General features: G+C 45.0%; 6 protein-coding genes across 12 annotated transcripts; 2 read left to right on the top strand and 4 right to left on the bottom strand.

Annotated features, from left to right (window-relative positions):
- Window positions 1–12,833: 12,833 nt before the first annotated feature.
- On the bottom strand, window positions 12,834–15,002 carry H4C16 (H4 histone 16). Its single transcript, XM_084765419.1, has one exon. It carries the CDS (start codon window positions 14,551–14,553, stop codon window positions 14,242–14,244), a length of 312 nt encoding a protein of 103 aa, XP_084621545.1. The 5' UTR covers window positions 14,554–15,002; the 3' UTR covers window positions 12,834–14,241.
- A 3,518-nt stretch (window positions 15,003–18,520) lies between these two features.
- Window positions 18,521–19,059, top strand: H2AJ (H2A.J histone). The gene is given in 2 exon segments (XM_084765417.1): window positions 18,521–18,976; window positions 18,979–19,059. Coding segments are annotated over 2 exon segments (429 nt in total). The 5' UTR covers window positions 18,521–18,612; the 3' UTR covers window positions 19,044–19,059.
- A 4,969-nt stretch (window positions 19,060–24,028) lies between these two features.
- WBP11 (WW domain binding protein 11) lies at window positions 24,029–37,293 on the bottom strand. Of its 4 annotated transcripts, none has more exons than XM_084765403.1 (12): window positions 36,991–37,293; window positions 35,109–35,193; window positions 34,577–34,608; window positions 33,476–33,569; window positions 32,415–32,611; window positions 31,335–31,468; window positions 30,953–31,152; window positions 30,294–30,488; window positions 27,939–28,040; window positions 26,971–27,264; window positions 26,294–26,476; window positions 24,029–25,022 (listed from the first exon to the last, which is right to left on the bottom strand). In XM_084765403.1, the coding sequence occupies exons 2-12, from the start codon at window positions 35,170–35,172 to the stop codon at window positions 24,589–24,591; spliced, it is 1,929 nt and encodes a 642-aa protein (XP_084621529.1). In that variant the 5' UTR covers window positions 35,173–35,193; window positions 36,991–37,293; the 3' UTR covers window positions 24,029–24,588. The 4 variants fall into 4 exon arrangements, with proteins under 4 accessions (XP_084621529.1, XP_084621528.1, XP_084621527.1 ...); XM_084765402.1 differs by having other exon boundaries at window positions 35,109–35,196; window positions 36,991–37,292; XM_084765401.1 differs by having other exon boundaries at window positions 35,109–35,224; window positions 36,991–37,290.
- Window positions 37,294–38,974: 1,681 nt separating this feature from the next.
- Window positions 38,975–45,604, bottom strand: SMCO3 (single-pass membrane protein with coiled-coil domains 3). The gene is made up of 2 exons (XM_084765412.1): window positions 45,477–45,604; window positions 38,975–40,398 (listed from the first exon to the last, which is right to left on the bottom strand). The coding sequence occupies exons 1-2, from the start codon at window positions 45,551–45,553 to the stop codon at window positions 39,705–39,707; spliced, it is 771 nt and encodes a 256-aa protein (XP_084621538.1). The 5' UTR covers window positions 45,554–45,604; the 3' UTR covers window positions 38,975–39,704.
- Window positions 45,605–45,682: 78 nt separating this feature from the next.
- ART4 (ADP-ribosyltransferase 4 (inactive) (Dombrock blood group)) lies at window positions 45,683–68,521 on the bottom strand. 4 transcript variants are annotated; one of them, XM_084765410.1, is made up of 3 exons: window positions 67,690–68,521; window positions 64,840–65,548; window positions 45,683–45,929 (listed from the first exon to the last, which is right to left on the bottom strand). In XM_084765410.1, exons 1-3 carry the CDS (start codon window positions 67,882–67,884, stop codon window positions 45,922–45,924), a joined length of 912 nt encoding a protein of 303 aa, XP_084621536.1. In that variant the 5' UTR covers window positions 67,885–68,521; the 3' UTR covers window positions 45,683–45,921. The 4 variants fall into 4 exon arrangements, with proteins under 4 accessions (XP_084621536.1, XP_084621535.1, XP_084621533.1 ...); XM_084765409.1 differs by lacking the exon at window positions 45,683–45,929 and adding an exon at window positions 51,030–51,137; XM_084765407.1 differs by lacking the exon at window positions 45,683–45,929 and adding an exon at window positions 54,427–56,108.
- LOC311588014 (uncharacterized protein C12orf60 homolog) lies at window positions 49,884–50,763 on the top strand. The gene has a single exon (XM_084765413.1). It carries the CDS (start codon window positions 49,891–49,893, stop codon window positions 50,620–50,622), a length of 732 nt encoding a protein of 243 aa, XP_084621539.1. The 5' UTR covers window positions 49,884–49,890; the 3' UTR covers window positions 50,623–50,763.
- Window positions 68,522–69,672: the final 1,151 nt, after the last annotated feature.

Below are 69,672 nucleotides of genomic sequence, written 5' to 3'. Positions count from 1 at the left end.
CAGGAGTCAGGCAGCAATAGAAGGCACCAGAAGAATGGGCGGAGGAATGGCATGGACTGTATCCTAAAAGTCAGAACGGGGACTTTGTGTGGTGATTTTTTTTTTTTAAGTTTGTCACACTGAAGATTTAACTTAGTTTCCTACAAATCAAATAACTTAAAAGTGTGCATGTGTGCGTGCATGTGTGTGTGTGTGTGTGTGTGTGTGGGTGTGTGTGTCTATAGCATGGTGCACACATAAAGATCAAAGGGCAGCCTTGAGTATTGGTACTTACTAATGTGGCATTTTGAGACAGAGTGTCTTGTTGTTTGCAGCTGCTTAGGGTAGACTAGATGGCCTAGGAATTTCCAAGGATTCTCCTGTCTCTCCATGTGGCACTGTGGGGGTTACATATGTACTGTTCTATATATCTGACAGTCAGTGGGTTCTGGGGGATCCAAACTCAAGTTCTCACACTTATGTGGTGAGCTCTTGGCTGAACAAGTGACTTCTGAAATGACCACTCATGCTATCAAGGAAGAAATGTCCTAGAGAGAGGCAAACATAGAATCAGAGACTTCATAAAGAACCTGTTTCTATGGTACCTTCCCTGCCAGACTTCCCTTGTTTACTTTGCATACTTTGTAACCTTTGCATACTTGGCGGGAAAGTTGCAGCCTCTGCCGAGGAGCTCCAGCAGCCAGGCTGGGCAGCTTCAAGCTTTGCCTCTGGGCTCCCCATACATCTTTCCCTGGGTACCCTCTTTTCAGCTCTTCAGTTCCCCTGGGTCCCTTAAAGGGATGCTTGGACCTTGAGGCTGTGCAGCTGGCCTCTCAAGCAACCTCTCAAGACTCCAGAGCGGCTCAGGCTGAATCTCCACAGCCCTGGGACCTGAGATCAGACGCCTGGAGAAGGTGAGAAGCTGGGGCCAGAGAGAAAGCAGCAGCTCCTGAGGCTTCAGTTATGGCTGCTTCTGACAGGGAATTTAGGGGGGAGGAAGGTGTGTTTAACTGGAGCTAGTCTGTTGAGCTCCCACTGAGGCATCTTTGTGGCAACAGTGTATAAACTAGCCATTCCTCCGAGGCAGGGAGTTTAACAAGATCTGACACTGCCAGCCAAAGGACCAGAACTAGAAATCTGATACCTTAGAATAAAAGCCATAGTTTAGTTTTTAAAAAGTTGTTTTGTTTAGTTTAAGAATTCAAGTCTGTAAACCCTTAGGGGATGAGCTAATAGGCCCCTCCCCCACACCTCTTTAACTATCAGATTGGCAGTTCCAGCCTCGTCACAATGCCCATCCCCCATCCCCTCAGTGAGACCCCTCCCAGATTTATGCTAATTTTAGGTGAAAAGGATGAACAAAAACCTCACCAATTCCCAAACTTCCCCCTAAGTCCAGGACTTGAAATCCCACCAATCTTTATTCTGGAAATCTCTGCCCTAGAAAACTCTGCCCCCTAAAAAAATCCTATATAAAGGCTTTGTTTGCCCAGTTATCCGCTGTCTCCTCCTGAGAGCAGAAGCCTGAACTCCTGGATTTGTCCCTCCAATAAATCTCTTTTAAGAGATTTACTGCCTGGTGTGACTTTCTTATTGGAAAAAAGAAGAGAAGGAAGAAAGAAGAAACGAAGGAGTGGAGCTCAGGCTCCTAAGCTCCTCAGCTCCTCAGGGGTTGGGGACCCCTCCCCCACCCCATCACTCTGGGAGCTGCAAGGTCTCTGTGGAGGAGGCCTCCCTGGCAGAGCTATGTGGTTCGTTCCTGGGCTCCTGCCCACCCCCCCCACCCCCCCCACCCCCCCCCCCCCACCCCCCGTCTCAGGATACCCTTCCCTTTCCTGGAGTCCTTCCCGCTGGGTCAGGAAGGCTAACAGTACACACGAATTAACGGGGGTCTGGGAAAAGGTGAATGCAGTGGTGATGGGTTCAATGCATCTGAATGCGAAATGGATGGGACTTGACATTTCATTGGATTTGAGATCTCAGGGAGAGGTGGGAATCAAGGGTGATACCCAAAAGCTGTTTGCTCAGCCCTAGAATCCTGAAAGGGCAGCAGGGCTAAAAGAGTTAGCTCATGACCTCTGTCTTGGGACAGATTGATTTTCTACCCGTCTAGGCAGATGTGAGAAGAGAGCCTGTATTTAAATGGAGGTTGGGGAATAAAAACAGGCATTGTCTGGTGGGTCAAACTCATTGTTTCCAACAGTGCCTTCAGGTTGGGGAAAAACAAATAAATAAGTGTGTTAACTAGCATTTCACAGAAATAACCTAAACTGCATTTTCAATCTTCCCAAGCCAAGTATGTGAGCCACTGGTAAACACACCAATCTAAATGGAAGTAAGCTCCTCACCCCAAAGAAATCTGTACAATCTATATTGCAACCCCCACAAGGTCACTTGCAGCCATCCACAAGGTCACCTGTATGGCCTTTCTGGACGTCTATTTCCTCACTGGCATCCCCTTTGGCAGGACCCTCAAGGAGATGGTCTTCTTCCAAACATAGCCTGGAACAAACCCTCTGGGTGATTCTCTGTAGGAATTCTGCCTCCTGGCCCAGGATTGCCTACAAGCCAATAAAGCCTTCCTTCCCGAAACTGCTTTTCTTCAGTATTTTGTCACAGCAACGAGATGGTAAGCAGTACAGAAGCCTGGCACTACAAGGAGGGTCGTGGTTGTGGTAAACCTGGCCAGGTGGTTCTTAGGCTCTTAGAACTGATCTGTGGTGGGAATCGGGGAAGAGTCTGCACGTGTGGGCTACAAACCCAAGAATGCTCTGAATAAGAACTTACAGGCCATTTTGGTGGGAATCCAGAAGGCCAGAATGCTGAGGTAAGTGCAGACAATGGAAGTCTGGCTTGTGAGGGCACAAGGGTTTAAAAAAAAAAGGGGGGGGGCCTCCATTGAGAATTAGACTATAGAGGCCATTTATGCTATATTATGAAGAAGAAAATGGCCTTATTTTGTCAGTGTCTTGAAGTAAGCCTTGAGTATGGCTAAATTCAAGCAAAGGACCAAGTTGCTTGGTGGAGGAGATTTCAAGACAATATAAGATCAGGTTGTGGTGTGGTGGTTACTCAGCACCCTTAGAGTGCACACAAGTCTGACACATGTGGCATTGAAGGAAGAATGGGCTTAAAGTTGCAGACATGGCCTGATTGTTACTCAGTACCCTTAGAGTTACAGTAAGACAGTGCAGACAAGTCCAACACATGTGGCTTTGATGGAAGAGTGGGCTTAAAGTTGCAGACAACAGAGGAGCAAATAGAGCAGAACCAATAAAGGGAAAACTCCTGCTCCACATTAGGAAAATAGGTAAGGTGGCCTGAGTCCAAGATTCCACCTATAGATGGCTCCAGATTCCACTTAAGTTCATTTGAAAGAAGAAAGAGTTAACTAAGACTGCTGGCAAAGGGGTTGGCTGCTCCAAAATGGCCAGCGAGGGAAATGTTTTCCGAGGGTCAGCCTTGAAGAAACATAGATGATGTTTCAGCTGCAGTCCAACGGGGCCAAGCTACATCTTGAGCTGGTAGCATTGTTCACTTGGCATTCGTTTTACAGGCATGAAAGATGTAAGATCAAGGAGACCTCCAGCAAGGCTCCAGAACACTTCTGAGGACAAGCAACATGTAGTTCAGTCAGATTCTCAGCAAGAAGGCTCCAAGAAGACACTGCATTGAACTGAGATGTGACTCCTGAGTTGCAGTGGAGACTCCCAGGGTGTTGGAGGTATCTGCTGAGGTAAGCTGCTATGTTGGAGAGGTCACATGGCTACCCAAGGCTTTTGGAGCTCAGGTGAGTCCATCACAAGCTCTCGATGGTGGACCTGTAGACGGAGGACCTGGAGACCGAGGACCTGGAGATGAAGGATTTGTTTATTATGCTTTCACATGATGTTTATTTGCTGTGCTCCCAATTCTTTCTTTTCTTTTCTTTTGTTTTTTTGGGTTTTTTTGTTTTGTTTTGTTTTGATTTGTTTTTGTTTTTCACGACAGTGTGTATCCTTGGCTGTCCTGGACTTGCTTTGTAGACCAGGCTAGCCTCGAACTCACAAAGATCTGGCTGCCTCTGCCTCCCTGAATGCTCGGCTTACAGGCTTGTGCCTTCACATGCACTCATTCTTTCTTTTTGTAATGGGAATATTTAATTTGTCATATTGTTTGTTGGAAGATGTAGCTTATTGCCTGATTTTACATGGGATAAAGTTAAGAGATCCATTGCCACGAGTCTCACAAGGGACTTTGGGGCTTTTGGACAAGTTTGGAACTATTAAGGCATTTAGAGAGGAAATTCTTTCATTTTGCATGGTAAGATCTTGGGACCTTAGAGATGGGAACAGAGTGTTATGGTTTAAAATGACAGGTTGACAAGGCCTGGATTTGTGATGGGTGATCTTCATTGTTAATTTGCTGGGGGGGTATTTATAATCACCATGGAGACAAACATCTGGTTGTGTCTGTGAGGGTGTGTCCAGAGAGGACTCCAAGAGCTGGGAACAGCTGCCTTCCAAGTGAGTGGTACCCTGCCACGGCCCCGGAGTCCCGGATAGAATAAAGATGAGTAGGAAGGTGGAGAAATGGTAATCTGCTCCTGATTCCTGAGTGCTGACACGGTTTGACCAGCTCCTGTGTTCCCACCTGGAGCTCCTCCTGGTGGTACACCTCCCCCACGATGATGAGCTATACCCTCGAACAACAAGGCAAATAACAACCACACAAACCACACATCCTCCCCCCCCCCAACCCCACTCTCCACCCCGACTCCCCACCCTCACTCCTCACCCCCACTCCCCACACCTACTTTAAATTGCATCTGCCAATCACTGTCACGGCAGCCAAATGAAAGTTTGGGCGGGTGTCTGGAAAGGGAACACAGGCTGTAGAGAGCATGGGGGTCACCTGAGGCAAGGCGGTCACCTGACGCATGCGGTCACCTTTGCTGTGGGTGATGTTCACGTGTCGCTGGTTTTGTCCTTATTCATCCATTGCTCTTCTCACTTCTTGAAGCAGGCAAAGAAGTGGAAGTTGTAAACTAATTTTTTTTTTTTAAATTTCTTCTGGAAATTACAAGTGTGAAGAAAAGCCATGTCAGGGGCTAAGGAGGCAATCAAATACAAAGAGCGACGGGAAGTGAAAAGAAAGACCAACACTAGCAAGGGAAGGCAATTCTGGAGTCATCTGGTGCTACTGTGTTACCAGGGCAAGAACTTCAAATGTGAAAGACGGAGATAATAATCGCCCACGAACCCATTAAGATGAAACGTGTCTGTGTGTTGTAAAACTATTAACACATCGGCCGTATGATTAAGGGAGCCAGGCTGTGTTGAGAGAGTTGCTTATCTCACGTGGGAACTCTTCCTGCCTTCTGCTACCATGCCCCTCCTGTCTTTGTACCTGGAAGGCACACATTTGTTCCGTCTAGAATTCCTACTTCCTGTGTCCTTATCTCAGCGTGGGTACAACCATGAGATTGCAAAAAGGAATTTTACCAAAGAATAATGAAACAAAAACTTGAAAGCTATGTCTATATGGCCTAAGACTCCCGGATACTTTTTGGCCTTTTCTTGGCTTTCGTTGTTCAGGGAGAAAGGCAGAAAGCCGAGGGATGCCAGGCTAAGTTACCAACAATGGGAAGGGAAGAAGGAACCAAACTCTTTTCCATAGAGTTGGTAGCAGCAGAAATTCAGAACCTGTTAGCTGCAAGGTATTTATCAGCTCTCTGGAGAGGGTCCACCTATGCGAATTAGCAATAACTAATTCAAAAGAATAGTGGACAGGGCTTCACTTACTGAAGCCTAAATTGGTACAACTGACCCAATATTTAGAATTTTTTCTGATAACTCTTGAATGTTACTTAAAATTTTTTTAGATTTTTGACTGGAATTGAGATGAAATATTTGCGCAGGGTGGTGGTGGCACACACCCTTAATCTTAACACAATGAGGAAAAAGACAGGTAGATCTCTGTGAGTTCTTGACCAGTCTGGTCTCCACAGGGTGTGATCCCCACTGCTGATAAGTTACTTGCAAAACAGCCTAGGATTTAAACAGACATGCCAACTGCATGCCTCCCACATCGAAAAGCCTTTGTTTGCTGAGTTAAAGTGTCACTGCTCTGGCAGCTGTTTTCACGAGGGACAGGTGGCTGTCACACCAGATGCAAAAAGACACCGAGGACTTACAGGTGACAAAGTACACATCAACCTAGTTAGATCCCAAAAACTCAAAGGCTAAAATTAATATACTTAAAAGGGCAACCTTAATGCCTTCTCTTCTTTTGCTCAGGCAACCGGCTTGTCTCTAAAATGGGGTGCATTTCCTTGGAGGACAGGTAGCAGCCCAAGCTATCCATCAGGCACCAGAGAGCCTAGAGAAGGACATTAAGAACTGTACAATCTTGTTTTGATTTCAGTTAAATAATGATTGTACGTTCTTTGGTAATGGTGATATTATGCTTCCTTCTTGAATGAGGTGAAAATAAAACAGACCTGGATGGAAAGGAGACTACTGACTTAAGTCAGTCTATACGTACATGAATTCAAACTACAGTACTAGCCTCGGTTGTATAATGCTTGGACATTATGTATTTATATACCTCATGTGTTTATAGTTTTGGAATTGTATAACACTTGTGAGACATTTTATAATTTCAGAATTAAAGTACCCGACACTGATGCTGGATCAGACCTGACAAGATTCATCCCCCAGCATGCTGAGATGCTGACATCCTGCATTCCTCATGTTCCATCCACAAGTGCTTTGGTTGCTGTTTGTCATCAGAACAGAACATCTCCCAGGACAGCTTTGGAGAAAGCACTTGATTCCAATTGGTCCAGCATTTCAGACCGTCCCACACAGGACTTTTACTAAGCCTGAGTTTCTCAACATTTAGAGACTGGACCACAAATGCTATCTCAGCTTGTTTAGCCATTTTCCTAGTTTTATTTGGGCCCCTGTATAGGTATTATTCATCCCAAATCAGCCTGAAGAAGCCTTGAAAAGAGAACACCGTCCCATTTCCCTTAAAGGGGGATTGAGTAAAGTTTTGGGCTATTGATGCTTATCTTCATTGGGAATTGGCTGTATTATTATTGGTTTTATTCAGAAAAGAATGAGGTTGGACTCAGGGATTTTTTTCTGATAATATAGAAATATACAGGAATAATAGGACAAAAGGTGGATTATTGAATCTACTCTTCAACTTAAGGCCTTAATTGTTACTCACAGGGCTATTTTTAATTCATTGGTATAGAATATTGGATAGTGATGTAAAATAAGTTTATTTTTAATTCATTGTACTATTCAATTTTATCACAAGACTATACATCCTAGTTTTAATAGATAGGTAAGGTAAAATATTTGTCTTCAAAAACCTCAGAGACCTACAGAATATGGCATTGAAAGCAATTTTATTTGTTTTGAGGATTCTTTGAAAATGAGACAGGTTGACTCCTGGCAACACCTAGCCTGCCTCAAAGAAGGTAATGAGCATCGAGGAACCTACATATGGAGATGGCTTCAGATGTGGCAAACCAGCCACTGGGCAAAAATGTCCTTGTTTTCTGCCACAGACAGAATTCTATCTGAAATGGGCAAGCGTGGATGCAGGTGGAGTTGACAGCCAAACTCTGCCAAGACAGGGTAAGCAAGTCTTCAATAGACTTGTCTGTCAGATAAATTGGTCGAGAAGGCTGAAGATGATGCTCCAACGTGTTAAAGAGTTTCGGGTGACTGTTTAGGTAGCAAAGTGTCTCTGTCATTTTTTTTTTTTTCATTTTGGAAGTGGCTAACCTGCACTTCCTGTTCACTCAGCTAATTAATTTTATTCCTTCTCAAGTCTCTGATGGGGTTGAAGACAGAGAAACATTGTGAGTATAACATAAATAATAGCGATTGTTTTGTGGTTCTTGTGTATATATATTGTATATTGGTGTAATATATAAATGTATAGGTAAATTTTTTTTTATTAGACTAAAAAAAGGGAATTGTGAAGGAATGCTGAGTGGATGTATCATCCATCAATAAAGCGCTGTTTAGCCAATCAGCCGGGCAGAAGGACAGGAAGTGGAAGGCGGGGCTTGCTGGGGGAGGAAGAGCAAGTCTGGCAGTTGGGGAGAGATGGTTGACTGAGGAGGTGGATGAAGGGGAGTTAATGGCCTATTGATCATTATAGTGATAAGTGCTCTCGGCAGAAACTATACTAATACACATCTATTCCTAAACTATGGAAAACAAACTACTCTAGGCTGATATATAATATTTCTACCCTAAGCACTTATCACAGGGTCTCTTTGTGTCAGCCTTGGCTGTCTCAGACTCGCTTTGTAGACTAGGCTGGCCTCGAACTCCCAGCAACCCACCTGCCTCTGCCTCTCAAGTGCTGGGATTAAAGGCAGGTGCCACCACGTGATGCTCTTAATGAATGCGTCGTGTGGTGTGGGCTTGAGCCTGATTTGGCTGTTGGCTCAGTACAGGAACTGCAGCAGGGTGCCTGAGGTTGCCAGTACTCCGTTCTGCTTCCCAAAGTGAACTTACTCTCTATTCCAGCACATTCGACAGCTAAGCCACAACTGCTGCTGGACTTTGGACCTGGGCAGGTGTGACAAGCAGTTGATAGGATTTACTCAAAGAGACGGCACTTAGGTGAGGCTGAGGTGCCACCTTGGGGGCAATTCCCTGTTTCCCAGGGAAACAGGCAAACACTGAACTATAGCCCTCTATTGCCACACGTTGTCCCAGACTATCTCTAGGCCCAACCCTTTAGATGTGCACCGCAGTCCAGGGAGAGACAAAGCCTGGGACGACAACGACAACAACAAAACAACAAAACCAGAAACCACACCTGAAGGAAATGACCTGACAGAACACTCGATGGATATTAAACCATAGACATCTTTACATCTGACAAGGGCTTCACCACACGTAGGAGGAGATGATCCACACTTGATCAAAGACCTTGCTTTGTCATTTTGAGGGTCCACCGTGTCAGGAACTGGACAAGCTGTGGCATCACGCAAGAGGGACTACAGTCTAGCACCAACTGGCTTCTGCTTGTGGCAGAGTCGTCCTCTGTAGATCCCCTGGCTCAGTGGGCCATGACAGAACACAGAGATTCCTCAAGACAGGCCTTGTAGCTTCTAGAAATACCAGAGCAGCCAGTGGCAATGAGTTTAATGCTGCAGCAAATGTCACCTCTCAGAGTCAGAAGTTTTGTGTTAACTCATTTAAAACACAGTATTAGGAAGTACTTGATGCCCAGTAGGTGTCTGACACGTCGTCTCCCCTTTGCAGACAGGTCTCATGTGGCTCAGGCTGGCCAAGGATGATCTTGAACTTCTGTTCCTGCACTTCCATTGCAGAGTGCTGGAATTCAGGCTTGTCACACCTCAGGGTGGCGGGGATGGAACCTAGGCTTCATACCCAGTGGGAATGCCCAGGTGCTCTGTCATGCCCAGTTCAACCCACTGAGCCACACTCCAGTCCCCCCCCTTTTTTTTTAAGATTTATTTAGGTATGTATATAAGCACTCTATTACATGTATGCCTGCACGACAGAAGAGAACATCAGAGAGAAGAGGGCATCAGATTACATTATAGATGGTCGTGAGCCACCATGTGGTTGCTGGAAATTGAACTCAAGACCTTTGGATGAGCAGCCAGTGCTCTTAACTGCTGAGCCATCTCTCCAGCCCCTCCCCTCCCCCAGTCCCTTTTTATTTTTCTTTAAGCTCTTTTCAAGCAGCAGAATTAATTTCTCCTTCCTGTGTGCACAGTAGTTAGTCCTCTGGAATTTTAGGTCAAAGTGTGTCTAGCTGAAACTGACCTAACTGGAGGTTGTAAGGAAATGCCAACCCCAGTGTAGCAAGGTGACAGTGCAAAGACCTTGGGTGTCATTCAAGAAATGATGACGAGGTTGAAGAAAGATGGCTCAGCGGTTAGGAGCAGATTCATTTCTTGCAAAGGATCTGAGTTCGGATCCTAGCACCGATGTCAAGGCAGCTCCCAGACGCTTATACACCCAAGTCTAGGGCGGTTTGGCATCTCTGGCCTCCACAGATACCTGCACACTTGGGCATGTACCCACATATTTTTAAAAAATCAAATGTATCTCTAAAGAGAAGAAGAAATGAGGGTGAGAGTTAAAAACTATCCTAGAGCTGGCAAGATAGCTCAGCCAGCAAAGGCTTTTAACACTAAGCCCAATATGGTGGAAAGAGAAAACAAACTGTCAGGCTGTCCTCTGACCTGCACACACACAGTGTGATTCCGTCTATTCATATTCTCTCTCTGAGTAAATAAAATGTAATAAAAATTTTATTTTTAGTTATCAAGAAATCTGCAAAGGCAGGTTTAAACGTTAGTATAAAAATGGTAGGTGCGATGGTCATAATGCTGACTTGTTTTTTCCAAAGTCAGTGCATTTTTATTATCATTCATGTTTCATAGGAAGCAAAATGCAGTAAAGAGTTCAGCGCCTCCGATAAACAAACCTGTGTTGGTACAACATCATTCTCTGTACACACAGCGGCATCGATGTCCCCAAGTCAGGTGCAGGAGATGTCAGTGGCCTGAGAGCATCTGGGGTCCATCCATGTGAGGGCTGGTGTGGCTTGGGGTCCATGTGAGGGTGGGTGTGGCTTGTGGTCCACGTGAGGGCGGGTGTGGCTTGGGGTCCACCTGAGGGCTGTGTGGCTTGGGGTCCACGTGAGGGCTGGTGCGGCTTGGGGTCCATGTGAGGGCTGGTGCGGCTTGGGGTCCACCTGAGGGCTGGTGCGGCTTGGGGTCCATGTGAGGGCTAGTGTGGCTTGGGGTCCACCTGAGGGCTGGTGTATCTGGGGATGCAGAGTGAGTGGCAAGCAGGTTGTTGGGCTATGGAAAGGCCTGGCCTGTTCTTTTACTATGAAGAAATGGAGGAACATGGGTCATAATGAAACAGTTCAGCTTCAGAACTAGGAAACATTGAGTGATGAAAGGCAAAGAAAACATAAATTAGGTCAAATCCATCTTCAAACACTACATGGTCAACAAGTGTAGGCTCCAACTTTTCCAAGCCTGCCTTATTTGGGGTTCTTTAAATACTTATGCCTCCGTTCCAACCCACTTATCCTAGATAGGAGAGAAAGGAGGTTTGTGGGAACAGGAGGAGTAAGCCTTGTTGAATTCAGTTCCTGGGAGCGATTCCCCTGTAGTCAGCAGGATTTCAGCAGACCAGCAATTCCACCAAAGTTGCTGCTGGAAGCTGGAACAGCAGCCGGAGCATGGAGCCTCGAAGCCTTCACTGGAGTGCTTCTCTCTAGAAGCGCCTAGAAGTGCAGCGATGGACAGCCAAACAATAAGGGCCCAAAAAGTCCCAGCCCCCTGGTGTGGGCTCATATATCTAAATCTCTATCTGTCTGTCTGTCTGTCTGTCTCCTCTCAGAGTACACTAGGATGTGTTTCAGCTGGCAAAAACCAAGCTCCCCCATGAAGTGGTTCGACTTCCAAGTGGATAAACCTCACCTGCTCTCTCACAAGTCTGTCCCCCATCCCATACTTGGGATCAAAACAAAACTATGTTTACATCCAATACCTATTCCACACTTGGGATCAAAACAAAAACAAAAACTACAAACAAGCCTGAAGGTGTAGAGACCACAGGAGGTGAGGGGGAATGAGAAAAATGAGTTGGTATAAACACTATATATTTAAATAGACTTTTAAGATACTTAGCATCTGGTTTGAAACAAATAGTAGGGTCCTAGAAAAGTCACTAAGGTGCAACATTTATCTCATTAAAACAGTAGACCTCACACCCCAAGGTGTAGATTTAACCTCAGAAGGAGACAGGACTAGCAGAAGTAGGATGTGTGCAAAGGCACTGGCACAGGCTCAGCTGGCACTCTGCCTCTACGTGCAAAGATGCTGGGAGACTGGGACCTACACACACACAGACACACACAGATACACAGACACACACACACACACAGACACACACACAGACACACACACACACACACACACACACACACACACACACACACACACACACACACACACACACACAGACCCCACTACATTGAAGAAAAGATGGCTTTGAGATGGAGAGATGGCTCAGAGGTTACTTTTCCAGAGGTCCTGAGTTCAATTCCCAGCAACCACATGGTGGCTCACAACCATATATAATGGGATCTGATGCCCTCTTCTGGCGGGCAGGTGTACATGCAGATAGAGCATTCACATTAAATAAATAAGTCAATCTAAAAAAATAGAAAAAGCATGGCTTTTGTCTTTCAGAGTCTGATTTTGCTTAACATAGTGATTTTTCTGTTCCACTCATTCTGTCAACATCAAGATCTCATTTTTCCTTACAACTAAGTAAAATCCCACCTGGTGTGCATACTGTAATTTTTTTTCCCATTCATTTGGTGATGGACAGACACACCGGTTGGTTCTGTTTCCTGGTTATGGCGAACAGAGCAGCAATGAACAAGGATGCCCACGCACGACTGAGATGTGGTGACTAAGATTCTTTTATGCACAAACCCAAGAGTGGGACAGCAGGGATACACGGAAGTTTTAATTTATGCTTTTTGAGAAACAACTACGTTGATTTCCACAGAGGCTGTTGTTATTTGTGCAACATTAAGTGATGCTTAAATTTCATTTCTATTTGATAGTAATATATAATTGATAGTAAATTTGATATTTGGTAGTAAATTTGATATTTGGTAGTAAATATTTGGGAGTGATAAACATTTTTATTACATTTTGTGTTTAATATTTTGATAAAACGTGTGACCTTACAAGAAAAGTAAAACCAAGTAACTGTAACTGAAAATATCTCAAGCTAAAAAGTAAGTAACTAATTTTTCACTTGCTTTTGGGAAATGAGTTATAGTCTGGGCCTGGGAGTGCTTGTCTTTAATCCCAGCACTCTGGAGGCAGAGGCAGGTAGGTGGATCTCTGAGTCTGACTGGTCTACAGAGCAAGTTCCAAGACAGCCAGGGCTAGATAGAGAAACCGTGTCTTGAAAAACCAAAAAGGAAAAAAGAAAGAAAAGATAAAGAGTTCATTAGACTAACGTCCTCTAGAAATGTGCACCAGTGTCGTGCACGCTCAGAATGCTGGAAGTAAAATGCCAGCAAACCAGCCGAGGAGCCTGTCTGTAAAAACAGTTGCATATAAAATGAAGTGAAAAAGCTCACAAGGCTGAATTCAAATGCAAGCTCCGTTTAAGAAAAAAAATCTTTCGTTGTAGCGCCCACAGCTATTAAAGTGGTCATTAACAACACTTAAAATAAATCTGCTGAAAGACTGCGCCAACTGCCTGACACACAAAAGCATTTAACACGAGATAACCATACCTAATGAACTGTCAGGTTCTTGCTGAGGGAACCCCAATAATGTCTCCTATACCCTCAGCCAGTGAGAAGGCTAGTGAACATCAGATGCCAAAAAATACCGGGGCACTGAAAAATAAATTACTGGTGTTTAGTTATGTGTATGGAAATCGGTATGGAGACCCGAGTCCAGGGGCCTAAGGAAGCCAAAGGCATCTAATTTCCTGGGGCTGGAGTTACAAGAGATTGTGAGGCAACCCATTTGAGTGCCGAGGCTCGAACTCAGGTCCGTTATAAGGGCAGCACCGGCTCTTTAACCTCCCCACTCAGAAGACCCTAGGGCATTTAAAAAAAACAGACTCAGTCTGTGGACTCAGCACTCGAGAATCCGAAACGGGCAGGATCACTGAGGCTTACACCAGCCCGAGCTGCCCTTGCCCCCAAAAACACATCGTTAAGTCAGGGAAACAGCTGCAGGCTAGAAAAGACGATTTTTACGCTGCAGGGTCACTTTATTGTGGGGTTCCAAGTCTCTGTCCTAGTTCTCACTCAGTCCCCCATGCCCTCACAGGAACGTGGGGTGACAGGCCGCAACGCGGGATCCTCCAGCCGAGCACCCCGGGGCTCCTTCAACAATTCGCCAGCTTTCGGCGAGACACTCAAGAAACAAGCAAAGAAAAACCATTCACGCAGACCGACAGCACTCAGCAAGCGTTCCGACCGCTTCCCAGCCGGTGGGCGGAGCCAGCAGGCTCATTCTCCCAATGAGAGTGTGCGCTCACGCAGCTTAATTTGCATAGGAGACAATGCAAGCCTGCAAGGTTGCCCATGCGCCCGAAAAATATTGTTAGAGCAAGCGTCCACAACTCCTTTCGGATGTTTTGGTGGCCCTGAAAAGGGCCTTTAGGGGTGGGTGGACCAAAAAGGCCAAGAGAGAGCAGGTGGACCCGCTTAGCCACCGAAGCCGTAGAGAGTGCGGCCCTGGCGCTTGAGCGCGTAGACCACGTCCATGGCCGTGACCGTCTTGCGCTTGGCGTGCTCGGTGTAGGTGACGGCGTCACGGATCACGTTTTCCAGGAACACCTTGAGGACACCGCGAGTCTCCTCATAGATGAGCCCGGAGATGCGCTTGACGCCGCCGCGCCGAGCCAAACGCCGGATAGCAGGCTTGGTTATGCCCTGGATATTGTCCCGCAGAACCTTGCGGTGCCGCTTGGCGCCCCCTTTTCCCAGGCCTTTGCCACCTTTGCCACGTCCAGACATCTCGAAGATACTATTAGAGAACCAGAGAAGCCTAACGTTCGCAGCCACCCAGTAAAGAGCTTTTATTTCCTGGGAGCGGACCTGTTTGAAAACAGCAAGGAGTGGGTGGAGCTCCACCCTCTGCTCTTTCCGCCGAGCTGCTGTTTCTTCAACCAAGACACGAGGAGGCTTTTTGTTCCTCCTCCCCAAATCTGAAGGACCCTAGTATATTTAAAAGTTTACGGTATATATAAGGTAACAGTTTCTTTCTCTCTCTCTTTTTTAAGCACAGATAAAAAGGCCTCATCATGCTTGCTGTCTTCAGTACGATCTGATTCGTTATTTTCTTTTTTAAGCAGAATGCTTATTTTTGCACAACTTCAAATAATGTGAAAATGAATAGAAGCTAGCAATATAAATTCACCTTACTAGATCTTATGCCAAAGCAATTTACGTTTTCACCTGTGGGTCTTCTGAGGGGACGGAGAAGTGTTTTAGTGCCTCCCCCCCCCCCTTTTGGTGTGTGTGGCCACGCTAAGAAAATTATTTTTCTCTCCACTTCACTTTCTGCGTGTTTTCAACTGTTTCTGCAAGTGTATGGATTTTTCTGCTTTTCCTGACTTGCAAACACATTAGTATTTGCTTTTCAACGAACTGTTTCTCAGTTAACTGCTGAACTATTGTAACCTGTCACTTAGTTTCAGGTTCTCAGAGGTGGCATTTAAAGCAGGTGACACATCTGTAATCACTGTTCCTTGGAAACAGGAGGTACCCCCCGGGGTGGAGGTCAGCCTGGCCTAGACAGACTCAGCCACATTTCCCCTCCTCCACATTCAAAGGCCTTGTAAAGCACCTGACATCAGATGCACGTCTTTGAATAGATCTTTATTGCAAATCCCCAAACCAGAGAGAGGCTCTTTTAGCTGCTTTCTCAGGAAAATCCCTGAACAACAATAACAAAAAATGTTTTGGTGGTGGTTCCTGTTTTTCAGACAGGACTGTCCTGAAGTTTATGGCCTTTTAAAGCAGTGTTCAAGAGAGGGTTCATAATACTTCCTGAGGTACTTAATGAGCATGTTGAGGATTGGGCAGCTTAGTAAATTGTTGTTGGTCTGTAGTTTTGAAGATAAGCCTTCCCAGCAGAGACTTGTGTCCTAAATTGTTATATTTATAAACGCTTTTAATTTATAGTACTTTTCAATCTTCGCCAAATCCATAACTCAAACAGTTTTCTGTTTGTGCCTCCCCTCTGTCTGTTACTTGAGCTCTAGGATAGCTGGAGGTGTGGGTGGGGGACTGAATCATTACATTTTACCTCGTGATTTTAAATCCTTTGCTCTTTAGAATTCTTCCAAAAATGAGAGGCAATGGTGCATCCAGAATACTTTTTCAAACTCTATGAAACCCTATCTCTAAAAAAATAAAAGAAGAAGAAAGAGAAAAGAAAAGAAAGAAGGAAAACAACCTTTCCACAAACTTGAGCTGGCTTACAGAAGTCATTCTTGCCAAAAACTGCACCAGAGGTTTCCAGATGCATCCACTCAGCATGTAGAACCTGCTGCATGCGTAGGAACTTTAAATACTGTGTCAAAGTCAGCTATTAGGTGGTAGAGGCAGGATATTGCGGAACTTGTCTGGCTCCAGGATGACCACCGTGATGGTGGCAATATGTTGCTCAGAGTTAAAGGAGTGTATTTGAGACTCTGGCTACTGTTTTTTTTTCATCATTATGTTAAGCAACAGAGATATATAGCACTCAGGAGGCAGAGGCAGGCAGATCGCTGTGAGTTCGAGGCCAGCCTGGTCTACAAAGCAAGTCTAGGACAGTCAAGGCTACACAGAGAAACCCTGTCTCCAAAAACCAAACCAAACCAAAAAACAAAAACAAACAAACAAAAAACACAAAAATAAGGACATACATAAATACAAGAAAAACACTGCTTTTTTTCTGTGTGTGTGTGTGTGTGTGTGTGTGTGTGTGTGTGTGTGTGTGTTTATTTTGTGTTTTGCAGAATCCTATGTTGCTCAGGCTGGGTGGGAAATCTCTCTGTAGCTAATGATGACCTTAGCCTCATCCATCTGTCCACACCTCAATATTAAGACCACAGGCAGGCCCCACCACCCTTGGCTCTTGTGAGCGTGGTTTTTTTTTTTCATTGAAATCAAATTGTAATTAGACTAGGGAGAGGGTAAATTTGTGATATGTGAATTAAATGATACATCAGCGTTTGACATCACAGGAAACGTGGTAAAGTGGAGTACCTGAGTGAATCAGTAGAAAGCAATTGCCAACTAAAGAAGACGTTGAGGCGTTCTTCCACCTGCGTCTGGGCCCATCAATCTAAAGTGGTGATGGAGCGCTGAGTCACAACTTCCAGCAGGCAAGCAAAGGCAAAGAAAGGGCCCTCATCTATGGAATCCCGCGGCTCTCCAGCTCCTACATAGGACAGGACCAAGTGCGAGTTTGTCCATGCAGTCTGTACAGATGGCATTCCTGCCTAGTCAGTCCCTGCAGCTCTGAGAAGAAAGGCGACTGTGCCGACAGTGTCGGAAGACCAGCTTCACGTGGGGTCAGTAGGACAGGCCAAAATACAGGACAGCTGTGGGAAGCCATGCCAAATTCTGCCATGTCAGAAATCCTGGGCTTAGGCTGCATGCTGTGACCTTTGAGTTGCTGACCTTTGCCTCACGAGGTCTTGGAATCGTTGGACTATTTACCTTTGAAAGAAGTAGGGAAGTCCCAACTTTGAACCACCCAGAGGATCAAGGAAGTTCTTACAGGGAGCAATTCAGACTATTGTATTCTTGGGTGGGGGCTAGGGTGAGTGAGATTAGAATAGATCCTATTGACCTTGCTCTCTCTATATTCTTACTAGTCGGGCATTAAAGTGAATCTTGATCAGAAATGTCCTGACTTGATTCGTTATTTCTCGAGTCTCTGTATCCTACTTTCAATCCCCACTCCCTCTTTCAGGTGAACCCTGATTTGATTTTTCCAGCGGGCTGGGACCCGACAGACAGCTCTTTAACAACCTCTTTGGAGGTGCGTGGCGGCTGTACACACCAAGCACTAGTCAGGCAGAGGCAGGCGGATCTCCGAGATCAAGGCCAGCGTGGTCTACAGAATGAGTTCAGCACAGCTAGGGCTAAGCAAGGAAGCCCTGTCTCAAAAGCAAAGAAACAAACAAACAAAAACCCACAAAGCCTCTTTTGCAGCCTGCTCTCCAGGTGGGTGTGATGTGCCCTGTACTACGCGGGTGGAATTCACCCAAAGGGGCTGTGGCGCTCTCCCTGGAGTCAGAAGTTACCGACTCAGATGTAGGACAAAAGCCATACACAGATCTTGCCTACCTCGGACACAACTGGAAACCCTAGTTTGCACTAATACTTCTTACTAGGAGATAAAAGCCCGCCTCTCCAGGATTTTTGTTTGTTTTGTTGTTTCAAGGTTAGTTTTGCTCTTAGTCCAGGCTCAATTCAAATTCTCCATCCTCCTGCATCAACTGGGATTATAAGCACTGAACACTATGCTATGCTTACCATAAATCTAAAATTATTTTATCGAGAGAAGGTCTCACTTCCTAGCTTGGTCTAGAACTCACAATGCTGCCCAGCCGGTCTTTGTATTTGCAACCCTCCCACTTAAGCTCCACCTCCGAGAGAGCTGGGATTATATTTGCATCACCAGGGATGGCTTTCCTTAACTCCCTTCTTTTATCGCCCTCCCTCCGTCTCCTTCCTCCCCGTCAGTGTAATCTGGATCTCAGAATAGCTAAAAACGACCTCAGGTTTCTGGCAATCCTTCTGCCTCGCCTACTCTAGTGCTGGGATTACAAAACAACCATTTTTCCTCCCTTTTCCTGGCAGCTAATTCCAGCAAAATTGAGAGTGCCTGCGCACTATGTAAATTAGGATTAGAAATCTGCGCTTTTGATTGGGGCGAATCTGGGAAGGCGGGCGCTCTGCTCGCGCGAGCTGATTGGGAGCGGCGGCTGATGTTTGGCGAGGCAGTTCCGGGGTGGCGTGCGGTATCCCGGAACTGAGCAGCCAGGTGTTGGAGCTCTAGGCGAGCGGTCGAGCATGTCCGGGCGAGGCAAGCAGGGCGGCAAGGTGCGCGCCAAGGCCAAGTCGCGTTCGTCGCGCGCGGGCCTGCAGTTCCCCGTGGGCCGCGTTCACCGGCTGCTGCGCAAGGGCAACTACGCGGAGCGCGTGGGCGCGGGGGCGCCCGTGTACCTGGCGGCGGTGTTGGAGTACCTGACGGCGGAGATCCTGGAGCTGGCGGGCAACGCGGCGCGCGACAACAAGAAGACGCGCATCATCCCGCGCCACCTGCAGCTGGCCATCCGCAACGACGAGGAGCTCAACAAGCTGCTGGGCCGCGTGACCATCGCGCAGGGTGGCGTCCTGCCCAACATCCAGGCGGTGCTGTTGCCCAAGAAGACGGAGAGCCAGAAAGTGAAGAGCAAGTGAACCCGACGGGTGCAGAGCCCGCCACAGTCTGCAGCCAATAAAATCGGTGAAAAGCGAGTAATGCGGAGAGCTGTGTAGTCACGGGACCCACGGGGTGCTGGGTGGGGACGCGTCCCGAGTGGGACGCGGGCCACCCCTGAGGCCATATGGGAGCCGGAGGGGCTCAGCAGTTGGGTTGGGAGCTCTCCCTTCCATCACGGTGGGTAGGAGAAGCTGAGCCAGTGCGGGGAGGCTACTCTGGAGGAGTAGTAGGAGAAAGGTTGAGCTACTTGGAAAAGACAAGAATTTAGGTTCCTTGGTGAGTGTTAGTAAATTTAAGGTAGTCTTAAGTTAATAGATGTTATGTAATCATGATCAGACTATATGCTGTCTTCACCTCGCACCCTTGTGTTCACTTAAAAAAAAAAGGAAGTAACTTGTACAATACGGAAGTGATCCATGAACTTTGCTCTCTGAACGGTGTTGCATAACATCTGGGCCCTCGATCTTAAGTAGTGTATTTGTTAAGCACCTTTTAAAATGATTTTCTATTGCTGCTCATGGTGGTGCACACCTGTCGTTCCTGCACTTGGCAGGTAGAGCCATTCGTGGCTACATAGTGAGTTCCAGGCCATTCCTGAGCTACATTAGACCCTATCTCAAAATATATGCATATTTTCCCCCCTCAAGTTTTAGCTTTATAAGAGCCTCTTCCCCGGCATTGTTTCTGGAAAGTGGCTTGATTTTATTTAAAACCAAACCTGACTTTTAGGGATAACGCTAGTAATTTTCCTGTAATCTAGGGTCCTGTTTTCCCATTAGCTGTAGAGTTGTGTGATGGCACGGTAAGGAAAAGAAAGGTCACTTGAGTTTCAACAGGGAATAACACACAAGGTCTCTGGAAATGCGATTCTTCCCTTCTTGGTTGTTCCATTAGATCCTCAGTAACCACCGTGATGACCACAGGATCCAGAAAAAACACCCCAGGGTGGGTTTAACTCTGGGTTCATTTTTTTTCTGGGAGTGAGAGTTGAAGTCTTTCTCTTCATTTGCAGTAGCTGGGCCGTTTCCCCTCAGGATTTATTTCATACCCAGTGTTGATTGGGTATCTATGCCATACTTAGTGCCTGAGAGGGTATGGCTGTGAGTGAGGCCAATTAGGTTGCTGCTATCCTGAAACCCACTTCTTTTTTTCATAGTTCCCGAAGACAGGAAAAAGGAAAAATAAATAATATATTACAAACCAACGTCTGCTTGTATTTTGTTCTCTGTTTGTTGGATATGCGAATTAGTTCGTGATCTTCTTGAAAGATGTACAAAGGTATTACACACACACACACACACACACACACACACACACACACACACACACACACACACCTCTGATAGAGAGGTGGGTTGTTGCTTCCTCTGCCACCCAAGGGGAACAGATTACTCCAGTGGCATTATGGGCAGCTGGCTTCAGGAGGTAAACTTCATAATACCTGCTTGGAGGACCATGTGTTAGCATTCGCTGCTTACACTGAAAAATGCCATCTCCTACAGGGGCCAAGGGTTTGCCCTTGTGACTTCAAGTATAGGGAAGCACGAGCAAGTAACATGTGGACCAAGATATCTACTCATCCCGTTGGGCACTGATGACACGAATGCATGTGACCACCCTGGGAGGCTTGGTGAACCAGTAAGTTTAACTGGGGTTCCTTATAAGGGCATAAGGCAATACTGGTGGCCTTGCCATTGAAGGAAAAAAAATAGCAGCTGTTTGTAGATCCTGGGGAGGGACCTAGTGAGCCCCTCCGTCAGTGACCATAATCTTGGAGTGAACTGTGGGGCCTTTTGCCCACCCAGGCCAAAGTGAGGAGGTTCTGACTTGTGCCCCTTACCTGAAGGTCATCACAGGTGCTGAGTTGACAAGGGGGTCCTTTGTTGTGCCTGGAGGAATTCCAGTGCTTGCCCACAGAGACTGACTCAGAACACTAAAACTCACTTTTTAGAAGCGAACAGAGTGATAGCACTTGGAGCCAACGTGTATGCAGTGACCCCTTTGTATCCATGAGTCCCACACTTACAGACTCAAACATCCCTAGTCTTCAAGTGCTGGTTTTGACATCTGAGTCTAATTTACTAAAGACATGAGGAATCTGAGATTACCAACATCACAGAGATATAAGGACAAATGTGACAAGGCTTAGCCCAGGTAGGCCTGGTACCGGAAGAGCAAGATAAACGAGATGCCTGAAAACAGCCTTCATTTCTACCCAGCCTTCACTATCATTGCCTCAGAAATACTTAGGATCCTTTCAAATGCTTCTGCCCTTCACCATGTCTGATGAGAAACAACTCTGCAGAATCAGTTCAGCCTGTAGTCCTATCAAGTTCCTGAGGTTAACTTAAAGGACCAGTGTTACAAGCATGAAACCATAAACGGACAGTGTAGGCATTTTGGGTATGGCCTGAAGTCAGCCTTTGATAGATTTACAGTGCTTGGTTCTATTTGTGGACACACTTTCCTGCAGAGAAAAAGCAGTTCAGTGGGGGAAGGGTGCAATAGGCTGGGATTTGTTTCCCCACAGAGCCAGTTTTGACTTCGGATCCCAGAGAACTGGTCTGTTCAGTTTTTGCATTTCTGGAATGAAAGGGTTTGGCCCATGCCATACTTGGCACTGACTGGCATGCCAAATGTGAACTCCACAAAGTCAGTAGTGGCAAGGCCAAATGCTAGCTATATAAGTTCTGTCCTAATTCTCTACTACTGAAATACCATGACCAAGGCAACTTAAAAAAAAAAGCATGTAACTAAGGCCTCGCTTACAGCTTCAGAGGGTGAGTCCATGGCCTCATAGGCAGGCATGGTGATGGCTCAGGAGCTGAGCGCTTCTATCTGATCCACAAACAAGGCAGAAAGGCTGGGCCTGGCATGGGCTTTTGAGGTTCAAACCGCACAGTGATATACTTAATCCTTCCTAGAAATATTCTTTGCCAACCAGAGACCAAGCATTTAAATTCTTGAGCCTAAGGGGGGCCATTGTCACTCAAACCACCTAAGGTTCAGAATGTTCCATAGTCACCTGGGTTGGAAATACTATTTCAAGCTCATTTTAAAACTATTAAGTGGGTTTTTGTTTTCTGTGGATTGAAGGGAGGCAGGAAGGACTGAAGGAAGCGCAAGAGACTAAGGAAGCTGAGGGAAGTGAGAAGACTTACGAGGCCCCTGTACACAACTGAGGTAGATGGGGAAGCTTGGTGAGGTAGCCTCCTGCATTTTAATGGCTTACAAACTTGACACAAGCTGGTGCCATCTGGGAAGAGGAACCTCAATTGAGAAAAATGTCTCCATCAGATTGGCCTGTAGGGGGTGTTATCTTGATTAATGGTTGATATGGAAGAGCCCAACCCAATGTGAACAGTAATAACCCCTATCAGGTCCTGGGAGGTATTTGGAAAGTAGCTGAAAGCCACTAAGCAGCACTCCTTCCATGGCGTCTGCTTCGGTTTCTGTCCCATTTCCTGCTTTGAGTTCCTGTTCTACCCGTCTCTTTACCATAGACTATGAGCTGCTTTTGGCCATGGTGTTTACCACAGCAACAGAAAGCAACATAGAGCACCCTCATCATGCTTGTGAGGAACCTGGATACACTCACTGGGTCACCAGGCTCAAGTGGGTGCAGCCCTTCCTTTGGTCTGCTGTTTCTATTTGGGTTGAGGAGAAACTGCGTTTCCTGAGGACACATCTCAGAGGTAAGGTGAATGAGGGCTCGATTTGTCCCATGTAGAAAGATGTTCAAAGACCCGATGTGGTGGTGTGAACCTGTATCTTCATCTAATCCACATGCCCAAGGAAAGCTGTGGATCTGCAGTGGTGACATAAGCAGGGTTGTGAAACCGCAATACTCATTATGATTGGGACAAGACATCAAATCAGCATCGCTGGCCTTACCCCCTCCTTTCCTGTAGATGGAATTGACATATTCAGTGTTAGGCTTTATGACGATTTTCAAATAAAACCAGCAATGCAAGTCAGGTGTGGTGGCGCACGCCTTTAATCCCAGCACTCGGGAGGCAGAGGCGGGTGGATCGCTGTGAGTTCAAGGCCAGCCTGGTCTACAAAGTAAGTCTAGGACAGCCAAGGCTAACACAGAGAAACCCTGTCTCGAAAAACCAAAACCAAACAAACCAAACAAAAAAACCCCCAAAAAACTAGCAATGCATTTGGAAATGTCACTAGTGAAAAGCTTCCTAAGCAGTAGCAGAAATCTCTCCAAGAAAGAACATAAACTCAATCATCAATAATAAAATAATCAGACTCAGACCAAATTCTGGAATGCAATTCTGTTTATGCAGAAATGCACCCACCATGCCAACTGGATAATGTAATTATTTCCTTTGTATTAAAATGATTGAATTCCCTTTTCTTAATCACACTAAAACCCCAAAGCAGTAAATGGACTAGTGCTTTGTCAGGCTTTGAGCCCGACACACAGACCCTCAGTTGCCTTTGTTACTGTGGTACAAACCGATGACCAGGGCAACTTATGGAACAGTGTATTTGGGCTAACGGTTACAGGAGAGTCCATGGTGGTGGGAAACATGGCAGCAGGGCAGCAATCTGAGAGCTCACAACTCTAAACCAAGCACAAAACAGAGAGCAAGTGGAAAAGGGGAGTCTTTTAAACTCTCAAACCCTGCCTCCAACAAAGGCAGACCCCAGCCTGCTCACACAGCGCCACCAACTGGACTGGGGCCCAAGTACACAGACCTCAGGTGTTCCCACTCAAAAGTACAAGCAGGGCTCTGAGTGAGCATTTTTTGGTGCTTCATCCAAGCAGTCAGGACACAGTGCTCACATCTCTCAATTTCTGGGAAGCCAATACAATCCAGAAGGAATTCTTTCTCTTTATCCCTTTACATGTCAAAGTTGCCTCTTACATTTCTAATAAAACCCATTCTCATCCTGCATGAGAAATGGCAGTTCCTGAGAACCAACACTATGAATGTGCTTCTGCCCATAAGCCAGGAAATGTTCACACATTACCACAAACACAGAAGGTATCATGGTATGGAACATTTTATTTCTCCATGAAACACTCAAAAGAGTTCAGCTCGTGGGAAATAACTTTAATCTGATAAGTGTACATTTTCTTCCCACCTATCTTGTTTTGAATTAGGAAATGACATTGTAATCCATTTCACTACAAGTAAAATATTACAAAAATATTTACAGGAAAATATTAAAAATAACTCAAACACAAAAATCAAGATGAAATATGAACCTTTCCCCTGCAGAAATCTCTACTCCAGTGCCCACAGCACCCGAGTCAAAACAAGTAACTAAGACTTCTCTGATAGTTTCCAAAACGCAGAGGGGAAGAAAGGGGAGGAGATGGCTGCGGTGATGGAGGGAGCAGGTGTCAGCAGCAGTGCTTCACATGGCGGTCTATTATACACAAACACCTGCAGCAGGGAATCTCAGCAAGGCAAACGTTAAGAGGTTCCTGGAACTGGACCCGGAAAACACCTGACAGTGGACGCTGCTCTTCCTAAGTTTAAACAGAGCCTCTTGTTCCACACAGCAGTGCTCTGAACAGAAGCCTGGCCCGGCGCGAGCCCTCACAGCAGCCCTTCCATCTCTTTCATAAACGCTTCATAAACATCGTCCTTAGTTTGTACTGAGACGGGAGCAGAAGGACCAGACCTGGGGGCTGCTTTGGCAACAGGCACAGCAGAGTCATCCTCTGACCTTCTTTGGGGAACAGCAGTAGCCCCCTTATTCTCCCGGCGCACTCTCAGTGCAGTGGGCACAAACCGTGTGACCTCGGCCTTGGGATTGGTGATCTGGGGCTTGGCACTGATGGTTGCTGTGGCTTTCTTCTCGATGGTAGCTGCACTTGCATCATCCGCCTTCGGTCGCTGAATGAGGCTGGGTGGGGCACTCAACACCCCTGGGTTGGGCAAGGGAGCTGGTGGGAACAGGCCAGGTGGGGCAGGGCCCAGAGGAGGCACCAAGGGTGGGCGCATCATGCCAGGACGAGGAGGAGGGATACCTACATGAAGAGGCAGAAAAATGAGTTACAGTAACTTATGACATTTAACTACCATGAAGGCTCTTTAAACAAGTTATTTACAGGAATTAAAATGAACTCATACAACCTGCTATGTGAAAGTCAGGAATATGTTCTGATAGAAACAGGATATTGTAAGTAACATTCACCTTTAGGCTGTATTACTGTACTCACCAGTTTCCTCTCTTCAAATACTGTCCTACTTGAAACACAGAACATTAAGTTGACAATAGCAACTGGTTTCAGACGTGATTTTCAATCTGGCCACTCCAGGATGCTACCCTGGCCACCTAGTGTGGCAGTGTGAAGGCCAAGGGTGGGGACGGTCCCCAAGCACTAGTTATTTAAGCGTCTAAGACTCCTACACCGTGGACAGGGAAGTCTTAGTTCTGCTCATTAACTAGAAATGGGCCCAGAGACTATGATCTGTCCTAGTAGAGTTTACCAACTTCTGACAGCTGCGACACATACATAGCCCACACCATACACATACATAGCCCACATCATACACATACATAGCCCACACCATACACATACATAGCCCACACCATACACATACATAGCCCACACCATACACATACATAGCCCACATCATACACATACATAGCCCACACCATACACATACATAGCCCACACCATACACATACATAGCCCACACCATACACATACATAGCCCACATCATACACATACATAGCCCACATCATACACATACATAGCCCACATCATACACATACATAGCCCACATCATACACATACATAGCCCACACCATACACATACATAGCCCACATCAGATTTTTAATTTCCTCAAAAGCCACTTTCAGAATGATTGCTGATTACCTAAACTCAGTTATTCCACATACCACCAAAACAAAGAAAAGCCTCAGGTGTTGTTTTAGAAAGAAATCCTCAGGTTAAAGTAGAACACTCAGTGTGGTAAACCAAAGCCTAGCCACCCAAAAGCCACGATGACATCTGCAGGTCTAACTTGGAACCTCCCATGTGATCTAAACTTGAAGTCGGTAATTCTGTAGACTCCAGGGTACAACTGTACCCACACCCAGCAAAACTCTCAGAGAATCTTCCCGGTGTTCACTGGCTTGCTGAAGCCCCAAGTGACGACTGGAAGAAAAAAAGTAAACGTCCACCCAAGAACACACTTCCATGGAGACCCACTGAGATTCCCTCGGGTGACAGTGCACCTTAGAGCACAACCACCAGGCCCAGCTTCTGCTAAGGAACTGAAAGCTTTACCTGGAGGTGCAGGAGGAGGTAGCCTAGGTGGGGGTCCTCGAGGAGGGGGGCCTGGGGGCAGACCCGGAGGTGGACCTGGGGGAGGGCCAGGAGGTCGGCCTGGTGGTGGTCCTGGAGGCAAAAGTCGTGGTAAAGGCCCTCGGATTCCTGGCATTCCAGGTGGTCTCAGGAATGGAGGAGCCCCTGAAAGGAGAAAAAATGTCAAACAAATAGTTATAGTATAAAAGAAACTCACATAATCATTTTATTCAGAAGTTAGGTCACTTTAAAAATACAATGAAAAGCACAGAAATAAAGTTCATTCAACAATATTTGAGCACTACAGAAACTGTATCTGATTTGTTATAGACTGTTCCATCACGTCCCAGCTCTAATACATGAGATGGTATTAACTGATATCAATGCAGAGCTGGACAACTCTGTCACACAATTATGTTCAAGCATGCCAGCTTACATAATGAGAAATAAAGACAAAAGGAGGCGACTGTCAGAACACTGAGCTACCACAGTGCTCACAGAACAGAACCTTTCCTTCACCCTGAAAGAATTGTTGATGCTTAGAAATAACATCAGGAGGCACCAGGAATCATTAGTGCTGATGACACACGATAGTCTGCGGAATGTTCACTGTGGCTTCACTGCAACAAAACACTTACTTCCCACTCTAGGTGGCATACCTGGAGGTGGCCCTGGAGGAAGGCCTGTAGGTGGTCCAGGAGGCCGTAAGGGTGGGGCAGGTGGTGGCCCAAGAGGCGGCGGTCCTGGCATGGGAGGTGCTTGTATCTGAGAAGGAGGAACAGACTGTGGAGGAGCCTGCTGCTGTGAAGAGGCAGCAGATGCACCATCGGGGTGAGAATCCTCTTTATGCTGCTTTTGAGACTGTTTCTCTGCTTCAGAGTCATCAGAGTCGTCTTCCTCCTCCTCCTCTGAAAATTCCTCCACTTCCCGTCCTTCCTCAGGGATTTCCTGACCTGAAAAAGAATTGTGAAGTAGGTGACTTGTGTTTTACAGCTTGGAGAACAGAGAATACACTGTAGTGTGGAGGCGCACGCTTTTAATCCCAGCATTGGGAACGTAGGAGCAGGCTGCTCTCTGACTTCAGGTCTACAGTGAGCTCCAGGACGGCCAGGGCTACAGACAGATCCTGTCTCCCCAAACCAAATATATACATGAAAACAAGAAAATTTATTCTTAAAAGCCAACCATCTGTTGGTTGTTAAAAAAAGACCAAGAAGTCTTTTTTCTAACTAAATACACAACAATCAAGTAGCTCTCTGTTCGCCTGTAACTAGTACACCGTGTAATGAGCCCCGGCTGTAAGAACAACAGACCTGGAATTAAATGGCCTTCAGGGCAGGCAAGAGGGTTGGCAATGAGCCTGACAACCAGAGCTCAACTCACAGGACCCATCGGTAGCAGCAGAAAACCAGGCTCCTAACAAGCTGTCCTCCACACACCTGCCCCTCACTAGTCATTTCCACAGCATACTACTAGCAGCGAAACTCTGCCTACCAAATAGCTCCGCATCTTAAGTGCTCTAGACTACAGACTCCTGGTGTCCTGGGGCTGCTGAATAGAAATGGAAGGATGTGTGCTAAGCAAGTGGCACAGGGAAATGCTAGACGCATTCCACCTGGCTCCTCACCTGCCATTCGAAGCATCATGGCTTGAAGAGGCGTCAGCTCCTTCATGTTCTTCTTCTTCTTCCTCGATTTTCCAGGCATATCAGCGAATCGGACACTCAGACCTACACAGTTGAGAAAGGAAAGAAATGGGCAGAGTCATCAAAATTCTGTAAAAATGTTCACTAAAAGCAGACGCTATAAATACCATATATGACCATAATTCATTACATGAGACATACTAAAGCTAATCAATGTTGTGTTAATTGGTGACGATATAGTACTGTGATTTAAGATTCACAAATTTTGAAACTGTTAAAATACTTAAAAAACATACAAATTGAATTAGATAATACAATTTTAAGCCCAAAACATAAAAGATCAAACAGTAAAGATGTCTTAAAGCAATGGTTTTCTTTAGCAATCCAGCCAAACATTATGTCACAGGAAAGACTAAACCTGTTCATGAAGTCAGTGTTATCACTAAGCCATGTCTAACCTATTAAGCAACAAAACTATAAGAAGACTGAGGGAATGCATCATAAGCATGCACAGTGCACCAAAAGTACAAGACACAGTAGCACCAGAAATTAGTAATGTAATTACGACAGGATACCTGAAAGATGGGGAAAATCTTAGTAATATCCAACAGGTGCTTCGAGATTATGACCACACCCCAACACCACTACCTCCACCACAAACATCTCTTAATAACCTAGAAATCAAATTACCCCGACAGAGATGTCCAATTGAACACTGTCGGATACTATACTTCTTCTGACTTGGTGTCGGAGGTCCTAGGAAACACTTAAGGGACTATGTGGGCCAAGCTTTAGCTTATCTTGCAGTTTTAGGGCCCAGAAAAGCGGCTTGAATATGGTAAAAACAGTTAAGTATTAGGTGAAGAAAGAGACTATGTAGTCTTACAGGGAAACAGCCCGTGGAACGAATCCTCTCTCCTTTCTAAGACCAGCCCCTACTTAAGAGCTCTTCTATAATTTTACATTGTCAGGCTTGTTCTAGCACTAATTTGTGATTCATTTTTGAAAGCCCTATCAATTGTAATCATGATTAGGAAACACTAGGAAAGGACTAGAGATGGCTCAATGGTTAAGAGCACTTGTGCAATCACAGGGGACCTGGAAAATCCAGCTCCCAGAGATCTGATGTCATTTTCTGGCCTCTCAGATATACTTACCTGCACACCCACGTACAGACAGACTGACAGACACACAATTTAAAAAAACCAACAACCCCCCCCACTAGGATAAGCATTTGCTAAATTTATAAATACATAGCATGTAGATAGCACATTGGAGATCACAGCAACAGTCTCCAAAAGAGCTACTGGGGCTTGACAGGCCAGCATGCGCTTGCACTGCTTAGTACCTAAAACACAAGGCTTAACATTTTCTTGACAAAACAGAACACTCTGTTTGCATTATACTGGGGACACAGTGCATAGGACGTATTTAGCCTCCACCAAGTCTTCGGTTTTCTCCTCAGTAAAACACACACACACACACACACACAATCTTTCTGAAAGGCGCTTCATAGCTGACACACGAATGGCTTGCTTACATGCAGTCTAAGTTTGCTCAACAGTGCCAAGACTAGGCACCAAGGCTAGTAAGCGTTTTTTAAAAGAAAAAAAAAAAAGGTGCATGATTCTGAACTACAAATATACCTGAGTTACAATTATGACCCTGGCTGGTATGACACCATGAACACAGAGAACCCCAAAGGCTGCCAGTGTAGACCTTTAAACACGTTTACTTAAGAACACGCTATTGACCTGCCTTCCCACTGCATGTTTATGGCAGCAGATGCTCACAACTGCACGGTGCTCAATTCTATTTCTGCTTCAAATTGGAACTTCTTGTATATACTTTAAAAAAAATTTACATGTACCATTTCCCCACAAACATCTGGAAAAATAATGTGTAAAAACCTTTCAAATGATTGAGACAAAATGGCCAGTAGGTGGCTTACATTTGTTACTCCAGAACTTGGGTGAAACAGGCGGAGGTTTGTCACAAGTTGGTGACATCTGCCTCAAAAACAAACCCAAACAAACTGCAATTAACAGCTGGTTCTGAGGTGGTGAGCTGTCTCAGGAGGTAACGGCACTTGCCACCAAACCTAACTACCCAAGCTGAATTCCCAGGACACACAGTAGATTCAGAGAACTGTGACCTGCACATATATGCTCTAGCATGCATGTCCATGCACACTCATACATGCACAAAATAAATGTAGTAATGATGATGATGATAAAACCACGTAGATACCAACTCAAATGAAAAAGAAGCTTGCCATGACTGCGTCGGGCTTAGCTGTGGGCTCATCTGCACCACGACACACTAACCCGCACACACCTGACTTCTTCTCCTCAGGGTTGTCTCGCTCACTGTCGTCACGGTGCCCAAACTCATCCCCCTCACTGTCTGCATCAGATCTGTCAGTGTCACTCTCCTCGGTACTGTCTTCATGCTTCTCCTGGTCCATGTCCTCAGGATAGCCATCGTCTTCACTGGTGCTGGACACGTCATCGTCATGACCCCGCTGAGCTGCTGACAGAAAGGGAACAAGGATGGCTGGTCCTTCCAGTACCCAAAATACAAACACAGGCCATTTCTAACTCAACATAACTTATAAAAGTATTCTGTGTGCAGTGCTGGCTGTATGTACTATGAGGATAATTTCACTGGGTGGTAGTTTGAAACACTTTCCTTTTCTTGTAAGAAGTCCAAAGATTGTATCAGAAACAATTACATGTAAAGTCCAGTGCACAAGCACTGATTCTAGTCAGCTGATGCTAAAGCTGGAAGAGCTAGCCATGTCTTAGGGGAGTCGTAGTGACAGCTCTCTATGAGCAAGGTGCTTTCCTCAGGCCGATCTGATGCACTATCCATGGGGACACTCAAGAGGAAGTACACTTATCTCTTATGCTCTTGGGGTGGTGAACATGTTAAATATGACCAACACAGAAACAACACTGAGGAGGACATGAGTGAAAATCCTTGCCCCTTCATACCAAGTTCTGGACTATACAACATGTCTTCATCTCGCCTCCGAGGGGGAAGATCTAGAGCAAAGCCCACTTTTCGGCCATACATTTGCAGAACTTGAGGAGGCGGTGGGCCAGGTGGAGGGCCCGGTGGTTTTCTGCCAGGCGGCAAACGTGGAACACCATGTCCGAGGAGAGGAAGGATGGAAACTGCTCGAGCTGGAGGCCTGTAAAGGGAACCTGGTGGTGTTACACGTCCTACAGCAGCGGTAAGAACATTTAATTCCCCTTACACCACTGTGGTTACAGCTCTCATGCTACATGTAATCACACCACAGCACTTGACGTTCCTCCCTGTACTAGCAGTGCCTTCAGTCCAGCGCTGCCATCATAAAGCACCCTTACTCACCCATATGCCGAGGTTTTCTTAAGGATGGAGGGTGGCTGGGCACCAGGAAGTGGAATGTCCTGGATCAAGATGTTGGAAGGAGCGTGCGGCATGTCTGGCAAGGGGATGCTCTCTACTTCTACATGCTGAGCATTCTGAAACACAGAAACCCAGCAGCATGGCACTGATTCAAACTCAACCCCAAGAACTGCAATCCTCTGAACTTGCTTTTTAACTGACACTAAGATCATGAAAAGTGGTTGAAAACCTCAAGCCAACACTTCCAAATTAAAAGAAATCTATCATTTTCTTCTTAAAGAACCCAAATACAGTTTATCCTATAATCAGCCGATTCTTTCTATGATTTGAAACAGTTGCAATTTTAAAGAAATCCAACTGTTCACAGGAGTAGGAGGCCTATTCTAAGATCCTGGATGGTAATACACAAACTACATAGTCTCTAAAATGCATCCGCCTTTCCTGGAATTCTGTCCTGTGCTGTTGGAAACACAGCATCTACTTTACAAGAACCGTTCCGTTTTGAGTTTTTTTACTTTCTGCCACGGTAAAGGAAAACTGACTATAAAAAGCTCATCCAAGTGGACATACCCACGCCTTCCTTCTCAATCAACTCCCACCTTGCAAGGCAGTCAGTGTTAACAGATCAGGTTTTGCCTGTTTTGGAAGTGTATAACCATGGAACAGTAACCATGAGAGATGCAACACTGGTGCAAGCCTCATGTATGCTTTTTAACAGACAGTCTCCAATGCCAGGCAAGAGTTAAAGGCATGCACCACCATGCCTGGCTCACACGCTTCCTAATTTTTATCATGTTCTGTTTCTGTTGTCAAAAGATTATTCTAAAAATAAAAAAATTCTGAGTAGCATTTTCTCATAAAGATACATTAATCTGATTATCTGTGGTCCTGGTAAGGGATATGTGGGCTGTTTTACTCCAAGTACCAAGAACCAAATCTGCTAGAGTATATGGTGCACACTTAATTTTAAAAGCAACTGCAAAGAAGAGGTTTAGAATGCTCAATTCCCACTAACTTTAAGAGCGACTGTACTACATCCTGGTCCCCTCCAGAGCAGCTTACCTTGACGGCATCAAAGTACTGGCTCAGCTGAGCGCGCTTCTGCTCGTACTCTACTTCTAGCTTTCGCAATTCTTTGTAAATATCTGGATTTTCTTTTTCATAAAGCCGTAGAATTCGTTCAAAAGTTTCCCGCAGCTTTTTACGCTTGTCTTTTAGTACTTTCTCATTTAATTGTGGCTGTTGCACTGGGTTAAACTCTGGGGAAAAAGCAGATTATAGACCTGTAAAGTGAAGAGCTGCCTCATCCACAAAATCTTCCCTCATAAGTAGACCCAAATACACCATTTCATTTTTGAGTCTTAAGGCGGCTAGACTCCCAGTCCTGCCCAATTGTAGCCCCCAGAGCCTTTGCAGAACCAACCTACAAACTAGTGCTGCATCCCCTGAGCTGCCCCCAAGTCCCACTGTCATGCTGACATAGCCAGAGCTTATCTCCTAGCCTCCACTAACTGCACATACCCTTCACTCTCCATCACGAGCTATTCACAGATCGTTCTCAGATTTCTGGGTGTTCTCCTGGAGGCAGCTTTATTTTAGAGGCATCTTGATTATGGAAGCCAGGGTATACTTTTCTATTTTAATTAGTTTGGAACTAGGGCCCTGGTGATTAGGGTTCTTTCTCCTTTTTCTTGAAGCACTAGCTGAAATGAATTCTTCCCCAATCTTCCTATTAACTTGATTTACTCAAATCTAGAAGATACATTATTGATATAGTATTCCTAGTAACTAAGAATTCTTGAATGCATGCCTTTTCTCATTCCACTTGTAACTGTAAAGGGAAAATACAGTTAAATCTGAGCAATTAATAAGTGAGCTGAGCAGACTAGGTTTTTATTACCTAATAACAGGAGTTAGCTCCAACTACATGATGGCGCCCCTCTGCTGGGATATGGGATCTCCAGCCTGCAATAGATCTATCTCTTGACTTTGTTTCCACAGCATTAAAACAAAACACAGGGGCTCTAATGGCAGCAGGTGTGGTGCTTTAAGCCTGTGCTGCTTGCTTTTGTGCACAACAGACGATTACAGCTGCCAAGTCTGGCCCTTCCACATGCTCTCACCCATTTCATCCAGTTTCTCCATGTCCCGGATAATCTGTTTGGGATCTTTCATCTTTAGCACCGCAGCTCGTACCATCATGCGCTGTTTTTTGTTCTTAGAAAGCAAAAGAGAAAACGACTGAGAAGCTGGGCAGTCAGGACATTTTTACTTCAATTTGCCTCAAGAGTCTAAGAATAATTTCAAAATTTCCCTTTGTTTCAGACACAGCTATGAGATTTCTTATTGTCAACAATGTTTGGACTTTAGTACAAAATCATGCGCTTTTTTAAGAGCTGTATTTTGTAGTTGAATAGTTGTTAGCAACTATTCAAAAGAAAAACTTGCTTAAAAACAAAACAAACAGAAAACGCCCGAGGGCTGCACTTAAATTTAAAAATATTATGCTGGATATGGAAAAATTTTTAAAGATTTAAAACAAGAACATACCAACAGATTACTGAAAGCCCCTGTAAAGAGTGATGCCAAATGCTCACTCCTTTAAGGACTCTGCCAAAACTCACACAAAGATACCCGGCAACACATTTATTGGCATTCACTCAGTAGCTTTTAACAAGGCAGTTACATTTTGATAAGTAGTAAAAACAATGACTTTCTCAAGATAGAGATGCTCTTGACTCCAATCTCTGCATACCAATTACAGGCATGTGGGCCACATTCAGCTTAAGAATTATTTCCAAAAGCCATTTTAAAATATAGTTTTATTTATGGGTGTGTGTGGCTGTGTGGGCATGTGTAGATAGCTTCTTGTGTAGATCAGAAGAGGGTGCTGGATTCCTGAGAGGAGGTGAGTTACAGCTTGGTTGTGAGTCACCCAACTTGGATGCTGAGAATAGAACACAGATCATCTGCAAGAGCAGTATGTGCTGCTAACCTCAGGACCACCACTCCAGCCCCCAAAGCATTTCGTAGCTTCTGAGGAAAGAGAATCGAATAAACCAATGTCATACAAGCCATCATGAACCAAATCTCCGTCATGTCAGTTTTTAAGCAAGTCAATTTGCTGGCTTTCTTTAGCTGCATAATGCATCTTTCCTGGCATATACTTTGAAATGTTACTTTGAAATCCACAAAGTTCACACAGAATGCTTCTCAATTCATACCTTTTTCAGTTCTCTTTTCCGGGCTTCCTTTCCTAAGGAGAGATGAAGAGATGATCTAACTTACATCTTTAATATTAACATTACTGTAAGACAATATACATGATTCTTCTGCAGCATTTCTATGCAGCGCATAGCTATGTAACAGCATTGGTAGCTCTGACCCACTCTACATTGTATACTTCTAACCCTCACAATCCAAAATGTCAAAATGTTTTGTTTTCAGAGAAATAACTGAACCATAAGAAGAAAGAAAAAGATGTTCTCAAATACCATTCAAACACTTAGAAGCACATTTGTTTAAAAAGACTTAAGCCAATTTTATCCAGCAAGCCAATCAAGTTTGAGAAAAGAAACATGTTTTTAATTGATTTACATTCTCAACATTTTAACTATGTGAATTAATTTTAATCATAGAATTATACACGACTTTACACAACTCAGTCCTACCACTGCTGAACTTGCTTAAAGCACAATGAAATACTCTGCAGTTTTTAACTCTTCTACCTCATCACCCCACACTGGTGGCACTTACGCGCTTGGTCTGTGGGGTTCATAAACTTCCCACTCTTGGTGGAGGATGTTGATCTCCGTCCCATGTTGACAGTTGATGTGATTCACTTCTTCATCAAATAAAAAAAAAAAAAGAAGCTGGAATTAAAAAAAACAAAAACACACAACTCAGTTTTTCTGTATATGTAAATGTCTTAAGAATTTCCAATAATTTCTGGAAAGAAATCTCTCTTTGGCTATAAATTTTATAAGAGCTTGCTTTTTAATTTTGAATGAATCATCCAAGAAATGTCATTACCTTTCTTGACCACAAAAAAGTCAGCATCTCTATTAGTCAAGGCAATGAGAGTATCAGTAAATACTCATCAATTTAACACTTTCCTATGGATTATATAGCATTGTCAACTGAAAAAAATCCACTAAATACTCATCAAATTAACACTTTCCTATGGATTATATAGCATTGTCAACTGAAAAAAAATCAACTAGCAGTTTGCACTTACAATACCATCCCATCCCTTGGGATATGGACCGAGCCTTCTGAGACTATCAAAACAAAACAAAACCCATTTAGAGAATGTGCTAAAAATGATACAAACCAAGTCATTAGTCTTCCCTTTACACATGAGGTGAAATAAAACAGGAGAGGGGACAATGGATCTGGGTTCAAAGACAACTATATGCTCTTTACTTTTCTCCTTGGCATGTGTTCTGTTCATTCAACACCCCAGAGATGGCAAAAAATAATTACTTCAAACATATTTAACTTAGATTTAATATCAAGTCAAATAGGATTCATGACTCTCAAGTAAATTAAAAAAAATGAAGTATTAGGAGAACTCCCAAACTAATATTGAGATACATATTTTTCTTACTAGTAATATGACTCGTGGTTTATAGATTTTAAGGCAAAGCTTTTATTAGCACCACGTCTTTCGTTTCTATTTCAAATGAATGAAAATTAACTTAGAACACTTTCCAATAATAAATACGTAACAAATGTTCACCGTGCAAGTGTGTGACATTTGGTTCAAGGTTACCTCTCTTATTGCTCCCCTTTCTGCATTAAATAAATCTTTAAAGGTTGGCAGAGGGAAGATCCCGAGGTCAACTGTAATTCCCCTGGCTCCTTTGTTAGGTCTTTGTAGGTTATTTTAGTTAACGTTTCTTTCCTTAAGTGTTCAACTGCTGGGCTACTTGCTATTTCCCAGCTGGTTCTAAACTGTTCAGTGGCGACTGTTTCACTATCACAAAACAGAAGGGACAGCAGTTTGGGAGGATTTTATATATATACACACATACAGAAACCAGAAAAAGGCATGGATACAAGCTTTTATATGTTTAAACGTATCTTTTAGTTTTTTTTCCCTTTCTAAGTAGCCTTAGGCTCACGTTTGGACCGAGCCCCCTCCCCGCGCCCTTTCCACAACTAAAAACACAATCAGCTACGTGCCACCGAGATCTTTTTTAAAAATTATTATTACATGACCATACTGCCTTCGTCTACAAATGCGACTCTCCTAAAAAGCAGAAGCAGTCGGGAGAGAACAGGTCGAAATCCGTGGGAACCCAGACGGCACAAGCGCAACCCGATCGGTCCCAGTCCACCGAAGGAGGCCTCAACCGCAACCGCCGAAACCATAGCGACGGTTGATACCGACTCGAGCTGCTTAGACCTCGACCCCCGGCCCCCGCGCTCAGGAAGCGGCCTACCCCACCGGGCGGACTCTGCTGAGGACCCTTCGGACGCTGCGCCACGCCGGGCCCCGGAGCCCTCAGACCCGCGGCTCCCGCGACCCCGGCCCAGCCGGGGAAGCGCGGCCCCTGGGCCCGGTGTTTGAGGCAGCTGCGCAGGCCCCGGGGAAGGTCGCGGGAAACGGAGCACTCAGACCGCGCACACTCACGCGACTGCGGGTGTCCCAGAACGGCGAGGACGGCGAGGACGGCGAGCAGGCGGTCCCAGCGTACTCTCTGCGAAGAGGCCTTCACCTCTGCCTCCGGGTCAACCACTCAGCCACCGCCATCTTGAAACCTCGCGCCCCTCCGCCATCCTGACGTCACTTCCTGTCCCCGCGGCCGGTGAGCTCACCGAGGTGCCGGGTCCAGGGAACCATAGAGAGGCAACAACAACGTCAGGGCCAGAGTTGCTTCCGCTCTATTCCAATATCCGATTGGATAATTGTCGGCTGAGAGCCCGCCCCATTCCGAAGCATTGTAGATTGACATTGATATAGCCCAATAAGAACAAAAATCAGGAAGCTGCTATTTGATTGGTCGATTTCTTTACCTCGGAATTCTGACGTATTTCTAGAAGCTCCTTCTGTTTAGACGTCAGGTAGCGCTACATCCACACTCCTGACTCGTGTGTTGATTCGGCCCCGTGTGGATGTGTTAGTTTAGGGTGTAAATGGATGCTGCCCTTCTGGTGTGTTTCCATTTGAAAGCAAGTTCTCGAATAACACTGGGCGCCAAGTTTAAAGTGCTCAGCAAACGTCAGCCCTTTGGATGCCTGGTGCACCTGGAAATTCAGTAGTGACTCCTAAACACACAACATGTGTAGAGATGAACAAGTCGGTGCCTGGGCCAGACTCACAAATCTACACGAAAAAGTGTATTTTAAAAGACCAACAGGATACATCTTTTAGATTTTCCAGAGAAGTTGCTACATAGCTAACTCTCCGTTCCGACTGATCTTTTCAACAGCCCAAACTCCTTTATGATGTCATTACAGATTCTCAGACTTTCCTCTTCCCTTCCCTTCCCTTCTACACCCCTGTTCCTCAAGACCCCTCCCTAACCCTTTCCCCATAAAGGTAAGCATTTTAAATGAAATTTTCACATAGCTCATGCTTGGTTATTTTTGAACTTAATCTCAGCATCCTTTATAGAAAAAGATCATAAGGGATGGAGGTGTATATAAATGTTTAGAATGTATATACATGTGTCTCTAACAGTGTAACGTCAGCCAAGAACAGCTTTCTTGTAGTAGAAAAAAAATTTACATTTTGAGATAGGATCCCAATAAAGCCCCGACTTGCCTTTTCAATCAGTAGACCAGGCTGGCCTCCATCGTCCCATCCTTCTGTTTCATTGTTTTAATTGATGGGAATACAGCCCTGTGCCATGATGCTTCTCTTATCAAATTCTTGTTTTGAATACTCTTTTGTGTCAGCAATAGCAAGATATAGTAGTTGAAAACATACAGAGCAGGCAATAAAGTTTGAAGGTGACCCAAATGGCGATATTTTGAAACTAATTTATAAAAGCAGTGATAAAATAGAAAATAATATTTGAGAAAGACATATGGCTAGTTAAAATTTTTCATTTACTTTTAAGAGATTTTTGAGATATATGGAGTATTTTGTTTCAATGAATTTTTTTGTGCTTAAAAATAAAACAACTATAAGAAGGACATTCTCAGCATCGTCACAGTATAATAATTTTCAAAGTAGACTCTTAGAATGGCTCAGTGGGAATTGTTAGATGAAGGATTTTTTTTTTTAAGTGCTTTATCTACAGAAATTAAGTTGCATCAGTAGGCCTCGGTAGCCTCTGGCTCTTTCTGATTTGGGGTGGTAAATAACATGGGTCTACTAATGCTATGTGTGGCAGAGGGAGCTGCCTCTTGCTGATGGTATTGGAAATAAACGCCCCCCCCCAGGCTTTTGATGAATTACTTTACTTTAATCAACAAATTCCTAAAGAACAGTGATATTTTCCCTTCTCCCTTCTCCCCCCCCCCTCCCTTCCTCCCTCCCTCTTCGAGACAGTGTTTCTCTATGTAACCTTGCCTATCCTGGACTTGACTGATAGACCAGTCTGGCCTCAAACTGACAGAGATCTACCTACTTGTGACTGCTCCCTAGCCCCCCCCCCCCCCCCCAGTGCTGGGATTACAGGCATGCACCACTGCTCCCAGGCACTCGAATGTATTTTATGCATGGGTAACTGGGGATTATTTCTTGTTTGTTTAAAAAAAATGTTCCAAAGTAATCCACCATTGAAGTGATGACAGTTGGCCAATATTAATTGCATATAGAAAGAAGTTTTATTATTTCATCTTTTTCCAAATCTATCCAGACACACTTTGTAATTAGTAGAAGCTCACAGATCCATTGCCTCCTTTCATTCTTAAAGAAAGTGTTGTTGTTGTGCAGTATTGCCCAGTTTATAGACAATTGTATTTAATCTAGTGGTGATAATAGCGGAACTATTTCTATTTCACTTGAAGGCCACAGGTGTGCGTCTAGTCAGAAACTATTAAGTTTGTCTCATTAGACCTAAGTGATGTTTGAAACAGGTGATAGGACTGGTCTCTGCATTCTGTGGGAAGGTTTGAGGACACTGACTAGGAACAAGGAAACAGGAGCTTGTACCTGCTGTTCTATGATGCATTTACACCACAGTGGTTTTGACCGTAGAGTAAGAAAACTCCTAGATAGAGCTTTATCCCGTGAGGGCTAGTACAACTGATTTGGGCAGTCCTTGTTGACACAGTCCCAAGCACTGCAAATTGTTTATCTATGTCCGCCTCGGAGGCATATGGAAAAAGGGAAGAAATAAGCATCGCAACGGAGAGGGAAGCATAGAGCGGTCCCAGTGAGAGACACACGACCATTCATCTTAACTGTTGCTTCACGGCACTGGTGACCTCCGTGATGGCGTGGTGGTACTTTTCAGAGGCAGCCTTGAACTCCACCAGATGCTTCTCATAACTTTTGATGGCTGCCTGAAGCTGTGTTCTCTCCACGGCTCCCAAGATGGCGCGGATGATCACATCTATGCCGAGGCTGAGCACGGCAACGCCAATGCTACCAAGGAGAGACGTTCCAATGTGAGCTAGTGCCGTGACCAACTTGTTAATTACGCCAGTTGTGACATTTGAGCCCACGAGTTTAACAGCCACTGCACTGGCTGCAGATGTAGCCTCTCCCAGAATGACAGATATGACCTTTTGGACAATTGCGATCTTCTCTGTCTCCCGTTCCTTAATATCCTGAAGTTTCTTATAAAGGGTGGGCTCCAGTTTGTCCTTCAATGCCTCGTCAACCTTTTGCAGTTCCTTTTGGATTTTTACCACTGCTTGGATAATGATGTCACAGTTTTCTTTGATGGTTCCATCTCTCTCCATTTCGATGAAGGCCAGCCTACACCCCAAGTGGGTATTTAGAACCCCTGTCAGTTTGTTGGTGACCTGGAAGCTGTCAGATAAGCAGTCCAGGAGCTGCTGGTGAAGGCGGTTCACTTCCTGCCGCCGCCTTGGGTTTTCTGGGTAAAGGAAGTCACTCTGAGCCATACTTGAGCTATAGTCTCTGCAAAATTAAACAGAAATCGTTACAGAGTACCCGTACACCTCCAGTTAGGCAGCCATCAAGGGAGCCATAGCTACTCAGTAGGTTTGATTTATTTGCTGGTTTGAGTCAGGCTTTCATGTAGCCCATGGTATGGATGAGTTTCTGATCTTCCAGCCTCTACCACCCGTGAGCTGGGATTATAGGCTTGCACCCTCTGCCTGGGTTTTGCAGTGCTGGGTATCACACCCAGAGCTTCACGGATGCTAGACAGGCATCTGCGTCTTGGAATCCAGACAGGCATCTGCATCACGGAAGCCAGACAAGCATCTGCATCTCGGAGGCTGGACAGATATCTACAGACTGAGCCGACTCCTCAGCCCTTCAGAGGTTAGCCCTTGACTACCATTCCTTATTTCCTCAATCCCTACTCACCACACTAAATCTGTGTCTACCAGATTTATTTCCCAAGTATCTGGAGTTAAATCAACAGTATAAAGATCTCTGGGTTTGCAGCAACACTGATATACAGTTAGTGCTTACGAATCTGAGAATTTAGAATATTCACACCAGGGCTGGCAGGAGGCTTGGTTGGTAACAGTGCTTGCGTTACAAACCTGAAAACCTGAGTTTGGTCCCTGGGACTCTTGCCAGGTGACCTCTGAGCTCTACACACTCACACTTGAACACTCCCCCACACCCACCTCACCCCTCTTTAGTAAATAATTTTAAAAAGGAAATAAACTATTTAATGTCATTTTATACCTCTATGGGTGAATTGTTTTTTTAAAACCTAAGGGCTCTCCTAAAACAATATCCATGTAATATTAGAATCTTTAAAACTATTCCTCATGATGCTGGACATGCATCTGCCTCACGGATGCTAGCTGAGCCAGGCATGGTGGTCTATGCCTGTGATCCCAGCACTCTGGAGGCAGAGGCAGGCAGATCTCTTTGAGTTCAAGGCCAGCCTGCACTGCATGGCAAATCCAGGGTAGCCAAGGCAACCATAGTGAGATTCTGTCTCAAAAAACAAAAATTTCTCAGAATAAGAGTATGCATTCAAGACTGCAGACGGAAATGCCATTTAAGGAGAAGGTGGACACCATATAAGTAGAGGGCAGTTATGATCATGTCTGGTACTCTTATTGTGAAGTGTACACATTAAATGGTTGAATATAGTCTATATTGTATGTGGCCATTGTATTTTTTTTCTTTAATTTGAAAAGAGGGTCTCACTGTAGCCTAGGCTCACATGAACTCACTATGTAGTCCAGTACAGCCCCAAACTCAGAGTGATTCTCCTGCCTCAGCCTCCTGAGTGCTGGGAGCGCCACCATACTCTGTCAGCAGGCATTACTAAGACAGGCTGGAGTGGGTATCAGAAAGAAGGCAATGGGGGCTGGTGGTGGTGGCGCAGGCCTTTAGTTTTAGCACTCGGGAGGCAAAGGCAGGCGGACCTTTGTGAGTTTGAGGCCAGCTAGATCTACAAAGCAAGTTCCACGACAGCTAGGACCACAGAGAAACAACAAAACAAAACAAAAAAGGGGGAGGGGGACGGTAATGACATTCACTTTTTTCTGTTTAAAGAACCAATTATCTTGTGCTCAGTGTATCCAGATACTTTTAAAAGACTGTGATGTTGTTTACCCTAGCACTGACACTACAGTCAGTTAACACCTCTGACCTACTTTTGTTGTTTATAGTTTGTGTTTGGCACAATTTACAGGAGTGCTTTTCTTTGACTCTGTGGACACACAAAGAGAAAACAGTTGGTGATGCCCCACTTTCTTGACATTTCTGATCAGTTAGGAGGTTAAGACATTTATAATCACCATGTCAAATTTTTAAAAATACGTGGTTATAGAAGATTGGTGTTTGACTTGTGCAAATTAATCTTTTAAACAATTCACTTCTTGTTACTATATATTGATACTGCCACCAGGTGGAGACACTGGTCACCCACAAGGTTAACAACATGGAGCCGTTTGAATTGATACCTTTAATTATGTACTTGATGCTAATAACAAGCTCAGTGGTGCATGAAGAGCCTAGAGTTGGTGAGGTGTGGTGCTTCCGTTCTGGCTTTCAGTGGTTTGCTCAAGGAATCTCAATCTGATCACTCCACTCTGTGGAACAGGAGCCTCGCCGTTAGTCAGCTCTTTAAAAATCCTGGATCCTGCCAACGACGCAACACTATGCCCAGGATGTTTTCTTGGCTTATACTTACTCCTACTTTATTACGTTTTTGATAGTTACCTGCCTGGAGACTGTTAAAGATTGTGACATTGCCAGGGGCCTCGGAGGTGAGTTTAACACAGCTGTGATTAACTACTCCTATGAATGGCAGATTCTGGCTTTCACAAAATTTGAAATCACTTAGCCAGTGCTTCCTGTCAGTGAAAAAGTTCTGTTTGGGGAGTTCCTGTTCACTTCCCAGCATCTGTGCTGTCACCTCAGTAAGCAAGGTTCTGAAGATCCCTGCAGCAGCCTGCTGAGGGGTTGCTAGCCAGCAGGGGGAGCTCTTGGCTCCAGGGTTACCCACCTCATCCCAGCCTCTGTTGAAACAATCTGGCTTTTCCTGCTTGGTCTACCTCTGGGCTCTAGAAGATAAACTTTTGTTTGACGTGAGTATTTACTTGCTAACACAGGATTTTGAGTCCAAGAGTAGTCCTGGAGTTCTAGAATTTGAGAGGTAGAGGCAGGAGGATCAGAAATGCAAGGCCAGCTTCAACTACACACCGAATTCAAGGCCAACCTGGGCTACCTGAGACTCTCTCATGAAAAAGAAAGAAAAAAGAAAGGAGGGAAGAAATATAAAAGAAAGGAAAGGATGGTTACTTTCAAAAGTAACCGCTAATTTCATGCTACTATGCAGGTGATTTAGTTTTTCTGGGAAGGAACCACATTAAAAGAGAAAGGATACTGATTGTAACGATTTTTTTTTTTTTTAAATAGCCCTGGCTGGCACGGAATTCTTGATGTAAGCCAGCCTGGCCTTGAATAGAAATCCTCTTGCTTCTGCCTCCCAAGTGCTAGGATTAAAGGCATGTGCTACCAAAGCAGGTCATGTTTGTCATACTTAAAAATGACTATTTGAATTAAAATTTAAAGCTAGCATGACAAGTCATGAGCTTCACTTTGGCTGTTTATGTGCTGCTCTGCCTCTTTTGCTGGTCACCTCTTCAAGTAAAACTTTTAGGGGATTTACGGACAACCAGTGCAGTGTCTGCCAAGAGCTACAGGAACTTAAAGAGAGAAACTAGGATTGAGGGGACCACAGGAAACTTCACCTAGAAAGTGACACATGATTGGTGTTCTGGGAGGTGCTCAAATTATAACGTTAAGAAATTAAAAACAGTAACTGATAAAACATCTGGCATACAACACCGTTACACTAATGTATAAACTTTTAAACAGAGGAAGAAAGACATCTGCAATCCTATTATCTAAGGGGGTTTTTTTTGGTTGTTATTTCTAAAATTTATCTGTGTGCATAAGAATCTCTACAACATTGTAATAACAGCAAAATTGTAGTAATAATGAAATTCTTATTTTAGTTAATTTACATTCCTATATTTCTAATTTTATAAGCACTTTATTAGTTACATGAACTATTCCAAATCTTTATCACAATCAATAAATATCAAATTATGTCACTGTTGTGATGTTTATATGCATCACTTATTTTTCCATTTATCATCTGTATTATTTCCTTGGAGCAAATAGAGAAAAAAAACCATTATAGTAATTGTCTTCACGTGGCAGTAAAATCACACCTGTGGGGGTCAGTTCTCTCCTTCCACCTTGTGATGTCTGCAGAGCGAAGTGAGGGTGTCAGGCTTGGCAGCACACACTTTCACTTACTCACTGAGCCACCTTGCTGTTCATTTTTATTGTCCTTGACACATTCACATTGCATTTCAAAGACTTTTATGTAAATTTTATGCTAGATACTGGCCTCTTTCCAAGATGTAGTGTTGACTTGGGGAACATAGATACGGTTCAGAAAGAGTTGTTCTTTTCGGACTACATACTGAAGGCATTTAAGATGAAAGAAAAAGCCCCTGGGATTTATTTCCCACTAAGCTGAAAGAAATAGTGCAATAATAAGGCGAGCCTTGTTCCAGACCTTTCTAAAGCTGGGTTGAAAGAAAGAAAGAACACAGAAGCTTGCTATGCTGTGCTTTCACTGCGGTGTGGATGTAGGCTTTTTCCATAGTCAGTACATGTTACATTACACACACATGCACACACACACACACACACACACACACACACACATACACACACGCACACGCGCGCGCACACAGGAGGCAGGGCCAAGGTGCCAATGTTGTCACTGCTGTTCTCAGCGTATGCTCTGCTGTCTCTGCTCCTCACTGTCCACTTGTGAGTGGACACAGTTTGAAAATAAGGCTAAAATCCTTGCAGGAGAAACAAGCGGCTGCTGTCCAGTCCTGAGCCTCACTTAATTCAAATCAAAGCCATGGAGGTCCGTTTTTAAGTTAATCGTGATGCGATGAGACATTTTTTCTGCTACAGATTCCTCTGAGAAATATCGTGAGCAGATGGCACTAATAATTCTGAGCAGAAAACTGTAAAGGGTATCTGTTAGCACTTGATGAAAGATTTCCCTTGTGCACTTGAGACAGTTCTGACAAAAACAGTGCTCTTCCCCCTCAGAGGCTGCTCAGAGGCGCATAGTGTATTTGAGTATCATAGACTTGATGGAGTACCAGCAAGTGCTGTGCATGCTAAAGTAAGAGGCCAGGTTCTGAGTCCCTTACGATGTCCACAACACAGAAAGTACTTAACATTATCATCCATACAAGCAACGCCCTTTCACGCCTGCATCACCAGCTTCCTAGGATAATGCCTCTGTTGCTTCTCTCCCTCAGTGACTTAGGCTTACATCATCTGATAAAATCTTTCCATCCCCAGTGTCTTCAAGGAGGGAATCCCCAAAGGATGCCCGAGATCCCCTCAAAACAAAGCTGACACCATCTATGGCTGCTCACAACGGGCATGACTCCTCCGCCCTCAAATCTTGCCATTCAGAGTATCGTGACACTCATAGGAGTTTCCACGTTTCTTACCTTGTTGGAATCCCAAGTGTGTGTCCCCTCGGTTGTTTAGGAGTACTGTTGAAGGGCTCCCTTTCATGTGGGTTCATCTAGAAACTTCTGGTGGAATGTGATGACCTACAGGCTTTGCTGGTCTCCCCTGGGTCCCTCTGCCTGTCTGGTTTATAGCCACTTCTGCCTGGCTTAGTTTTCAGAGTACTTCAGTTTCCTATAATACATTCTGCTGATGTCATAAGCAGTGTAGCGTGAGCAGTTGAGGGAAAAAAAAAACCTGGTAAAACGTGTTTTTGTATTTTCTGTTATTTAATGTGTTTTTCTTTTATTAAAATGCTGTAAAATCCAGCTCAGCATTGGTGATGGCTCCGGCGGTGGCTATGAGACGCTGTCCTATCAACCCTTCCACACACTTTCCAGCTTCTGCTGTATTCGGACTCTTGTGTATTGCTGGTGGCTTTGTTCAGGTTCCTGGGAGATACAAAACTAGATACAGTCAGAAATGTATGCAGAACCTCCTCCCCCCACCCCCCAGCTAGAAGTTCTGCTTTTTTTCACTTGTTGTCTAACAGGGGTGCACTGGTCCCGAGGACTCAGATACCCCTTCTTCCCTCCACTCCTTCCCTTACACTCCCCCCCTTGCTCCTTTTTCAAATCATGCATCTTTATTCTCTCTCTCTCTCTCTCTCTCTCTCTCTCTCTCTCTCTCTCTCTCTGTCACACACACACACACACACACACACATGCACACACACCTAAATATATAAGTGTAACCTGCCCACTCCATCTACTGTTACTTGTGTGTATATGGTTTCTGGGCTGACCAGTTGATATTGGATAATCATATGGGCTGCTCATCTCTGGGGAGGACTGTCATTCCCCATCTCTGCTCCCAGCATCCCTTAGCTGTCTGCTGATGGATGAGACCCTTAAAATTTCCTCTTCCATGTGAGCATGTCTATCTTAAAAAAAATTACATTTTTGACATTTTATTTTATGTGTGTATGTGTCTGTGTCTGTGTGAACCTGAGTGTGTATGTATGTGTCTGTGTGAACCTGAGTGTGTGTGAGGACAACACGTACAGGAGCCTGCAGGGGTCAGAAGAGGTCACGGGATGCCCTGCCAGGGACTTTCCGGCAGTTGTGAATGGCTCCTGGAGGTGCTTGCGACGGAACCCAGGTCATCTGGAGGAGCATGCAGTGCGATCTCTCTAGCCCAGCATGTCTGTTGGTGTTGTGTTTGTAAGATAAAACTGAAGGAGGGCGTTAGTCCCCGTACTCCTTTGGACCTCCCGCCTAGGGAAAGGTCTCATTACTCGAGGGACCACATCGGTAGAGGACTGCCTATCTCTGGGAGGCTTTGAGAGCGCTAGGGTGTGATGATGCAGAGGTAAGCAAAGCACTGAGCCAATGTGGCGAGGAGACCTGAGAGGGAGTGACTCCCCCATCTCATCTGCCAGGCAGATTTTCCTTGTTCCCTAGCCAGGTCTCAGGCATCTAGACCCTGGACCGTATTCAGTTCGAATCCTGTTCCCAGGGCACCCCTTCTGTTGCATCTTGCTTTTTGTCACCTGGGCCCCATATGTCAAACCCCCATCCACAGAAGGGACAGGAGAGATAAGCATTCGGGTGTGGGGACCCTGGGAGTGACAGAATCAGCTTTCTCCGGGTGTCCATTCCTGCAACCCCAGGACTGGATTTGGTCTTTGGAGAGACTGGCTTGGCAGTGAAGACAGCACAGGAAACAGCTGCCATCACTGCTATGGCTGTCCCTGTGTCCAAGCCTGTGACGTCTGGATCTGCTGCTTCCACTGTCCCAGTGGGACTCCAGGAAGGTGAGAGAAGAAGGGAGGAGATGAGGGAGGAAAGAGAGGTGGGATGGGGAAGCCGGTATCGGTGCAGGGAAGAACGGAGTACAGTGGTCTTGGAGGAGTCAGTGGCTGGAAGAAGTGTAGATCTGAGGCAGCCACCGAGGCATCATCATCTTTCTTAGCACCACCATGGCCAGCGCCCGTGTGAGTGCCGTCATCTAGGTCACCTATACGGTTGCCCTCAGCGGGTGGTGGTTAGGCAGCTCCACATATGCGTGGGAGCCTGATTACCACAGAGGCATAAGTTCCCTGCAGGAGCACAAATTCATGCCTCTCCTAGGCTTGTCATGGAGTTGGCCCATGTAGATCAGCCCACTTTAAAGGCAGCCACCTCCGCCTTAAAGCGCAGGGCTGATCCGGGGGCTACCTCCCAGCTAACTGTAGGACTTGTCTAGCTCGCACTGGTGCTTTGTCCTGGCATGAGCACAGCCCTGTTGTCCTCGGGTGCAGGGGAGGGGGTCTAAGGCACACTATCGAGCCCCAGCCACCAAGCACCATAAGGTAGAGAGGAGCGAAGAGGAGAGGGGTGGGTTAAACTGTTAGTTTCTCTACTTGTTAGGGCCCCTGAAGGGTCCTGCTTGCCATCTCCAAGAGAATGTATCTGGGACAGCACACAATATTTGATTATGTATGTTACCAAGGAGCATGGTGGGACCCTTTTGTGGGTTCTTAGCCTCAGAGATTAAAAAATAAAATCCAGAAGGAACCTGGGGGAAAAAATTAAAAAGGAGGGGTGGGGCAGATATGTTGTAAATCTTGACACCTTCAAGGAAGGGAATTTGATGTTTTTTATTGTCAGCTTGGCAGAATCTAAAATCACCTGTAAGCTAGGCCCCTGGACATATCTGTGGGCAGTGGCAGATTATCTTCATTGTATTAGTTGGGGTGGGAGGATGTACCCACTGTGGGTGGCACCATTCCCTAGGGAGGGGACCCTGGACTGTAACAGTGGAGAAGAGTGAGCTAACTCTTCTGCATGCACTCCTGCTTCTGTGATATCTCCACGCTGAACTGTGAGCTAAGAAGTGTTTTCTCCCTTAGATTGCACCACATCAACAGGAAAGAACCAAGCTAAAGGAGATGATGGATAGGAGAAAAAGAGAGAGAATCCTGAATTTGAGTTAGAAATAAGTTTATGAGCATCTGTATGGGGACGGAGGGAAGAGAGGGAGGGAGGGATGGAAAGAAGTGGGGAGGGAGGGGGAAATAGAGGAAGGAGGAGGGAGAGAGAGAAAGAGAATGAGAGAGAATGTACCTACAGTGTCTGTCAAGGTAAACAGGGTTAGGGTTTGAGTCAGTATACAGAACAGGAGAAGAGAAAGCAGGGAAGGAAAAGGAACACATTCTGAGCTGCAACTCCCATTTGACAATAAAGGTCTATAAAGCACCTCAGAGAGTTTATCTTTAGAATATCTTATCAATAAATACCAAGTATTATTCTTATTTTTCTATTTATAAAAGGTTATTTTTTTATTATTATTAGTGTGGGCATGCATGCATTTGCTCGTGTGCAGGTCGGAAGACAGCTTCCTGGAGTCTGTCTCTCCTTCTTCCCCGGGTTCTGGGGGATCAAACCGAAGTTACCAGTCTCATGTGTGGCAAATGGTTTTACTCCCTGAGCCATCTCCCCAGTACCCAGACATCGCTGTGGCAGGACTTTCAGCGTATCTTATTTCTTGAGGTTACAACTTTGAGAGGTCCTATCTAAGTGACTGATAAGCCCGATTGGAGTAACTCTTTAGGAAAGGACAGCAGTGCATCTTTATAAGTTGTACTCTTATGCACAGTCTAGAATATCACTGTGGCCCAGTGACAGAGGCCATTCTTTTGCCCCAAAGTCGCATAACAAAGCAGATCTTAATAATCCCAGAAAAGTTAAAAAATAGATGTATAAACTACCATACCAGGAAAAAATCACCCCCTCCCCATGATTCTTTGCGTGAGTCATGGTCTCTTTACATAGGCCTGGTTCTCCTGGAACTCACTAGGCTGGCTGGTAGATCAGGCTGGCCTCAAATTCAGAGATCCCCCTGCCTCTGCTGGGATTAAAGACATGCACCATTACACCCAGCTTGGAATAGCCTTCTCTTAGTGGGCGCCAACGAAGCCCTGCTACCCCACCCTTCTTTCATACAGTATTTTGAATCTGGTATAATTATGATGTTTCCTTCCTCTTCTGTGGAATTCCTAAGTCTAAGGGCAACTGTGATTTTTTTTTCTTTCTTAAGATTAGTGTGCTACGAGAGAGACTACAGCTGGGGTCCAAAGCCGGTTATGAGGGGGTCTGTTCATCTTCAATGGCCTCTGAGCCAGCTAATGCCCAGCTAGCTACCTAACACGTATTGATGTAACCTTAGCAAGACCTTTCTATTCCACCCTCCTAGTTATTCCTGTCACTCTTTCTACTGAAGCCTCAAATCATGTCTGCTTCAACTTTGGACAGCTTTCCCACCCTTGTCAAGACCTAACCTTCATGCGTTTATAGCATCTTTTCACGGTGGCCAATTCAATGTTAGTTTTCATTTGGATTCTGCTTTGCTTAACAGGGCTTTGTTGGAGAAATGTCTTCTGAGTCAGAAAAGGATAAAGAGAGACTGATTCAAGCTGCCAAAAGATTATTCTTCCACATACAAGATCTGGTTTCCTTCATAAACCGGTTCACCAACATGTTTAACCTCACCATGAAGACGCAGATCCTCCCCATGGAGCTGAGAGAAGAGAGTTGCCTTAAAGATTTCTTTGAGCAAATGATCAGAACGTTTAAAGAGATGCAATCAATAGTGGATGAAAAGCACAAAGAAATTCAAAAGGAGCCTTTGCGTTCCCAGGTGGTGACTGCTGTGACCTCAGCTGTGGAGAAGTGTGCCAGCATGGGTCCACGCCACACAGCTAAAGAAGTGCTCAAAAACATCCAGACACCAGCTGTGGCCTCTATGCTGAGCAGTGGTCACATTCTTGGGAGCCTGGAGTCTTCCCTTTCACTCCTGATGCAGTTCCCCATCATGGGTCTTCGATTAAGTGACTTCTATCGAGAGGACATCAAAGAGCAGTCAGAAGCCACCACATCCGAGAAAAACACAAGCCCGGAACGTCCCAAAGCCATTGCAGAGGATGCCTTGAGGAAACTGCAAGATGCTTTCAGAACGGAGAAAGGCCACAAGTCGGTTGGAGCAGCTGCAGAAGAGCTGGAACAGTGTGTCAAGACCATGGGGCCGATCTTACAGGTCCTCCAGAAAGCCATGAAGACCATGGAAGGGGGCATCTCCACATTTAGGGAAGGCAAAGGCAAGTAGAGGCATGATGTACGATGTGTCCCTTTCCGTCTGAAAATCAACTTGAATTCTCTAGTTTTTGTGGTACTTAGTATATCCTGTTGACGCCATAGATCCAGTGTGTTAAGTCATTGCTTGGCAAACCCGTTACCTGTAGTTATGGCTTTGTTAAAAATAAAAACAATAACCAAAGAAAGCCTGCTTGGAATCACAGTGACTGAGTAGACTGTCTTGTATGGGTCCAGGCAGTATCGTACATACTGTGGGGATAGTTCTAAATATGTTGTTGCTCTTAAAGCATCATTAAAGCAACTGAGTTCTCCTTTTCACAAGTCTATCTCCAGTTGCCACCGTGTGGAGTCCCGGTTAAGTATTGGCATTACTATATGGTAATCTATTCATTATCATATGCTAATCTAGAAGGTATGGCTGTTCATGCCTGGGGAACATAGAACCCACGTTCTGTCATTCACACTGATAGAAGCTGATCCTGGTGTCTGGGGGTCACCTTGCTGGGGTTTCCCGGTTCCTGAATTCTGGAACAACAACAACAACAATTGGATGGAAAAATCTGCACTGTAGCAAAGGCATAGCTTATTAAGAAAGCGTGTACTTTTAGGAGAGGAAGTAGGCCAGAGCTCGGAGGGAAGGTTAGATGCTACCTGGTGTCATGCTGGGAGAGTTGTGACCCTTGATGGGTCACTTGCATAGTGCCAGCTTTGCCACGGGCTTTTCTGCCCACCCTGTCCCATCTATAATGGGTCCACATTAGCCAAAGTCTTCCCTTTATGCCAAATGTTTGGGGTGTAAGGCAATCTCACAGCCTCTGGGTCAGGTTTTTCTGACCCTTCTCTCAGTCCCATTCTCTTTCCTCAATACAGTGTCTATAATGTCCAGCATTTTGATGGTCACAATCCACTAAATATTCCTGATATGATTTGCATAGGACTGAACAATAAATAGCAGGAATATAATTTTCTTGCTTATGTGAATAAGATCAGAACACTCACTTTGTTCTCATCCATGTTCTCTGAGGCCTTGGGATAACGGGGTAGTAGTAGTTAAATAGTAGATCCTGTTGCCGGGTGGACAGAGCACACAGAGGTCCGTTCACTCACTCACAGCTGACCCAAGAGTTCCTCTAAGAGTATTTTAGGGGCCTTACCACAGGCCAACCCAGGATCCATGCCTTCAGTGCAGAAAACGATTCTAGGAGTGGCAAATGTATCACAGAGTTGGGGCTTAGTAAGGATTGAGGGGTGAAACAAAGAAGTCTCAGAAGGAGAGTAAGACACAGCCCAGAGCATGTGTGGGCTTCTCCAAGAAGAGGCACAGTTTATTTAAAAAGTACATTCAAAACATGCAGGGGATCTCCAAGTGTATGTGTGTGTGTTTGTGTATATGTGTGTGCTTGTGTGTGTGTATTTGTATATGTGTGTGTATATATGTGTGTGTGTTTCTGTGTATATATGTGTATTTATGTGCATTTGTATTTGTATGTGTGTGTACATGTGTTTGTATGTGTAGTGTGTGTGTGTGTGTGTGTGTCTGATGCATATGTAGAGGTCAGAAAACAGCTCTCAGAAGTCTCCTTTCTCCATGCAGGTTCTGGGGATCAAATGCATGTCGTCATGCTTAGCAGGAAGTGCCTTTACCACTGAGCCATCTTGCCAGCCCCACACTGTGTGGCTTTAAATCTCACCTTCAACCACCTTACTCTTTACTCTCTACTCTTTCCTGGCTCTGTAAATTCTACGATCATCCCTGCTTTGCCTTTTCTTACCACTAGGCTCTTTCCTACACACATGAGGCCCCATCTCACCCAAACAAACCCTTGCCTCTGCTGGAGGCACTGCTGCAGGGCATCTCCCTAGTTTTCTCCCCAGTTTCAAGCATTTATGGTTAGTACTTGTTTTGGCCACAAAGCTCTACCACACACAATGTCCTACTGTCCTTCCTACCCCGTCTTGCCTGTTCCTCCCACCACACATTCTACAGTCCGCCCTATCCAGAGCTTCCCGTGCCCTTATTTTGCTTGGACTCTCACAAACATAAAACTTGCTTTTCCTTTCCTTTGATATGCCTCTTGCGGCTTGTTTTTGTTTTAAAATTTCTTGTTAGTGGTTCCAAATTTATGAGAGATCTAGTCAAGTGTATTCAACCCTTAAAATAAGTTTGTCACTGCCACTGGATATGTGTGACTGTGGTCATGCACGTGGTGCTCAGAGGGTCACCTTTGGAAGTTGTTTTCCTCTCCTGCCTTGTGTTGAAAGCAGGGTTTTTTTGTTTTGTTTTGTTTTTGATGTTTCTGTTTGGCTGGCCTCCCATGAGCTTCAAAGCAGTTCTCCTGTCTCTGTTTCTCATCTCGCTGTGGAAGTACTGGGGTTACACAGATGCACACAGCCACGTCTGGTTCTTCCCATGAGCTCCAGAGATCACATTCGGGTTGTTAAGCTCGTGCATCAAGCACCTTTATCTGCAGAACCGTGTTGCCCACCCTATTCTCAAACTCTAACCCCCAAGATGCTTTACATATCACACAGTTCAATAAATAGACTTATATGGTGCAAACAAAGTAACTATATACCAGATGTTGGGTGGCTTTTCCTCTTGTGTCATGTCACTGTTGCTTCTCCAGGGCTCACTGCAAAGACCCTATACAAAGTTGACAGGAATTGTTTGTGGAAATTCTTGTTCTTTGTGGTGGATAGATCTATGTCAATTTGACATAAGCTAGATTCATCTGAGAGGAGGGAACCTCGATTGAAAAAACATGTTTCCATAAGATTGGGCTGTAGGCAAGCCTGTAGAGCATTTTCTAATTAAGTGATTGATGGGGAAGAGCCCAGACCATTTGAGTCATGCTATCCCTGGGTTGGTGGTCCTGGGTCCTATAAGACAGACTGTTGTGGCCGGGTGAGGTGGCACACCTGTAATCCCAGCACTGGGGTTGGCAGAGGCAGGTAGATTGATATGAGTTTGAGGCCAGCCTGGTCTACAAAGTGAGTCCAGGACAGCCAGGGCTACAGAGAAACCCTGTCTTGAAAAACAAACAAACAAACAAACAAACAAAAAACAAAAAGAAAAGAAAGCAGACTGTCATAACAAACCAGTAAGCAGCAGCTCTCCATGGCCTCTGCATCAGCTCCTGCCTCCAGGTTCCTGCCCTGCTTGAGTTCCTGTCCTGACTTCCTTCAATGATGAACAGTGCTGTGCAAGTGTAAGCCAAACAACCCCCTTCCTGACCAAGTTGCTCTGGTCACGGTGTTTTGTCACAGCAATAAAAACCCTGAACTAGTCCTGTGAGTCTGGGACTGCCTAGGTGTAGAACAGTGTGTTGAAGGCTGAACATCGCACAGGTGGTTTGCATAGCTAGCTGTCCATTCTGTTTCTTGGATTATAGCACATCCCCTCCCACACTCCTCTCTGGGGCAAATGAGTTGATTTCCACTTCCACTGTTTTTTTTTTCTCTAAATCTCGGTCTTCTTCAAGGGCCAAGCACTGCACACATGTAGACACAATTCAGACTTTACCCCATACTCCTCACTCTGTTTACCCCAATAGCAGGCCCTTTGAAGATCAGGCCTGAATTTAAGCTGTGTAGTTCCTGAGAGAAAGTTTGGAAAATGTTCTGGATTTTGGTAAGTCATATTCTGCATCTCATGGTGCATAATGGAGCTCAAATATTTTGGTAGTTATTTGATAATCAGCTTTTCCACAGTCTCACTTTGACTTCCATACATGTCCCTCCCCCGAGAACAAATACTCTTCTATTATGATTTGAAATAAAAAATTCCATCTTATCTATAAAGTAACATGCCTAAATTCCGGTTTTTAATAATGTTTTAGTAACACGCATGTAGGGGTTTGTTACAAGCATGGCTGAGATTTTACTATTTACTGCCTCGGTCACAAGACAGGATCCTTACAAATGACCTTGCTGGGTCAGCCTGTCACAGAGAGGAGGGAAAGAATTCAGAGCTGGAACTGCTGGTGCTCCGTGGCTGCGTACTGGGCAGTGGTCCAGCACCGGGCACCGCCCTGCTGTCCCGTGGTTGCATCCTAAGCCCAGGCAACGAGAGACTTTGGAACTGCCCCAGCCCATCCTGGGTGCGAGCCATAGCTTCACTACACCCCCAGGAAGAGTCGCCACCATCCTTTCCCGACACAGGCACTCCTTCCCCACAGAAGTGTCTGTCCTTCTGTGGTTTGGAACAAACACTCTGGTCTGTTGATCTCAGGCTCCAGTCTCTTTTTCTGCCTTCTGTCTCCCTCCACTTATAAGAATTCTTACACCAACACATTCCATCTTTCTCTCTCAGCTTTCTGCTCGTCTTCCCGTTGGAGAACACACTTGATCTCGGATGCTGATTAAAAAAAAAAATCACTGCAGAAAATTCCTTAGCTTTCCTACTCATGCTTTTTTGCTTTGTTACCATTTAAGACCACTCAGTTAAAAAAAAAAAAAAGAAGGAGAGCCTGTACTCACCACAACCTCTCAATCGCTTGTGATAGACAAGGTAATTCACCGTTACATTAGCACAGACCCCGTTTATTGATCCGCATAGCGATGAAGCTGAATTATGCTTTGGGCACAATTTGGCTCTGGAGGCTCATCACATACGCATCCCTGTTCTCAGAGAATCAAATTCCTCTCCTGCTAGCAACTCCAAGTGCACATGCACTCTGCTTTTGTAACCACTCACAAAAGAGAGAACCTGCTCTGCTCCTGAACCTACTTTTGAAAACGCACCCTGACTCTGCCAGGCTGTCATTAGATTGTCCTTTCTCTCATCATGGATCTCTGGCCAACTCACAGGCATGTAGTGTCCTCGGGTGTCCTGACTGGATAAGACCAAGGCACCGAGGGAAGGCCAAATGCACCTGGCAAAGAGGACCACGTGCCTAGCTTTCAGTAATTGTGTGATAAAGGTCTCTTCTAATTCTGGCTAAGCAGCTGCAGGAGAGTGGTCTGTTGTGAGGTTCCTGCCAGGGCAGAGCAAAGAAGACACCTCCGCGTCTTGCCCCTTGTCTGGCTGGACTCCCATCCTGCCCTGCTTCCGCTTCTGTCATGCCTGATGCTTCTGGTACCAACTATTTTGGCTATGATGCTCAGCACACAAGTGTATAAGTTGAGTGAAGCTTTCCTCCTCAACTTGGAGCTCCTGTGTTTGGTGTTTTGGTGATAGCAACAAACAGGAAAAGTAACCAACTCAGTCCCCCTCCCTCCTGGTAGGGAGTTGAGATAGCCTTCTGCCTTATTTAGGGCTGGTTTTGAAAAATTTTTTTCCCCCATCAACTTCTGTCTCCCTTGTCTTCTGTGGTTTGGTGGGAAGGGTGGGCCTCAGATTCTGGTAACAAAAAGATGAGTAAAAGGTATAATAGTTTCCTTAAAAAAGAGCCAGTAGACTCTGTTGTTGCTCGCTGTTTTTGGAAGAAATAACAACGCCGACCAAAAAGAGGGAAACAATAACCACAGGAGCAGGGGCGCATTTCTTGCCGGAAGCTGCGGAAAACAAAAAAGACACAACTTAGAGATGAGCTAGGTGGCTGAGATTTTTAAACGTTTATTTTTTTAAAAGCAGGTTGTGGTGGTGCATTTGTGTGCCAGAAGCAAGTGGTTTCACATGAGTTCAAGCCTAGACTCTCTAGCAAGTTCCAGGCCGGCCAGGGCAACATAGTAAGGCACTGCCTCAAAATATCTATCTATCTATCTATCTATCTATCTATCTATCTATCTATCTATCATCTGTATGTTTGAGATGGGTCTTATTACGTAGTTCTAGCTGGTCTGGAACTTTCTATGTAGACAGGTAGCCTCTAACTCACAGAGATCTTTGTCTCCAGTGCAAAATTTGGTTTTATTTTGAAGTGTGTGTGCGAGTGTGTGTGTGTGTGTGTGTGTGTGTGTGTGTGTGTGTGTGTGTAAGTATGCACACATGAGTGTCAGTGCCTATATAGGTGCCTGTGAACCACCAGTTATGTGTGCTGAGGACTGAGCAGCATTCTTGTGTGCAAGAGCTGCCAAGGCTCTTATCCGAGGAGCTACCTCACCAGCCCCTGCAGCAGAGAATTTTTTTGGGGAGGTAGCTCATTCTTTCCTTGATTCATCAATTTAACACAACAACTTTCTTTTTCTTTTTTTTTTAAACTTTATTTCTACAGTATTCTGCCACATGTGTGCCTGTACGCCAGAAGAAGTCACCAGATCTCATTATAGATAGTTGCGGGCCACCATGTGGTTGCTGGGAATTGAACTCAGGGCATTTGGAAGAGCAGACAGTCCTCTTAACCTCTGAGCCATCTCTCCAGCCCCCATACAATGACTTTCTAATGGAAACGTTTTTGTAGTTTCATAATTAAGTTATTAACATGGACAGTATTGTGCAACAGTCATCATCACCCACCTTCTTCAACAGCTTTTTAACTTATTTAATCCTCACAACAAACTTATGAGGTATTTATTTTCTTTGTAGTTGATGAAGCTGTAGCAGAGAGATGCGAATATTGCATGTGCAGTGCAGGCAGCAGGCAGAGGGATGTAAATGTTACAGGTATGGTGCAGGCAGCCTCACTTAGGCTGATTCCTTTGGGAGGCTCTTTCCTTCTCCTGCTCCCTTTTACTCAGTGTCACCTTCTCTGTGGTACTTTCCTTAATCTCCCATCTTAATACCACGACTCTCCCGTACAGTATCCACCAGTCCCCAGTCCTGCTCAGCTGTGTTCCATGGTACCTACCACCTACTAGCCTATGGTTTATTTTGTTGTCTGCCTCATGGCACTGGAATGGAAAATTCCATGAGGGTGGGCAGAGGTGTCCACCTAGCCATTCCCTACAGATAGAATAGTTTCAGCGCAAAGGAAGTGCTCTAGGAAGGGCTACCGGATGCAGGACTTCCAGCTGTTGTTTATTGTGATGATGCTACAGCCACAAAAGTGACATGAGCATCCTTCCATCCTCTTCATATTAATTAGGGTAACATTTGTTAATTATTTTAAATTGTGGCTCCTGGGTATGTACCGGTGAGTCCAGGTGTCCAAGGAAGCCAGAAGCATCAGAGCCCCTGAAAGTGGAGTTACAGGTGGTTTTGAGCTGGCTCATAGGAGCTCTGGAAACCAATCTCGGGTCCTTTGCCGGACACCAGTACATGTTCTTAACTGCCGAGCCATCTCCCCAGCCCCCAATTATCTATTTTTTTTTATGCCATCCTCTCATGTTACATTAAATTTTCCTTCCTGTCAATCTTTAGAACATTCCCTAACAGGAAGTGGGCCCTTAAATGTAGTAGACATCCTTTTTCTGTGTCTGTCTGTCTGTACTGTCAATCTCACTAAAGCACTTGTCTATACTATTAAGCCGTTATCCCTCTTCTATGTGCAGAGGGCTTTCCAGTTTCTTGCTTCTGTTCTAGTGGGTAGTGGACACCTACGTCCTCTCATGCCATTGCCACAAGCAAGCACCGTTTCCATTTCATAGGTAGAGTAACTGGTTTGGGGGTTCAGGCACCATGGCAAGGCCTCATAGCTATTGACGCTCTCTGACCCCAATGTCTAGTCACTTTTTACCCAGACAGATCAGATTTAATGACTTGTTATTTCAGACCCAGTCTCAGCCTAGAGCTCACTACATAGTCTAGGCTGGCCTTGAACTTGCAGCACACCTCCTGCCTCAGCCTCTCCTAGTGCCAAGATTACAGTCATAAGACATTTATAAACAGCTCTAAATGATTTGTTCTTTCACCCATTCCCCTGAGCCAGTCACTCTACTTCAGGGTCACTGGGACACCACAGGGAGGAGGAAACTATCACCAGGGAACTGATGTCCAGAGTCCAGACTAGAATGAAACAGGGAAGAATCGTATGGAGTGAGAATTTTGAGTCCTCCTGCATGTCAGAAGGCCCGCTAAGAGCCTTTCTGCACACTAAGCTATCTTCATCTCCCTAGAATCTTACAGGATAAATTTAAACAATAACTTTCCTTTTATATGCTCGGCAGCAGGTGCGGGGACTAAGCCCCTTGCCCCCCCCAAGACCACAATACTAGTGCTTGTCACTGGCAAAGGTCACAGGTGAAACCAAGCTGCTACAAACAGCTGGCTGTGTTTTTCTAAAGTGTGCCAAGAATTTTGAAATTTTGATGATTTGAAACATTTTGACATAAATCCCTCTTTGTAAATCCAGCGATAAAGAGAAGATTGTGTATTTGTGTGTGTGTGTGTGTGTGTGTGTGTGTGTGTGTGTGTGTGTGTGTGTTTGCTACATTGTTTTTCTGAAAGAAACCACTTAAGGGAGAAAAGTAAATTAACATTCTGTTGGCATACTTTGAATCTTTTAATAAACATGAAAACCTGTTACTATGGTAACCAGTATAGATTATGTGAGGGGTAACAAAATGATTCAGGGGAGACAGAGTAGTTTAGAATAATTTAAATTTTCTTTTTCATATTTCCTCCCTTGAATCTGTTTGGCTACCAATTGGCTTACTTTTGATGGTCTAGTACCTTAGTACTTTGAATTTGGGTTGCAAGTTCACAAGACCAACTTTGAGATAAACCAAAGGACTGAGCAAGTTATGTTTTTAATATATTGTTTCTCATTGAGAAAAGACAGTTAACTAACTGGTTAATTTTAACAGTCTGTTTTTCTCTTCTTCTTCTTCTTCTTCTTCTTCTTCTTCTTCTTCTTCTTTTCTCTCTCTCTCTCTCTCTCTCTCTCTCTCTCTCTCTCTCTCTCTCCCTTTCTTCCTGCAGGGTCTCATGTAGCCCAGGCTGGCCTCAAACTCCTAAGAATATATATATTCTAAGAATAAACTAAGAATAAACTTGAACATTCAGCCCAGTCTGTCTCTTCTTGCTACGTGCTGGAGCTACAGACATATGCCACCATGTCTGCCTCTATGTAGTCTTTGAAAGAATTCATCTTGAGTTATATAGGAAGAAGAGGGGAAGCATACTCACCAGGCTCATAGGGACTTTGAGTGTGGCTATTGCAGATGGGAAGATAGTGAGAAAATGAGAAATAGTTTTAGGGGAGGATTCAAGTGTCCTGAGGAATTAGTGCTCCAGCACTACAGCCATGAGCTCCCATGCTCCCCACCACATCCATGAGCTCCCTAGAACTGACTTCTGGCTTTAGTGGAGAAGTGAGCCATAGTGTATATCTAGAAAAATCAGGTATGGGAAAGGTGTGCTGACCCTACTTTAAAAAGAGACTACAATGAAAAAAAAATCTGTGGCATCAATCTAGGTGTGATGGCACACACACCTGTAATCCCAGTATTTGGGAAGTGAAGGCAGGTGGATCAGGAAATTGAATAGATAGAAAGTTTTCAAATAGCCTGAAACCTAGTCTGAAAAGAAAAAAAGTGAGTGGTAGCAGCCTTCTCCTCCAGGGTTCATGTGGATCAATCTGATACTGGTCCCGGAAGTTGGGGTGAATGGACACAATGGTTCAGGGGAAGTTTCTTAAGAGACTATGAGTATCCCTTAGTATACTGGTGGAAGAAGAATTAAAAGAAAATGCTGCAGTGACCAACTGAGAATATTCTGAAGCCATTTAAACTATTTCCCATCAATCAAGATAAGTAGGTGCTAACTATGTCCAACACAAGGCTGTACAGTCATTGTGTCCTCAGCTGAAGGGAAGGTTAGCATCAAGACTGTGCCGATGAGACTTAAGGGAGGTCTCCCAGAGCCACCAGGTGGGCCAGTCTTCTCTTCCCCTTCCTTCAGAGTCCATGCCCAAAGGAAGAAAGATGCCCTTCCTGCAGCCAGGGCTTATATCCCTCCTCTCACCCTTCCAGACACTTCCATAGTTGGGGCAGCTGGAAGGACACCAGACACTAGTGCCAGCTCTTGGCTGACATGTCTCTTCTCTTTTCAGTTTCTGGAAAACAGTGTCACCTAGCATGCAGTGGTAGCCCCCCTCACCCCATTTATAAGTCGACTTCTGGCTTCACAAGCTTGGAATGAACACGTTTCTGGGGGAAAATTAGTTCTAGCTCACTGGTGAGCACATTGTAGACATTCATACTTAACTGAGCTCCTTTCTCTTGACATGGGGTTGGACCTTCTGTCATAATCATCTTCGTTATGTCTTCAGATAGCGGAACTGCTTCTAGCCTAGGGACTTACAAGGTGGTTGGGAGATATGGAAGAAACTTCATCCCTTTGCCATTATCCCTGCACTAACCCCCAAGAGGAGGCTGAGCACCTCTGTAATGGAGGCCTAAAGTTAACATAATGGGGATTTACCATTGATTATCTGCCAAGGAACGTCAAAGCAACTTAGCATCTTGATCTTCATAGAAGCCTTATGAGGCTATGTCATTGTGCTCATCATGTAGAGTTTTGTTTTTGTTTTTGTTTTTAACTTGAGAGATAGGGGGTTGGGCTCAGGGTCTGAAGCATGCTACTCAGTCACTCCAGCCTTGGTGCTCATCCTGTAAAAGAGAAACTTAACGAGTTTAAGCAATGTGGCCAAGAACATGGAGGTACTGAGCTGTACAGATGGCTATAGCACCAAACGGCGGGCCTGCCCGATTCTCTGCCTTGCGCTTGAATTCCTGCCACACAGAGCATGTAGGGCAAAGCAAGGTCATTGGTTTCCAATGTATATTATTTCCAAAGTATATTATAGTTTCAGTAGTCACTGAAGACTAATGGAGCATCCAATGTCTGATAACATATATGGCTATTTCTCAGCTGAGTATCAACTCAAGGCTGAGTTAAAGCTGTGTTAAGCAATTTCATTATAGGAGAGCAGTTTGTGTGCATGTGTGTGCATGGTGTGTGTGTGTGTGTGTGTGTGTGTGTGTGTGTGTGTGTGTGTGTGTTATGGTGTGTATGGTAGAAGGAGATAGTCCAGGAATCTTTTTTCTCTCTCTCTTTCTCTGTCTCATTTATTTTTTGCAGCACTGGGTCCCAGGCATAGGGTCTTGTGCATGCTGAGCAAGTGGTCTCCCACTGAGGAACATCCTCATCTTTGCTCTGGAATATTTGTCTTTGAAGTCAACAGAATGGCAATATATATTCCCCTTGTCTCCTATTTGTGTTTTAAGTTGTTGTTGTTTTCTTTTGTTCCTCTTCCTCTTCCTCCTCCTCCTCCTCCTCCTCCTCCTCCTCCTCCTCTTCTTCTTCTTCTTCTTCTTCTTCTTCTTCTTTCTTCTAGACAAGGTCTCATGCATCACAGGCTAGCCTTGAACCTGATGACCTTGACCTTCTGAACCTCTTGCCTCTACTCCCGGGCAGATGGATTTTAAGAATCATGGAACCTGGCTAGGTGTGTTCTTATTCATTATCAAAGTATCATTCTTTTCTTTACAATTTACTGCAGGTTTTTAATCCTCTGACAAACACTACTGTTTTGGAACTGTGGGGCTAATATTCATATCATTTTTTGCCACCAGGATGAAGAGGGAAAAGAGGAAACTATTGACAGGTCACCTCTCCCTGGTCTGTATGTACAGATAGAGTAAACAGACTAGACCTCAGTTTGAAGAAGCCCTGTACGACAAAATGGGGCATGGAACAGAGAAGTGCTGAGTCTGGGGTACAAACAGTAGTGTTCAGGGTGTGGTAGAGAGAGTGGGAAATAATTCCTAGGTAGAGGCTGCAGCTGGCTTGCAGCTGACTGTGTGCTTGCACTCATATGTGCAGGAGGACCATTGTCCTGAATTGGAGGGCACAGAACTTGCTCCAGAACTACCCCTTAGCAGAGCAGCAACAGGAAAGGGTGACATGGAGCCAGTGACTTTTTCTAAAGAGAGTGTTCTTTGGTCTATTGTGAAATCTCAAATATCTATTTTTTAAAAAAAAGATTATTTTCCACAATATCCCCAGAGCTGTTTTAAAAACACGGATCAATTAAATGGTCCATTTCTTCTCTGTTTTTAAACTATGTATGCTGGTTAGTGTTTATTCAGCTTGACAAAAGCTAGAGTAATTTGGGAGGAGGGACTCTCAAGTGAGAAAAACACCTCTGTAAGATTGGCCTGGAGGTGAATTTGTAGTGCCTTTTCTTAATTATTGATTGACTTGGGAGGGCCCAGCCCATTATTGGTGTCATCCCTGGGCCAGTGGCCCTGGGTTCTTTAAGAAAGCAGGCTAAGCAAACTGTGAAGGAGCAAGTCTGGAAGTGACACTCCCTGGCTTCTGAGTCAGCTCCAGCATCCAGGCTTCTGCTCTGACCTCCCTGGATGATGGACTGACTCCAAGCAGGAAGCTGGAATAAGCCCTTTCTTCTCCAAGTCGCTTTTGGCCATGATATTTATCACAGCAATAGAAATCTGACTAAGAGACTATGTTTTTAAAAGATTTACTTATTTTATGTTGTGTGTATGAGTGTTTTGCCTGAGGATATGTCTATGGACTGAGTCATCACGTGGGCACTAGGACGGACCCTGAGACTTCTGGAAGAACAGTTCACACTCTTATCCCCTGAGCTGTCTTTCCAGTCCCCTCTAAAGAGAAGGTCCCTCACACAACCATCCTAGCCTCTCCTTGATCTTGCCATGTAACAGAAAGAGGGTGACTTTCAACTTCTGTCCTTCCCTCCTGCACCACCGAGCCTGGTTTTATTCCATGTTGCGATTCTAGCCCAGGCCTCTGTGCTCGCCACCCTTCTCCCAGCTGAGCTAGAAGCCCAGCTAGATCTCTGGACCTCCTACATCTTTTTGTTGTTGCTGTTGTTTGTTATTTGCCTATTGTTTCCGAGATAGGGTCTTACAATACAGCCCTGGCTGGCTCGGAACTCTCTGGAGACCAGGCTGGCCTTGAATTGACAGTGGTCCGTCTGCCTCTGCCTCCCAAGTGATGGGATTAAAGTTGTGTGCCACTGTGCCTGGCTGATGTCCTCCATATTTCTGATGACTTCTTATCACCCACAGCTTAAGGTAGAAACAAGGCTTGGACAGTTAGGTCTACCAGAATCCTCCTGCCTGGATAAGGCCCATACTCCTTTCCCATGCCCCCCCCCCCCCCCCCGCTTCCTACATCCTGCTCTCCAGACACCCCAGGCTTTCAAGACCCCCTGTGACATCACTGTATGTTCTCTTTCTTTTCACTGAAAACCTCCATGCTCATCGCAAGTCCCACATGGTCCTCTGTCAGGAAGCCCACCTCACTTTCCCCAGAAACAGAGTATCCTCCCCTGCAAGGACCAGCCATAACCCATGTCTCCAACATGTGTTGTATCATTGTGGACTTTCAAATGCATACATTCATTTCTTTATTGTTTTTTAGGTTTTTTTTCTTCTTTATTGTTGATCAGACTAAAATCCTCCCAGGATATATATTTTTTTTTTTGCTTTGATTCATTCTCTGTTGCCAAGCTGTCTAGTCATAGCAGAATAGGTTAATAAATAAAAAATTAGCAGGTGAAATTTTTATTTTTTTGTATTGAGAATTTATTCATATAATGACCTTGATTTGATGGAGAAGGTGAAATATATATATATATATATGCTTCCAATCAAGGCTTATTAAGTGCCTGTATTTTCCATGTAATACAGACGGCAAAATCATCAATTTTACTTTTTATGGCTTGATTTCTAGACAGCTGTGCTCTGAAAATTTTACATGAAGAACTTCAGAAATGCCACAACTCATAAACTTTAGGTTGGGTACCATTCTGAGTAGCATGATGAAGTCTTGTATACTTTGGCTCCATCCCGATTAGGATGGCAATCATACTCTTGTCTTGTGTTTCCATAGTGTATCTGCTACCCTCCTGGGCCACTCCTTTCATTTCACCTTGTCACAAATGCTTTGCATTGTGTCCCATTACAACAGAAGGACGAGTGAAGTATATAGTCAGATATCTTAGGGGTGGGAGCGTGAACATTTAAAAAGCTTTTGGCCTATTATAAATTAATTTTATCATAGGTATGTATGTATAGGGAACGACTTATTGTATATGTAGGGTTTGGTTAGTACCTGAGGTTTGCAACCATCCTCTGGGGCTGTTGGAACACCCCCACCCGCACCAGTGGGTAAGGACTTAGTGTGGCACCATTGCAGAGACCCCCCTCTTTTTTTTAAAGGTAGAAGAGGGTGGGTGGGAAATGAAGCAGAAAGTAAACTTAATCTCTCAGTTCCTTCAGCACTGGGGGCCAGCTTTCTTGTTTTCAACTAGCTCCCCTACTCCACGCCCTCTCAGGAGGGGGAGAAAAAAGCTTCTATAAACAAAGAGGGACCTAAGGTTCTGATTTGTACAGATACAAATTAGAGCAAGCTTACCTTTCAGCAGCTGGCAGTTATACATGCTCACGTTCCCAGCAGACCGCAAGCTTATCAAGTCTCCTTTGGTGCTGTAGTTCTTACTTACGACTTCAAAGAACTCATAGGGGGGGATTAAGACTTCCTTCCTGAGAGAGAAGTCTTGCACAGAAACACCCAGGCAAGTCAAAATAGTGAACAGCGTTTGGTTGCTAGACACCGGCATCTCTTCCTTTAGCAGGGAGGCGGACAGGAACTGGCCGAATCGAATGGTGGAACCAATGTTGGCTTCCAAGTTCACATCCTTCATCCTCCAGTACACCTCGTAGCACAGACTGCCGTTCTTTTGGGGGCTCTCTTTTCTCAGCAGCTGGATGGCTGAGGTGAGGTAGTAGTGCAGATACTTGAAGTGGAATGACGGTCTGTACTGCCCGGGAGACCCCGTATCCCTGCTCATGGCCTTAGCAAAGTCGGAGCTCACATTGTGATTCGAAGTGTAGACCAAGATGGCCACAGGATGCACAGAGGTCATGCTCTCGGGGACAGTCTTCTCCTGGCTCAGCCAGGTTAAGTAGGCTTTATGCCATGCTCTGGAGTAATACTTGTGAGTGTCTATTTCCTTCATAAAATAGTCTCCTTGTCTTAGCTCCTCCATGACCTGTTTGCTACAGCCTTGGTACTGATCATCAAAGGAACCTGGAGTCAAGTCAAGATCGACCTTAAGAGCAGCCTATGAGAAAAAGAAGTCTTGATTTGTGTTATTCAAATCAGATGGAAACGAGGGTGCAGATTTTTTGTGCCCTACCAATGCTTGCTGAACTATTTCACCCAGATCTGTCAAGCTGTGTCCATTTTATGACTCCATGCCATTCCTATGTGGGCTAAGATTATTATTATTCATAAATAGCACAGAAAGCTCCAAGGCTCATCTCCCCAGAGAGGAAGTGTTCTATACCGTAGAACTCCCAGTAGTTCTGCATTTGAATTTGAAGAAATAAAATCCCAACCTTATGGCTTAATTATGCTTTCCACTTCCTTCAGATTCTTCTGCCTCATATTCTCTCATGGAATGTTAAGAGCCGAGTGTGGTGGCTTGTTCTCATCCTAGAGTTGCTGTGAGTTTGAGGCTTGCCTGGTTACAGTGTGGGAGCCTATCTCAACCCAACCAACCCAGCAAAATCAAAACACACACACACACACACACACACACACACACACACACACACACACACACTTTTAACTTTATATTTTGCTGTGCATATGCATGCACATGGAGGTCAGAGGTCAAGATCATGGGTCCTCCTCTGTTGCTCTTCACTTTATTTTTTTTGAGACAAGGTCTCACACTGAGCCAGGAACTCAGCAGTTTAGCTGAGTGTTTGGCCAGTGATCTCTGGTGCTTCAATGACCTGCCTCTCCAAACCCACTTCCTGCTACAGAGCTGGCATTCCAGATGTGCATTCTACCATTTGGATTTTATGTGCATTCTGGGGACTCGAACCTAGGTCCTTGTGCTTGTGCATCAAGCACTTTAACCATTGAGCCATCTTCCCAGCCACCCCATATACTAAATCTTTTAACTCTATTGAAGAAAAACCTTGAGTGATAAGTAGTGTTAGGTTCTCTAAGGAGACTTTGGTAAATAATATTACCTTCCTGCTTACATAGACTTTGAAAAAAAAGAAGAAAAAATAAAGCAAATACGGAAGCAGAAATATTACTCTTCTTCCTCAATAAGGCCACATGGGTGCACGGATCTTTGGGTCTGGTGGCAAGCTGGCCTACGAGTAAATTCCAGAGCTGGTTGGACTTGTGTCCCCAGTTGCTGGAAGTGCAAGACTGAGGCCTCTCAGGTAATATCCTGTCATGGGGGGAAAACACTTACGCTGTAGGCATTAGATAATCAAGCCCCAGGGTGGACTACAGAGCTGAACTCAAGGAACTTCCAAATCTTACGAAGAAAGCACTGTTAGCAGGAGCGGAGTGGGTGAAGGGTGGGGCAGTGCCCAGCAAAGGTCCTCCTCTTTGGTACTGGGGGGACTGGAAAGAACACCCTCCGTGGTGGGGAAACAGTTGAATATTGTCTAGAGAGTGTGACCACGGAGCTAGAGACCTGACAAGAGGCTCACTGCGCTTCCTCAGCTCATTATTGAGAACCTTGATTTCAATTACCTACATTCAAAACATGTTTATTTCTTGGCACAGCAATGATGCCTTTCTCATGAAAAGGCAAGATTGCGTCCAAGGTCAGTGTCATTGGGAGTGGAGCTAGAAAACACATGATTTGGTATTTTGACTGAGTGATTTATAATGACACGCTATTTAGTTGCATGCAATCTAGTCGCAACTTTTAAGACTGATTGAGTAATGTTTAACCAGGACATCAGATTTTTAAAACTAGCTTTCATTGATCCAGGCCAAGCCAAGAATCACATTCTGTCAAATAGCACAATGAGCTCCAACACATTTTTTTTACATGTCACCAGATCCGCAAATATTTGCTGTATCATCTGTTATCATTATCATTAGCTTATTTCTAGTATACATATATTTAAATTAGAATACTCAAAACTTGTGACGTCTGTATGAATCGGTTTCAAGTCAAATAGGCTTATTTCACATTATTTATCCCATGGAAACAATATTTTCATACTTAAAAGAATCAGGAATATAACTATGGCATTCACATCCATCATGTCAGGTTCATGAATTATAGAAAAATTAAAAAAAATTATAGCAGTTTCCATCACTGTTCACTAACATTTTTACTCTTAGATTGCCAGTGGCCAATTTTATAACTTAGGTGGCCACCAGGTGAATGTCCTATGGGTGTGTTGACCACAGAGAGATCAACGTCTTCATAGCCCCTACCTCAGCTCTCCCCACAGGTGTCTGACCGGCACAGAGCAGCAACAGCAGCAGGAGCACGGTGAGCCGCGTTCCTGGAAGCCATGGCTTTATCTTGTGATCTGCAGTCCATGGTAGACACATCCTCTTGGATCTACCAGTCAGTCGGCAGCTCTGGTGATTTGTGTCCTCAGCACTGAGTGGCCCTGAAAGCCTCATGCCGTAGCACACCCTAGAAGCCCTTCTTTGACAGGTTCTGTTCAGGCCGTGTCTGCCGTTCTGCTCCTGCCGCAGCTGTGACTTCTGTGGAGCATCAACAACCGACAGACAGCTTCCTCCAACGTAGAAGCCCAGCTCCTTTGTAAAGTTGAAGTCTCCGCGAAAGAGCCAGATGTGAGCTGCAGATAAAGGTTTCTTTCCGAGTCAGTTTCAAGTTTTAAAAAGGCACCCCCGCCCCCTCCCCTATCTAGTCAGCATTCAGGGAAATGCCACGGGTCTGTTCCAGGGTCAGGCTGTGCGGCTCAGCCTCGACTTTTCCCGGAATGGCAAAAAAGGCATACTCCGTTAGTGCTTGGGGCCAAGTCCCATTATCTGGAGTCCCAGGCTGTCGTTGGGAGTAAATACCAGCGGCGTGTGCAGCGCAGCTGTGGAGATGCAATCTTAAGGTGGGCCCGTGTCGGGCGGGCTCTTCTGGTCCTGCTGATAGCCCTGCCCTGGATGGCCCTCCACCAGCAGCTCCCGCTTTAAAAGCTGTCTGTTTCTGCTGCTCTTCCACAGTGAGTTTCAAACATCCCCATCCAGAGACGGTGGTGGCTGTTTGGGTTCAGAGCTTTGAACACTCGCTTCAGGACCTCTAACCATTATATCCTGTGATGAACCCCACGCAAGATTTAATTCCGCACCTCCACGGTTAGACACTTCCTGCTCAGCTCTCAACACCCTTCCCCTACTCCCAACCTTTCAGATTCTGCGGTCTCACATTTTGTTTGTTTGTTTATGTTTCCTGCCTCTTTACCTAACTGTGAAGAGGAACCAAATCCTGCTCTTGGAAATCCTTGTCCCGCTTTCTTTTTTTTTTACAACATCTGATGTCTCTGAAGAGCACGGTGGGTCTCTCTCATTAGCAGAAACTCTTATAAGAAGAAGCACAAGTTATCCAAAGCCCATTGTTTGGAGGAAGACAATGTGTGATTTAAATTTTAGCTTTATACCCACCACCCCTCATGCGCACATGCGCACACGCACACACAGCAGTAGCAGCAGCAGTCATAAGACTTTGTATACTGTTTCCCTTTAAATTACATTTATTTATTTGTTTATTGTGGTGTGTGTGTGTGTGTGTATGTGAGTATGTGTGTGTGTGTGTTCCAACTTGAGTGTCTCCCTCTGTCACTCTCCACCTTAGTGTTTGACCCAGGCTTTCACTGAACCCGGAGCTCACAGATTTGGGTAGTCTGGTTGAGAAGTGTCTTTCTCTGTCTTTTTCGTTGTTGTTGCTTTATCATGAGTTCTATGATAATCAAACTCAGGCTCTCATACTTGCAATGACAAGTGCCTCAACAGCGGAGCCATCTTTCCAGCCCTATTGATTAGATTTTTTTGAGCATCCCGTATATCCCAGGCTGGCTTTGAACTCACTATGGAACTGAGGCTGACACTCAACCTTTGACCCTCTGCCTCTACCTCCTGGGTACTGGGATAGCAGGGGCAAGCTGTCATAGCCTGCATGGATGGTGCTGGGATCAAAGCCAGGGCTTTATGCTAGGCAAGCACTCTACCAACGTAGCTCCATCAGCAACCATCACCTTAACATTTTACTGTAAACATGTCCCCTCATGATTTAATATTTATAGAAATGAGTATGTTTGTGCGCGTGAACAAGTATGGTTATGGTATGTGTGCATGACAAGTCCAAGCTTAAAATAAAGCCGTGTTTATTGTTTTCTATTAACATCTAAAACTTGACAGAATTATTTTGCTGGCTCATGATCAGAATGCATAGCAAGA

Source organism: Acomys minous, assembly GCF_964271855.1.
Source record: "Acomys minous genome assembly, chromosome: 17".
NCBI classification, from domain to species: domain Eukaryota; kingdom Metazoa; phylum Chordata; class Mammalia; order Rodentia; family Muridae; genus Acomys; species Acomys minous.
This window is presented reverse-complemented; position numbering and strand designations above follow the sequence as displayed.

What these genes read in the sequence shown, in the direction of transcription:
- WBP11 (XM_084765403.1), bottom strand. Translation starts at nt 35,172, where the DNA reads ATGGGACGGAGATCAACATCCTCCACCAAGAGTGGGAAGTTTATGAAC. An exon ending in GGAAAAGAGAACTGAAAAAG is followed by an intron (nt 33,570 to 34,576) that starts GTATGAATTGAG and finishes TTGCTTTCTAAG; the next exon opens with AACAAAAAACAGCGCATGAT. An exon ending in ACCTCCTCCTGCACCTCCAG is followed by an intron (nt 25,023 to 26,293) that starts GTAAAGCTTTCA and finishes CTCTTCATGTAG; the next exon opens with GTATCCCTCCTCCTCGTCCT.
- H4C16 (XM_084765419.1), bottom strand. Translation starts at nt 14,553, where the DNA reads ATGTCTGGACGTGGCAAAGGTGGCAAAGGCCTGGGAAAAGGGGGCGCC.
- ART4 (XM_084765407.1), bottom strand. Translation starts at nt 67,884, where the DNA reads ATGAGGCTTTCAGGGCCACTCAGTGCTGAGGACACAAATCACCAGAGC. An exon ending in CACCTGTGGGGAGAGCTGAG is followed by an intron (nt 65,549 to 67,689) that starts GTAGGGGCTATG and finishes TTTTTCTCATAG; the next exon opens with GCTGCTCTTAAGGTCGATCT. An exon ending in TAACTGCCAGCTGCTGAAAG is followed by an intron (nt 56,109 to 64,839) that starts GTAAGCTTGCTC and finishes TGTTTTCCGCAG; the next exon opens with CTTCCGGCAAGAAATGCGCC.
- SMCO3 (XM_084765412.1), bottom strand. Translation starts at nt 45,553, where the DNA reads ATGAACCCACATGAAAGGGAGCCCTTCAACAGTACTCCTAAACAACCG. An exon ending in ACACTTGGGATTCCAACAAG is followed by an intron (nt 40,399 to 45,476) that starts GTAAGAAACGTG and finishes TTAATTTTGCAG; the next exon opens with AGACTATAGCTCAAGTATGG.
- LOC311588014 (XM_084765413.1), top strand. Translation starts at nt 49,891, where the DNA reads ATGTCTTCTGAGTCAGAAAAGGATAAAGAGAGACTGATTCAAGCTGCC.